At 45.3% G+C, this 72,089-nt stretch overlaps 1 protein-coding gene across 1 annotated transcript; it reads right to left on the bottom strand.

The window, feature by feature from the left end:
• Positions 1 to 35,807: 35,807 nt before the first annotated feature.
• On the bottom strand, positions 35,808 to 56,755 carry HMGB1 (high mobility group box 1). The gene is made up of 5 exons (XM_069759013.1): positions 56,649 to 56,755; positions 42,542 to 42,704; positions 39,039 to 39,184; positions 37,826 to 38,000; positions 35,808 to 36,498 (listed from the first exon to the last, which is right to left on the bottom strand). The coding sequence occupies exons 2-5, from the start codon at positions 42,689 to 42,691 to the stop codon at positions 36,334 to 36,336; spliced, it is 636 nt and encodes a 211-aa protein (XP_069615114.1). The 5' UTR covers positions 42,692 to 42,704; positions 56,649 to 56,755; the 3' UTR covers positions 35,808 to 36,333.
• Positions 56,756 to 72,089: the final 15,334 nt, after the last annotated feature.

Below are 72,089 nucleotides of genomic sequence, written 5' to 3'. Positions count from 1 at the left end.
TTCCACCATATTATGCAAATAAAATGTTAAAAAAACAGACAATGTGATTTTCTGGATTTTTTTTTCTCAGTTTGTCTCCCATAGTTGAGGTCTACCTATGATGTAAATTACAGACGCCTCTCATCTTTTTAAGTGGTGGAACTTGCACTATTGCTGACTGACTAAATACTTTTTTTCCCCACCGTATATGACCTTTTGTAATGCTTCATGACTGTCAGAGAGGATCCAAGAAGAAGGACAGATATTCTGGATTTCTGGAAGTGTTGTCAACTCTCCTGGTAGCCTTTTGAGGCTGTCCAAAACATCCAGAAAAGCCGTGAATCTGAAAAAGGCATTCCCATACATGGGGCCTGAAATAGCTGTGAAAAGGGCATAGAAAGTTATAATGTGGTCTAGAGGGGCATGGAAGACTTGTGCAAGGGCACCCTCTAAGTATGGCTTATCTACCAAGTCCACATCCGACCAGCCAAAGGCCTCAGAATCTGAAAGGGGAAAATGGCAATTGGGTCAGAAGGAGGGCTACCCAGCTAAGCCACGTGTGATGACACTTATCTTGGAAGAAACAATGGGATAAAAAAATATGTATTCAACAAGGTGAGGGAAGCAGGGCATGTGCAATTGAAGACATCAATAAATACTCTGCCCTGGCCACATTGAGGAAGCATACTGAATTTTTCCCCTGAATGAAGAAAATCCTAGCTATCTGATGTATATGTTTGATTAGCTGTAGAACTTGAGAGAGAATTGATCAGCCCTAATTATCTCAATTATCTATAAATTGGCAAATATCTAATGTCTATTGACATATTTACTCCATGGAAAGGAATTTACTTTTACTGCAACAGTAGAACTACTAAGCAATATGAGTATGTTGTATATGTCGATGGAAATGATGGCCTAAATGGAAGCCATAGTCTAACCAAGCAAAAGCCTGAGACTAGATTTTCATGCAATTGACCAAATATGCAAATAATGTTATCACTACATTTGAAATTTAACCAAAACCAATAACGGTGTAACATCTGTGCCCACTTGTTTCTACAATGTTTTTGCTTTGGCTGCTGGGCAGAGGTGCTCCTTTTTTTGCTGGTGATGAATGACAGCAACAGCCCTGTTTTTGTCTGAGACTTTTGGTGCTGCTTAATCTGTGAGCCAAGGACTTAATTTTGGTCTAGTTTTGATCACTCATTCCTGAGAGCCCTGGGCGGGGCTGTCTGCTATTTAATCTTCTGAACCTCTACTGTCCACTGCTAGTCAATAGTTCTGCTTACCTGGTTTATAGATCTGTTCTGTGATCCTGTTGTATTGTCCTGATTTTGTCTATGTATATTTATCTAGCAGATGTACATGTATCACTATAAAGGTTATCCTCTTTAAAGGTACCTTCACACATAACGATATCGTTAACGATATTGTTGCAACGTCACGCTTTTTGTGACGTAGCAACGATCCCGCTAACGATCTCGTTATGTGTGACAGCGACCAACGATCAGGCCCCTGCTGGGAGATCGTTGGTCGTTGGGGAATGATCAGGACATTTTTTTGGTCGCTGATCACCCGCTGTCATCGCTGGATTGGCGTGTGTGACGCCGATCCACCGATGTGTTCACTTGTAACCAGGGTAAATATCGGGTTACTAAGTGCAGGGCCGCGCTTAGTAAGCCGATATTTACCCTGGCTACCATTGTAAAAGTAAAAAAAAAAACCACTACATACTTACATTCCAGTGTCTGTCACGTCCCCCGCCGTCAGCTTCCCTGCACTGACTGTGTCAGCGCCAGCCGTAAAGCAGAGCACAGCGGTGACGTCACCGCTGTTACTGCCAGCGCTGACACAGAAAGTGCAGGGAAGCTGACGGCGGGGGACGTGACAGACATCGGAATGTGAGTATGTAGTGTTTTTTTTTTTTTTACTTTTACAATGGAAACCAGGGTAAATATCGGTTTACTAAGCGCGGCCCTGCACTTAGTAACCCGATGTTAACCCTGGTTACCCGGGTGCTGCAGGGGGACTTCAGCATCGTTGAAGACAGTATCAACGATGCCGAAGTCGTTCCCCGGATCGTTGGTCACTGGAGAGAGCTGTCTGTGTGACAGCTCCCCAGCGACCACACAACGACTTACCAACGATCACAGCCGGGTCGTATCGCTGGTCGTGATCGTTGGTAAGTCGCTTAGTGTAACGGTACCTTAAGTATTATTTACACAAGATTACATGTACAGTACCTGCTTATTCTTTGCAATCTTTGTTTAAATTAAACTGAAGCGGCATGGCACCATTGAGCTGAACTATCTGGTTTAGATTAACGGCCTTTGATGACCTCATAATAAGAAACTGCCAAAGAACAGGAGATTACACTCCATGGAGAAAGGAAGTCTTGTGATTTAGTTCACAAACATGACAGTAGGACATAATTTGAGGCAGAATGGGAGGATCAAACAGAACAATCATATTACATGTCACGTTCTACATGAGCACTCGACAACATGAAATGAGCATAATGCACAGCGATGTGAAAATGACATTGCTGTGCACATGTTCCATCTTATGTTGTCTTACAACTCTAACATTCTATGATTTTTTGTCCCTTCTTTGAAATGCAAAAATAACAGCAAAACCGCTGCTGAAGCCGTTTCAGGAAGACGAATGCCAACATTTTTCTGAAATGTCTTTGACTGGAAAAAACCCAGCCGTGGCTGCGGTGGCATCTAACCGATGCTGTGTGCTCATAGCAGAATAGGGATTTCCTGATAAGACTTTAAAAACTTGTTACTCTGCTTTGTCATCACAATCATATAAGTGGGTGTCATTGGTGCTAGGTCTCCAGCTATCAATGGGACTGGTGGAAACCTTGCAGTCCATGTCAATGCATCTCAATGAAGAAGTGGTATTGTGTATGGCCATCTCTCTGCACGGTGCAGGGACCATCCCCTGCTGGATCTTGCCGACTCTGGATTTATTTTATGTCTCCCTATTGAGTTTGTCTTATCTTATTTCCTTCTACTGATAAAACACATGACCATAATAATAGCCTCACCAAGTGCAACAATTAAAGCAAAGTATTGTGAGGCAAAATGACAAGTTAATGAGCTCTCTGAGACATCAGCGCCGGCTGGAGAGACCGAAACGAGAGATAATTTACTGTTACTGTGGCATCGAATACAGCCATAAAAATAAGGCAGAGCATCTGCACTAATAATATACAGCTGCAGATTTCATTAACTGCAGATATATAATAATGGGATCATCTACAAGAACTTTCTGATATTATGAAGAGATTTGTCAGACGTTTTTCTGGTACAGTAAAGAGCAAAAGTTTAGGGCAGGGATGACACGACTTTCTTGCAGCACTTTTGCCTTTCTACTTTTCGTGTTTTTTATCCAATGACCGTTATAGACACAAAACGTGGACAGCAGACTCATTGTAAGGCTGAACTCAGATGTTCTTATATCATGGTCCAAGTACAGACAGCGACTTCAGGGCTGATGATCTCCTGACCCAAATTCAACAGTTTCATAAATATAGGAATATGAGTTTCTTCAGCTTGGATCAGGAGACACCCGGTCAGTGAGGAAATCATGGTCCGTACTCTTATTGCCTGCACCGAGAGCCCTGCTGCCTGGAGGAAATTACCTTTATTCCTCCCAGCAGCCTCTGGCTTTCAGTCATAGAGTTGTGGGTGGCACAACTTTAGTTTCTGCTCAGTGCACAGTGAGAGGCAGCTGTACCTGCGCCCCAGGAACTCACTGACAACCTTGTTAGTCTGGTTGGTGTATTATGGTACTCTACAACTCCTCTCTTCCCTGGGTGGCGAAAGGGTACAGATTGAGGGCGGATTCAGCATCTAAAGCAAGGTATGTGGCCATGGCATCTTCACCATCAGAAGTAATTCTGGGAACAGGGCGAGCTAGGGTGCCCCTAGCAGTAGGGACAGGGAAGGAGCCCCTGGTCCGGGGACACCCGACATTCATAATTCTATTAACCTGCAGATTAACCCCATATCTGCAAGAGAATGTCAAGAGTGTGCAAAGCAGTCATCAAAGCAACCTTTGAAGAACCTAGAATATAAGACATATTTTCAGTTGTTTCACACTTTTTTGTTAAGTATATAATTCCACGTGTGTTAATGCATAGTTTTGATGCCTTCAGTGTGAATGTACAATTTTCATATAAATGACAGAAAAACGTCTGGCACATCCAAACTAGTGTGAATAGGTGTATATACCAGGAGCAGCTACCTCTATATACAATATGCAAAAAAAGGTTGCACTCTATTGTGCCAAAGCATGTCTAATATGAAATACATGAAATATGAATAGCAAAATGGCTTTTGAACATTAGGAAAATGTCAGGGACCCATCAGATTAATGAGACCACCTTGACGATGGTTGATGGGCTCACACTATTTGGCCAAATTCTGTGCAAAGCGTCTCTCAAATATTTTTCCTAATGTTCAAAAGCCATTTTGCTATTCATATTTCATGTATTTCATATTAGACATGCTTTGGCACGATAGAGTGCAACCTTTTTTTGTATATTGTACAATTTTCATAGTTATGAAAATACAAAAAAATCTTTAAATGAGAAGGTGAGTCCAAACTTTTGGTCTGTACTGTATATATATTTAAAAAAGGTCTGTTTTTCATCCAAAAAAACCAAGCTCAAATTAATGTAAATTTGGATGTCGTCTATATGCAATACGTTTGGCATCTGTTTTTCTAAATCAGCAGTTGTTAAAATTTGCAAGAACAAATACAGTGCCCTATATTAAAGAATTGCAATGTGCCTGTAAAAATCAAATGCTCTACGGTTGATCTGTATAGGATTCAATTTTTTTTGGGGGGGGCACCCATAGATGTCAAAAGGCAAATCTCATCCAGCGCACAGAAGACAATGGTGAATGCTGTGATTGTATTTTTTTATGGACAGATTCAATCTGTGAAATAAACCCACTGATCTGAACAGCACAACTGAATAACATGGGTCCATTGCTGTCAGATTTTTCACGGACAGCACTCAAACCGAAAATATGGTCGTGTGACCCTAGCCTAACATTGAGCTTTTTGAAATAATGTTTTTTTCATAAAACAATAATTATTAAGAAAACATGCTAAACTTGTATACAGTAACAGCTGGTGTGATTTCTCGAACACCGTGGCGCAGTGGTCAGCACTGGTGCTTTGAAATCCAAATATATACTGATATTTAGATTGTGAGCCCCTTTTGAGGACATCAGTGTGGAATATGATGGTGCCCTATACAGTAGTGTTCAAAATAATAGTGTGTTCAAAAACATGAGTTAATCACAAAATCTTTTCACTAGTTTTTATTTCCAGCATTGGGAACATTGCACACTGTTTCCTAATTCAAAACAGTAAGAGAAATGTATCTAATTTGTAACTTCTTTACAGAAAATAACAAAAAATGAACGTTGGGCTGTTCTGAAAAATAGTATCTGCATTTGTCTTTACAAACTCACAATATGTTGTTTTTTGTGCATTTATCATTCCTGAGTCATAGTTGTAACCCACAGTTTTTTTTAGAACTGATTCACATCTATGTTCCAAGAGGCAACTAACTTCTGGCCCCGGTCACCTGTTATTCCAGCCCAGGATGCTTGGACTACATCCCACAATTTTTGGGCATTTGTTGGCTTTGCCTCAGAAATGGCATTTTTAATGTCACCCCACAAGTGTCCTATCGGATTAAGGTCCAGGGATTGGGCTGGCCTCTCCATAACCTCAATTTTGTTGGACTGAACTAAGATTTTGCTCATTTACTGGTGTGTTTAGGGTCGTGGTCTAGTTGAAACCCCCATTTCACGAGCATATCCTCTTCAGCGTAAGGCAACATGACCTCTACAAGTATTTTAGAATATTCAAACTGGTCCAAGATCCCTGGTGTTCGGAAAATAGGTTGGGCACCATAGCAAGAGAAACATGCCCACATCCTGGTGCTTGCACCACCATGCGTCACGGTCTTCAGAGTGCATTGTGGCTTGCAGAGTTTGGGGGTCGTCTGACGAACTGGACCCAAAAAGAACGATTTTACTTTCATCAGTCCACAAAATATTTCTCCATTCCTCTTTAGGCCAGTTGGATATTAAAAAGAAAGAAAAAATCGAAACATGATAATAGAGATCAAAACTCTGGACAGAGATTCATCTTTAGTTTCAAACAGAGCCCTGTGGACAATGCAATTCACACAGCGATTCGCAAAAATTGGCATATATTACAGTCAGATAGGGATCTAGGCAAAATAAGTTCTAATGCCCCACAGTTTGCTTATAAAAAAACACAAAATTTGACAGACGTACTAATTCATAACCGATTACTAGCTAAAGAGAACAATTGATTACAAAAGAATCTTCCACAAGGGAATTACAAATGTGGCAATTGCAACTTTTGTCGTCTGCGTATTGTCAAAAATCCTTTGCAGAACGGTTCAATCCAACACAAAGTTTGGGATTTTATTTAATGTAGGAATAAATTTGTGGTGTACGTTTTATACTGCCCTTGTTTATTCTTCTACATTGGAAAAACCTTTACACCTATGGTCACTAGATTTCGAGAGCACTATAATTCTATAACTTCAGGCAAAGGGTGTCTAAGATTAATTCAACATACGAAAGAGAAACACAATTCTAATCCTGATTTATTGCGTTTTGCTGGTTTAGAAATAGTTAAATACCCTCCATAGGGAGGTAATCACAATAAAATATTAATGAAGCATGACGCCAGATGGATTATAAAAGCAAATGCCCAGTTGGTCCGATAGGATTAAATGATAGGTTAGATTTATCAGTATTTTTGTAAATATATATTTGTCTGCAATAAGTAATGTGATTATATGTTTTTCATTTAAATATCTGCACATTTTTAATGCATTTTTTTCACACATGCCAAAAACCTTGAAAAAGGAAATGACATGTGGTAATCACACACCTGCACCCATTGAAGCGCACACGGCGCGAAACGGCGATTGTCCGTCTCTCCTTCCCCGTATCTCTCTACACACCTGTCGCTTCCATGGACTCTGTTTTTATCCTTGTAATGATATAATAAAGACATCGTTCTTACTGCATATGGGTGAGTGCCGCATCTCTTCATATTTTCATACATTTGGTTACTATATCACATCCTTCAGGCTGGCCCCCCATAGCCGAGCCTGGTCACCACCATGAGATTCCACATATCCTTTATTAGATCAGATTAGTTCACCATAACTTGCCTGCGTCTTCCACCTGACTCCTAAACCACCACCAAGAGGACATTGGACGCCTTAAATTCACTCGACCACCACCATCCTGCAATAGGAAATGCTGAAATTCTCTATATTAAAAAGGTAAACACCAGAGATACCTGTGTGGCACCCCAGGAGTTTGGGTACCACAGTGGTACTGCCTTCCTCTCGGGGAGGGTGATGCCATGCTTGGAAACGAGGAGGATCCCTTTGACAGGTAACCTGTACATGCAACATGTTCTGACTCCAGGCCAGAAGGGGGAGCTCTAGATATATATATATTCTGGCTTGGAGGAGGAGTTGGTTAGTTCAGTCTGGAGATTGTGTGAGACAGTGGAGGAGGAAGGAGCACAGGAGAACTGCGACTGGGCTCCCTCCACGCTGAAGCGCAGAGACCGGACACCGTGAGTCCAAGGCTGTGTGGGACTGTATGCCCCACAGGAGACACTGGAGGGCAGGAGATTGAAAGTTACTTGCCCACATCCACACCCTGAGGTACAGCAACATACAGAGACCGGAGTCACCGTGAATAGAGACCCCTACAAAACGGCTCGCGTTGCCTACCATGCAGCTACTGTCTCAGGACAGGGAGTGAGAGAGTACCTTGAAAGAAGCCATAGGCAGCAAGGGACTATCATACAGCGCGTAGAGGAAGGCTCCCGACCTGGCAAAGGAAATTCAACTTGTTTCCAGGCTGCCTGGACTCCACCGTCACCTGTTGCTGGTATCCTGGACTGTGGCCATAAACCACTACTAAACCAGGCAAAGAGATTACAACCTTGTGTCCTCTGATTATTTCTGGTACCACACTATCTTTGCCGAATACACCAGGCGCCCTGAGGACCCCAGCTTCCCCTGTGGGAAACCGTACCATCTTTACTGCAGAGCAATCACTCCCCAGAGGACCCCTTTAAGCAGCGTTGGTCACCCCATACAGAATACCACAGGTGGCGTCACAAACATACTTATTTCTAATAACTGGTGATGAGTGAGTGTACTCGTTGCTCGGGTTTTCCCAAGCACGCTCGGGTGGTCTCCGAGTATTTGTTAGTGTTCGCAGATTTAGTTTTCATCGCCTCAGCTGAATGATTTACAGCTACTAGCCAGGATGATTACATGTGGGGGTTGCCTGGTTGCTAGGGAATCCCCACATGTATTCAAGTAAATCATTCAGTTGCGACTATGAAAACTAAATCTTCGAACACTAAGAAATACTCGGAGATCACCCGAGCGTACTTGGGAAAACCTGAGCAACGAGTATACTCGCTCATCACTGCTAATAACCCCTTTAAAGACCTTCCCTTTAATTTGGACTCCCAGGGCCATGGACTGGGTCGCTGCCACCCTGACTACCCCTTTAATGATGACTGGACCCGGTACCGAGTACCCCTAGGACCTGGCGGGTGCTCCACCTACAGTGGGGCAAAAAAGTATTTAGTCAGTCAGCAATAGTGCAAGTTCCACCACTTAAAAAGATGAGAGGTGTCTGTAATTTACATCATAGGTAGACCTCAACTATGGGAGACAAACTGAGAAAAAAAAATCCAGAAAATCACATTGTCTGTTTTTTTAACAATTTATTTGCATATTATCGTGGAAAATAAGTATTTGGTCAGAAACAAAATTTCATCTCAATACTTTGTAATATATCCTTTGTTGGCAATGACAGAGGTCAAACGTTTTTTGTAAGTCTTCACAAGGTTGCCACACACTGTTGTTGGTATGTTGGCCCATTCCTCCATGCAGATCTCCTCTAGAGCAGTGATGTTTTTGGCTTTTCGTTTGGCAACACGGACTTTCAACTCCCTCCAAAGGTTTTCTATAGGGTTGAGATCTGGAGACTGGCTAGGCCACTCCAGGACCTTGAAATGCTTCTTACGAAGCCACTCCTTCGTTGCCCTGGCGGTGTGCTTTGGATCATTGTCATGTTGAAAGACCCAGCCACGTTTCATCTTCAATGCCCTTGCTGATGGAAGGAGGTTTGCACTCAAAATCTCATGATACATGGCCCCATTCATTCTTTCATGTACCCGGATCAGTCGTCCTGGCCCCTTTGCAGAGAAACAGCCCCAAAGCATGATGTTTCCACCACCATGCTTTACAGTAGGTATGGTGTTTGATGGATGCAACTCAGTATTCTTTTTCCTCCAAACACGACAAGTTGTGTTTCTACCAAACAGTTCCAGTTTGGTTTCATCAGACCATAGGACATTCTCCCAAAACTCCTCTGGATCATCCAAATGCTCTCTAGCAAACTTCAGACGGGCCCGGACATGTACTGGCTTATGCAGTGGGACACGTCTGGCACTGCAGGATCTGAGTCCATGGTGGCGTAGTGTGTTACTTATGGTAGGCCTTGTTACATTGGTCCCAGCTCTCTGCAGTTCATTCACTAGGTCCCCCCACGTGGTTCTGGGATTTTTGCGCACCGTTCTTGTGATCATTCTGACCCCACGGGGTGGGAATTTGCGTGGAGCCCCAGATCGAGGGAGATTATCAGTGGTCTTGTATGTCTTCCATTTTCTAATTATTGCTCCCACTGTTGATTTCTTCACTCCAAGCTGGTTGGCTATTGCAGATTCAGTCTTCCCAGCCTGGTGCAGGGCTACAATTTTGTTTCTGGTGTCCTTTGACAGCTCTTTGGTCTTCACCATAGTGGAGTTTGGAGTCAGACTGTTTGAGGGTGTGCACAGGTGTCTTTTTATACTGATAACAAGTTTAAACAGGTGCCATTACTACAGGTAATGAGTGGAGGAAAGAGGAGACTCTTAAATAAGAAGTTACAGGTCTGTGAGAGCCAGAAATCTTGATTGTTTGTTTCTGACCAAATACTTATTTTCCACCATAATATGCAAATAAATTGTTAAAAAAACAGACAATGTGATTTTCTGGATTTTTTTTTCTCAGTTTGTCTCCCATAGTTGAGGTCTACCTATGATGTAAATTACAGACGCCTCTCATCTTTTTAAGTGGTGGAACTTGCACTATTGCTGACTGACTAAATACTTTTTTGCCCCACTGTATATTGGAGATACACCATAATAAAGAGACGACCCCAGAGATACCTGTATGGGAGACACACCATAATAAAGGGGCGACCCCAGAGATACCTGTATGGGAGATACACCATAATAAAGGGGCGACCCCAGAGATACCTGTATGGGAAATATACCAGAATAAAGGGGCGACCCCAGAGATACCTGTATGGGAAATATACCATAATAAAGGGGCGACCCCAGAGATACCTGTATGGGAGATACACCATAATAAAGGGGCGACCCCAGAGATACCTGTATGGGAAATATACCATAATAAAGGGGCGACCCCAGAGACACCTGTATGGGAGATACACCATAATAAAGGGGCGACTCCAGAGATACCTGTATGGGAAATGCACCATAATAAAGGGGAGACCCCAGAGACACCTGTATGGGCAATACACCATAATAAAGGGGAGACCCCAGAGATACCTGTATAGGAAATGCACCATAATAAAGTGGCGACCCCAAAGATACCCGTACGGGAAATACACCATAATAAAGGGGCGACCCCAGAGATACCTGTATGGGAAATGCACCATAATAAAGGGGCGACCCCAGAGATACCTGTATGGGAAATGCACCATAATAAATGGGCGACCCCAGAGATACCTGTATGGGAAATGCACCATAATAAAGGGGCGACCCCAGAGATACCTGTATGGGAAATACACCATAATAAAGGGACGACCCCAGAGATACCTGTATGGGAAATATACCAGAATAAAGGGGCGACCCCAGAGATACCTGTATGGGAAATATACCAGAATAAAGGGGCGACCCCAGAGATACCTGTATGGGAGTTACACCATAATAAAGGGGCGACCCCAGAGACACCTGTATGGGAAATGCACCATAATAAAGGGGCGACCCCAGAGACACCTGTATGGGCAATACACCATAATAAAGGGGTGACCCCAGAGATACCCGTATGGGAAATGCACCATAATAAAGGGGCGACCCCAGAGATACCTGTATGGGAAATACACCATAATAAAGGGACGATCCCAGAGATACCTGTATGGGAAATGCACCATAATAAAGGGGCGACCCCAGAGATACCTGTATGGGAGATACATCATAATAAAGGGGCGACCCCAGAGATACCTGTATGGGAGATACACCATAATAAAGGGGCGACCCCAGAGATACCTGTATGGGAAATGCACCATAATAAAGGGGCGACCCCAGAGACACCTGTATGGGCAATACACCATAATAAAGGGGCGACCCCAGAGATACCTGTATAGGAAATGCACCATAATAAAGTGGCGACCCCAGAGATACCTGTATGGGAAATGCACCATAATAAAGGTGCGACCCCAGAGATACCTGTATGGGAAATACACCATAATAAAGGGGCGACCCCAGAGATACCTGTATGGGAAATACACCATAATAAAGGGGCGACCCCAGAGATACCTGTATGGGAAATACACCATAATAAAGGGGCGACCCCAGAGATACCTGTGTGGGAAATGCACCATAATAAAGGGGCGACCCCAGAGATACCTGTGTGGGAAATGCACCATAATAAAGGGGCGACCCCAGAGATACCTGCATGGGAAATACACCATAATAAAGGGGCGAACCCAGAGATACCTGTATGGGAGATACACCATATTAAAGGGGCGACTCCAGAGATACCTGTATGGGAAATATACCAGAATAAAGGGGCGACCCCAGAGATACCTGTATGGGAGTTACACCATAATAAAGGGGCGATCCCAGAGACACCTGTATGGGAAATGCACCATAATAAAGGGGCGACCCCAGAGATACCCGTATGGAAAATGCACCATAATAAAGGGGCGACCCCAGAGATACCTGTATGGGAAATATACCAGAATAAAGGGACGACCCCAGAGATACCTGTATGGGAAATATACCAGAATAAAGGGGCGACCCCAGAGATACCTGTATGGGCAATACACCATAATAAAGGGACGACCCCAGAGATACCTGTATGGGAAATATACCAGAATAAAGGGACGACCCCAGAGATACCTGTATGGGAAATATACCAGAATAAAGGGACGACCCCAGAGATACCTGTATGGGAAATATACCAGAATAAAGGGGCGACCCCAGAGATACCTGTATGGGAGTTACACCATAATAAAGGGGCGACCCCAGAGATACCTGTATGGGAGATACACCATAATAAAGGGGCGACTCCAGAGATACCTGTATGGGAAATATACCAGAATAAAGGGGCGACCCCAGAGATACCTGTATGGGAGTTACACCATAATAAAGGGGCGACCCCAGAGACACCTGTATGGGAAATGCACCATAATAAAGGGGCGACCCCAGTAATACCTGCATGGGAAATGCACCATAATAAAGGGGCGACCCCAGAGATACCTGTATGGGAAATGCACCATAATAAAGGGGCGACCCCAGAGATACCTGTATGGGAAATATACCATAATAAAGGGGCGACCCCAGAGATACCTGCATGGGAAATGCACCATAATAAAGGGGCGACCCCAGAGATACCTGTATGGGAAATGCACCATAATAAAGGGGCGACCCCAGAGATACCAGTATGGGAAATGCACCATAATAAAGGGGCGACCCCAGAGATACCCGTATGGAAAATGCACCATAATAAAAGGGCGACCCCAGAGACACCTGTATGGGCAATACACCATAATAAACGGGCGACCCCAGAGATACCTGTATAGGAAATGCACCATAATAAAGTGGCGACCCCAGAGATACCTGTATGGAAAATGCACCATAATAAAGGGGCGACCCCAGAGATACCCGTATGGAAAATGCACCATAATAAAGGGGCGACCCCAGAGATACCTGTATGGGAAATGCACCATAATAAAGAGGCGACCCCAGAGATACCTGTATGGGAAATACACCATAATAAAGGGGCGACCCCAGAGATACCTGTATGGGAAATGCACCATAATAAAGGGGCGACCCCAGAGATACCTTTGTGGGAAATGCACCATAAAAAAGGGGCGACCCCAGAGATACCTGCATGGGAAATACACCATAATAAAGGGGCGAACCCAGAGATACCTGTATGGGAGATACACCATAATAAAGGGGCGACTCCAGAGATACCTGTATGGGAAATATACCAGAATAAAGGGGCGACCCCAGAGATACCTGTATGGGAAATATACCAGAATAAAGGGGCGACTTCAGAGATACCTGTATGGGAAATATACCAGAATAAAGGGGCGACCCCAGAGATACCTGTATGGGAGTTACACCATAATAAAGGGGCGACCCCAGAGACACCTGTATGGGAAATGCACCATAATAAAGGGGCGACCCCAGAGACACCTGTATGGGCAATACACCATAATAAAGTGGCGACCCCAGAGATACCCGTATGGAAAATGCACCATAATAAAGGGGCGACCCCAGAGATACCTGTATGGGAAATACACCATAATAAAGGGGCGACCCCAGAGATACCTGTATGGGAAATATACCAGAATAAAGGGACGACCCCAGAGATACCTGTATGGGAAATATACCAGAATAAAGGGGCGACCCCAGAGATACCTGTATGGGAGTTACACCATAATAAAGGGGCGACTCCAGAGATACCTGTATGGGAAATATACCAGAATAAAGGGGCGACCCCAGAGATACCTGTATGGGAGATACACCATAATAAAGGGGCGACTCCAGAGATACCTGTATGGGAAATATACCAGAATAAAGGGGCGACCCCAGAGATACCTGTATGGGAGTTACACCATAATAAAGGGGCGACCCCAGAGACACCTGTATGGGAAATGCACCATAATAAAGGGGCGACCCCAGAGATACCTGTATGGGAAATATACCATAATAAAGGGGCGACCCCAGAGATACCTGCATGGGAAATGCACCATAATAAAGGGGCGACCCCAGAGATACCTGTATGGGAAATGCACCATAATAAAGGGGCGACCCCAGAGATACCTGCATGGGAAATGCACCATAATAAAGGGGCGACCCCAGAGATACCTGTATGGGAAATGCACCATAATAAAGGGGCGACCCCAGAGATACCTGTATGGGAAATATACCATAATAAAGGGGCGACCCTAGAGATACCTGTATGGGAAATGCACCATAATAAAGGGGCGACCCCAGAGATACCAGTATGGGAAATGCACCATAATAAAGGGACGACCCCAGAGAAACCTGTATGGGAGATACACCATAATAAATGGGCGAATCCAGAGATACCTGTATGGGAAATGCACCATAATAAAGGGGCAACCCCAGAGATACCAGTATGGGAAATACACCATAATAAAGGGGCGACCCCAGAGATACCCGTATGGAAAATGCACCATAATAAAGGGGCGACCCCAGAGATACCCGTATGGGAAAAACACCATAATAAAGTGGCGACCCCAGAGATACCTGCATGGGAAATGCACCATAATAAAGGGGCGACCCCAGAGACACCTGTATGGGAGATACACCATAATAAAGGGGCGACCCCAGAGATACCTGTATGGGAAATGCACCATAATAAAGGGGCGACCCCAGAGATACCTGCATGGGAAATGCACCATAATAAAGGGGCGACCCCAGAGATACCTGCATGGGAAATGCACCATAATAAAGGGGCGACCCCAGAGATACCTGTATGGGAAATGCACCATAATAAAGGGACGACCCCAGAGATACCTGTATGGGAAATATACCATAATAAAGGGGCGACCCCAGAGATACCTGCATGGGAAACGCACCATAATAAAGGGGCGACCCCAGAGATACCTGTATGGGAAATGCACCATAATAAGGGGGCGACCCCAGAGATACCAGTATGGGAAATACACCATAATAAAGGGGCGACCCCAGAGATACCCGTATGGAAAATGCACCATAATAAAGGGGCGACCCCAGAGATACCTGTATGGGAAATACACCATAATAAAGTGGCGACCCCAGAGATACCCGTATGGAAAATGCACCATAATAAAGGGGCGACCCCAGAGATACCTGTATGGGAAATACACCATAATAAAGGGGCGACCCCAGAGACACCTGTATGGGCAATACACCATAATAAAGTGGCGACCCCAGAGATACCCGTATGGAAAATGCACCATAATAAAGGGGCGACCCCAGAGATACCTGTATGGGAAATACACCATAATAAAGGGACGACCCCAGAGATACCTGTATGGGAAATATACCAGAATAAAGGGACGACCCCAGAGATACCTGTAAGGGAAATATACCAGAATAAAGGGACGACCCCAGAGATACCTGTATGGGAAATATACCAGAATAAAGGGGCGACCCCAGAGATACCTGTATGGGAGATACACCATAATAAAGGGGCGACTCCAGAGATACCTGTATGGGAAATATACCAGAATAAAGGGGCGACCCCAGAGATACCTGTATGGGAGTTACACCATAATAAAGGGGCGACCCCAGAGACACCTGTATGGGAAATGCACCATAATAAAGGGGCGACCCCAGAGACACCTGTATGGGCAATACACCATAATAAAGTGGCGACCCCAGAGATACCCGTATGGAAAATGCACCATAATAAAGGGGCGACCCCAGAGATACCTGTATGGGCAATACACCATAATAAAGGGGCGACCCCAGAGATACCTGTATGGGCAATACACCATAATAAAGGGGCGACCCCAGAGATACCTGTATGGGAAATATACCAGAATAAAGGGACGACCCCAGAGATACCTGTATGGGAAATATACCAGAATAAAGGGGCGACCCCAGAGATACCTGTATGGGAAACATACCATAATAAAGGGGCGACCCCAGAGATACCTATATGGGAGATACATCATAATAAAGGGGCGACCCCAGAGATACCTGTATGGGAGATACACCATAATAAAAGGGCGACCCCAGAGATACCTGTATGGGAAATGCACCATAATAAAGGGGCGACCCCAGAGACACCTGTATGGGCAATACACCATAATAAAGGGGCGACCCCAGAGATACCTGTATGGGAAATGCACCATAATAAAGGGGCGACCCCAGAGATACCTGTATGGGAAATGCACCATAATAAAGGGGCGACCCCAGAGATACCTGTATGGGAAATGCACCATAATAAAGGGGCGACCCCAGAGATACCTGTATGGGAAATACACCATAATAAAGGGGCGACCCCAGAGACACCTGTATGTGAAATATACCATGATAAAGGGGCGACCCCAGAGATACCCGTATGGGAAATACACCATAATAAAGGGGCGACCCCAGAGATACCTGTATGGGAAATGCACCATAATAAAGGGGCGACCCCAGAGATACCTGTATGGGAAATACACCATAATAAAGGGGCGACCCCAGAGACACCTGTATGGGAAATATACCATAATAAAGGGGCGACCCAAGAGACACCTGTATGGGAAATGCACCATAATAAAGGGGCGACCCCAGAGACACCTGTATGGGAAATATACCATAATAAAGGGGCGACCCCAGAGATACCTGTATGGGAGATACACCATAATAAAGGGGCGACTCCAGAGACACCTGTATGGGAAATGCACCATAATAAAGGGGTGACCCCAGAGACACCTGTATGGGCAATACACCATAATAAAGTGGCGACCCCAGAGATACCCGTATGGAAAATGCACCATAATAAAGGGGCAACCCCAGAGATACCTGTATGGGAAATATACCAGAATAAAGGGGCGACCCCAGAGATACCTGTATGGGAGTTACACCATAATAAAAGGGCGACCCCAGAGATACCTGTATGGGAGATACACCATAATAAAGGGGCGACTCCAGAGATACCTGTATGGGAAATATACCAGAATAAAGGGGCGACCCCAGAGATACCTGTATGGGAGTTACACCATAATAAAGGGGCGACCCCAGAGACACCTGTATGGGAAATGCACCATAATAAAGGGGCGACCCCAGTAATACCTGCATGGGAAATGCACCATAATAAAGGGGCGACCCCAGAGATACCTGTATGGGAAATGCACCATAATAAAGGGGCGACCCCAGAGATACCTGTATGGGAAATATACCATAATAAAGGGGCGACCCCAGAGATACCTGCATGGGAAATGCACCATAATAAAGGGGCGACCCCAGAGATACCTGTATGGGAAATGCACCATAATAAAGGGGCGACTCCAGAGATACCAGTATGGGAAATGCACCATAATAAAGGGGCGACCCCAGAGATACCCGTATGGAAAATGCACCATAATAAAAGGGCGACCCCAGAGACACCTGTATGGGCAATACACCATAATAAAGGGGCGACCCCAGAGATACCTGTATAGGAAATGCACCATAATAAAGTGGCGACCCCAGAGATACCTGTATGGAAAATGCACCATAATAAAGGGGCGACCCCAGAGATACCCGTATGGAAAATGCACCATAATAAAGGGGCGACCCCAGAGATACCTGTATGGGAAATGCACCATAATAAAGAGGCGACCCCAGAGATACCTGTATGGGAAATACACCATAATAAAGGGGCGACCCCAGAGATACCTGTATGGGAAATGCACCATAATAAAGGGGCGACCCCAGAGATACCTTTGTGGGAAATGCACCATAATAAAGGGGCGACCCCAGAGATACCTGCATGGGAAATACACCATAATAAAGGGGCGAACCCAGAGATACCTGTATGGAAGATACACCATAATAAAGGGGCGACTCCAGAGATACCTGTATGGGAAATATAACAGAATAAAGGGGCGACCCCAGAGATACCTGTATGGGAAATATACCAGAATAAAGGGGCGACCCCAGAGACACCTGTATGGGAAATGCACCATAATAAAGGGGCGACCCCAGAGACACCTGTATGGGCAATACACCATAATAAAGTGGCGACCCCAGAGATACCCGTATGGAAAATGCACCATAATAAAGGGGCGACCCCAGAGATACCTGTATGGGAAATACACCATAATAAAGGGGCGACCCCAGAGATACCTGTATGGGAAATATACCAGAATAAAGGGACGACCCCAGAGATACCTGTATGGGAAATATACCAGAATAAAGGGACGACCCCAGAGATACCTGTATGGGAGATACACCATAATAAAGGGGCGACTCCAGAGATACCTGTATGGTAAATATACCAGAATAAAGGGGCGACCCCAGAGATACCTGTATGGGAGATACACCATAATAAAGGGGCGACTCCAGAGATACCTGTATGGGAAATATACCAGAATAAAGGGGCGACCCCAGAGATACCTGTATGGGAGTTACACCATAATAAAGGGGCGACTCCAGAGATACCTGTATGGTAAATATACCAGAATAAAGGGGCGACCCCAGAGATACCTGTATGGGAGTTACACCATAATAAAGGGGCGACCCCAGAGACACCTGTATGGGAAATGCACCATAATAAAGGGGCGACCCCAGAGATACCTGTATGGGAAATGCACCATAATAAAGGGGCGACCCCAGAGATACCTGCATGGGAAATGCACCATAATAAAGGGGCGACCCCAGAGATACCTGTATGGGAAATGCACCATAATAAAGGGGCGACCCCAGAGATACCTGTATGGGAAATATACCATAATAAAGGGGCGACCCCAGAGATACCTGCATGGGAAATGCACCATAATAAAGGGGCGACCCCAGAGATACCTGTATGGGAAATGCACCATAATAAAGGGGCGACCCCAGAGATACCTGTATGGGAAATGCACCATAATAAAGGGGCGACCCCAGAGATACCTGTATGGGAAATGCACCATAATAAAGGGGCGACCCCAGAGATACCTGTATGGGAAATATACCATAATAAAGGGGCGACCCCAGAGATACCTGTATGGGAAATGCACCATAATAAAGGGGCGACCCCAGAGATACCAGTATGGGAAATGCACCATAATAAAGGGGTGACCCCAGAGATACCTGTATGGGAGATACACCATAATAAATGGGCGACCCCAGAGATACCTGTATGGGAAATGCACCATAATAAAGGGGCGACCCCAGAGATACCAGTATGGGAAATACACCATAATAAAGGGGCGACCCCAGAGATACCCGTATGGAAAATGCACCATAATAAAGGGGCGACCCCAGAGATACCCGTATGGGAAATACACCATAATAAAGTGGCGACCCCAGAGATACCTGCATGGGAAATGCACCATAATAAAGGGGCGACCCCAGAGATACCTGTATGGGAAATGCACCATAATAAAGGGGCGACCCCAGAGATACCTGCATGGGAAATGCACCATAATAAAGGGGCGACCCCAGAGATACCTGCATGGGAAATGCACCATAATAAAGGGGCGACCCCAGAGATACCTGTATGGGAAATGCACCATAATAAAGGGGCGACCCCAGAGATACCAGTATGGGAAATACACCATAATAAAGGGGCGACCCCAGAGATACCCGTATGGAAAATGCACCATAATAAAGGGGCGACCCCAGAGATACCCGTATGGGAAATACACCATAATAAAGGGGCGACCCCAGAGACACCTGTATGGGCAATACACCATAATAAAGTGGCGACCCCAGAGATACCCGTATGGAAAATGCACCATAATAAAGGGGCGACCCCAGAGATACCTGTATGGGAAATACACCATAATAAAGGGACGACCCCAGAGATACCTGTATGGGAAATATACCAGAATAAAGGGACGACCCCAGAGATACCTGTATGGGAAATATACCAGAATAAAGGGGCGACCCCAGAGATACCTGTATGGGAAATATACCAGAATAAAGGGACGACCCCAGAGATACCTGTATGGGAAATATACCAGAATAAAGGGGCGACCCCAGAGATACCTGTATGGGAGATACACCATAATAAAGGGGCGACTCCAGAGATACCTGTATGGGAAATATACCAGAATAAAGGGGCGACCCCAGAGATACCTGTATGGGAGTTACACCATAATAAAGGGGCGACCCCAGAGATACCTGCATGGGAAATGCACCATAATAAAGGGGCGACCCCAGAGACACCTGTATGGGCAATACACCATAATAAAGTGGCGACCCCAGAGATACCTGTATGGAAAATGCACCATAATAAAGTGGCGACCCCAGAGATACCCGTATGGAAAATGCACCATAATAAAGGGGCGACCCCAGAGATACCTGTATGGGCAATACACCATAATAAAGGGGCGACCCCAGAGATACCTGTATGGGCAATACACCATAATAAAGGGGCGACCCCAGAGATACCTGTATGGGAAATATACCAGAATAAAGGGACGACCCCAGAGATACCTGTATGGGAAATGCACCATAATAAAGGGGCGACCCCAGAGATACCTGTATGGGAAATATACCATAATAAAGGGGCGACCCCAGAGATACCTATATGGGAGATACATCATAATAAAGGGGCGACCCCAGAGATACCTGTATGGGAGATACACCATAATAAAAGGGCGACCCCAGAGATACCTGTATGGGAAATACACCATAATAAAGGGGCGACCCCAGAGACACCTGTATGGGCAATACACCATAATAAAGGGGCGACTCCAGAGACACCTGTATGGGAAATGCACCATAATAAAGGGGCGACCCCAGAGACACCTGTATGGGAAATATACCATAATAAAGGGGCGACCCCAGAGACACCTGTATGGGAAATGCACCATAATAAAGGGGCGACCCCAGAGACACCTGTATGGGCAATACACCATAATAAAGTGGCGACCCCAGAGATACCCGTATGGAAAATGCACCATAATAAAGGGGAGACCCCAGAGATACCTGTATGGGAAATGCACCATAATAAAGGGGCGACCCCAGAGATACCTGTATGGGAAATATACCAGAATAAAAGGGCGACCCCAGAGATACCTGTATGGGAGTTACACCATAATAAAGGGGCGACCCCAGAGATACCTGTATGGGAGATACACCATAATAAAGGGGCGACTCCAGAGATACCTGTATGGGAGATACACCATAATAAAGGGGCGACCCCAGAGACACCTGTATGGGAAATATACCAGAATAAAGGGGCGACCCCAGAGATACCTGTATGGGAGTTACACCATAATAAAGGGGCGACCCCAGAGACACCTGTATGGGAAATGCACCATAATAAAGGGGCGACCCCAGAGATACCTGTATGGGAAATGCACCATAATAAAGGGGCGACCCCAGAGATACCTGTATGGGAAATACACCATAATAAAGGGGCGACCCCAGGGATACCTGTATGGGAAATATACCAGAATAAAGGGGCGACCCCAGAGATACCTGTATGGGAGTTACACCATAATAAAGGGGCGACCCCAGAGACACCTGTATGGGAAATGCACCATAATAAAGGGGCGACCCCAGAGATACCTGTATGGGAAATGCACCATAATAAAGGGGCGACCCTAGAGATACCTGCATGGGAAATACACCATAATAAAGGGGCGACCCCAGGGATACCTGTATGGGAAATATACCAGAATAAAGGGGCGACCCCAGAGATACCTGTATGGGAGTTACACCATAATAAAGGGGCGACCCCAGAGACACCTGTATGGGAAATGCACCATAATAAAGGGGCGACCCCAGAGATACCTGTATGGGAAATGCACCATAATAAAGGGGCGACCCCAGAGATACCTGCATGGGAAATGCACCATAATAAAGGGGCGACCCCAGAGATACCTGCATGGGAAATGCACCATAATAAAGGGGCGACCCCAGAGATACCTGTATGGGAAATGCACCATAATAAAGGGGCGACCCCAGAGATACCTGCATGGGAGATACACCATAATAAAGGGGCGACCCCAGAGATACCTGTATGGGAAATGCACCATAATAAAGGGGCGACCCCAGAGATACCTGTATGGGAAATATACCATAATAAAGGGGCGACCCCAGAGATACCTGCATGTGAAATGCACCATAATAAAGGGGCGACCCCAGAGATACCTGTATGGGAAATGCACCATAATAAAGGGGCGACCCCAGAGATACCAGTATGGGAAATACACCATAATAAAGGGGCGACCCCAGAGATACCCGTATGGAAAATGCACCATAATAAAGGGGCGACCCCAGAGATACCTGTATGGGAAATACACCATAATAAAGGGACGACCCCAGAGATACCTGTATGGGAAATATACCAGAATAAAGGGATGACTCCAGAGATACCTGTATGGGAAATATACCAGAATAAAGGGGCGACCCCAGAGATACCTGTATGGGAAATGCACCATAATAAAGGGGCGACCCCAGAGATACCTGTATGGGAAATATACCAGAATAAAGGGGCGACCCCAGAGATACCTGTATGGGAGTTACACCATAATAAAGGGGCGACTCCAGAGATACCTATATGGGAAATGCACCATAATAAAGGGGCGACCCCAGAGATACCTGTATGGGAAAAGCACCATAATAAAGGGGCGACCCCAGAGATACCTGTATGGGAAATATACCATAATAAAGGGACGACCCCAGAGATACCTGTATGGGAAATGCACCATAATAAAGGGGCGACCCCAGAGATACCTGTATGGGAAATGCACCATAATAAAGGGGCGACCCCAGAGATACCTGTATGGGAGATACACCATAATAAAGGGGCGACTCCAGAGATACCTGTATGGGAGATACACCATAATAAAGGGGCGAACCCAGAGATACCTGTATGGGAGATACACCATAATAAAGGGGTGACCCCAGAGATACCTGTATGGGAAATGCACCATAATAAAGGGGCGACCCCAGAGATACCTGTATGGGAGATACACCATAATAAAGGGGCGACTCCAGAGATACCTGTATGGGAGATACACCATAATAAAGGGGCGAACCCAGAGATACCTGTATGGGAGATACACCATAATAAAGGGGTGACCCCAGAGATACCTGTATGGGAAATACACCATAATAAAGGGGTGACCCCAGAGATACCAGTATGGGAAATGCACCATAATAAAGGGGCGACCCCAGAGATACCAGTATGGGAAATACACCATAATAAAGGGGCGACCCCAGAGATACCTGTATGGGAAATATACCAGAATAAAGGGGCGACCCCAGAGATACCTGTATGGGAAATATACCAGAATAAAGGGGTGACCCCAGAGATGCCAGTATGGGAAATGCACCATAATAAAGGGGCGACCCCAGAGACACCTGTATGGGAAATGCACCATAATAAAGGGGCGACCCCAGAGATACCAGTATGGGAAATGCACTATAATAAAGGGGCGACCCCAGAGACACCTGTATGGGAAATGCACCATAATAAAGGGGCGACCCCAGAGATACCAGTATGGGAAATGCACCATAATAAAGGGGCGACCCCAGAGATACCAGTATGGGAAATGCACCATAATAAAGGGGCGACCCCAGAGATACCAGTATGGGAAATGCACTATAATAAAGGGGCGACCCCAGAGACACCTGTATGGGAAATGCACCATAATAAAGGGACGACCCCAGAGATACCTGTATGGGAAATGCACCATAATAAAGGGGTGACCCCAGAGATACCAGTATGGGAAATACACCATAATAAAGGGGCGACCCCAGAGATACCTGTATGGGAAATACACCATAATAAAGGGGCGAACCCAGAGATACCTGTATGGGAAATACACCATAATAAAGGGGCGACCCCAGAGATACCTGTATGGGCAATACACCATAATAAAGGGGCGACCCCAGAGATACCTGTATGGGAAATATACCAGAATAAAGGGGCGACCCCAGAGATACCTGTATGGGAAATATACCAGAATAAAGGGGCGACCCCAGAGATACCAGTATGGGAAATACACCATAATAAAGGGGCGACCCCAGAGATACCTGTATGGGAAATACACCATAATAAAGGGGCGACCCCAGAGACACCTGTATGGGAAATGCAACATAATAAAGGGGCGACCCCAGAGACACCTGTATGGGCAATACACCATAATAAAGGGACGACCCCAGAGATACCTGTATGGGAGTTACACCATAATAAAGGGGCGACCCCAGAGACACCTGTATGGGAAATGCAACATAATAAAGGGGCGACCCCAGAGACACCTGTATGGGAAATGCACCATAATAAAGGGGCGACCCCAGAGATACCTGTATGGGAGATACACCATAATAAAGGGGCGACCCCAGAGATACCTGTATGGGAAATGCACCATAATAAAGGGGTGACCCCAGAGATACCAGTATGGGAAATGCACCATAATAAAGGGGCGACCCCAGAGATACCTGTATGGGAAATGCACCATAATAAAAGGGCGACCCCAGAGATACCTGTATGGGAAATATACCAGAATAAAGGGGCGACCCCAAAGATACCTGTATGGGAAATATACCAGAATAAAGGGGCGACCCCAGAGATACCTGTATGGGAAATGCACCATAATAAAGGGGTGACCCCAGAGACACCTGTATGGGAAATGCACCATAATAAAGGGGCGACCCCAGAGATACCTGTATGGGAAATATACCAGAATAAAGGGGCGACCCCAGAGATACCTGTATGGGAAATGCACCATAATAAAGGGGTGACACACTTGTAGCCAGTTGACATGGATTAAAGTTGACTCAACCTCTGTCCTGTGTCCTTGTGTGTACCACATTGAGCATGGAGAAAAGAAAGAAGACCAAAGAACTGTCTGAGGACTTGAGAAACCAAATTGTGAGGAAGCATAAGCAATCTCAAGGCTACAAGTCCATCTCCAAAGAACTGAATGTTCCTGTGTCTACCGTGCGCAGTGTCATCAAGAAGTTTAAAGCCCATGGCACTGTGGCTAACCTCCTTAGATGTGGACGAAAAAGAAAAATTGACAAGAGATTTCAATGCAAGATTGTGCGGATGTTGGATACAGAACCTCGACTAACATCCAAACAAGTTCAAGCTGCCCTGCAGTCCGAGGGTACAACAGTGTCAACCCGTACTATCCGTCGGCGTCTGAATGAAAAGGGACTGTATGGTAGGAGACCCAGGAAGACCCCACTTCTTACCCCGAGACATAAAAAAAGCCAGGCTGGAGTTTGCCAAAACTTACCTGACAAAGCCTAAAACGTTTTGGAAGAATGTTCTCTGGTCAGATGAGACAAAAGTAGAACTTTTTGGGCAAAGGCATCAAGATAGAGTTTACAGGAGGAAAAAAGAGGCATTCAAAGAAAAGAACACGGTCCCTACATGGCCGAGGTTCCCTGATGTTTTGGGGTTGCTTTGCTGCCTTTGGCACTGGACTGCTTGACCGTGTGCATGGCATATGAAGTCTGAAGACTACCAACAAATTTTGCAGCATAATGTAGGGCCCAGTGTGAGAAAGCTGGGTCTCCCTCAGAGGTCATGGGTCTTCCAGCAGGACAATGACTCAAAACACACTTCAAAAAGCACTAGAAAATGGTTTGAGAGAAAGCACTGGAGACTTCTAAGGTGGCCAGCAATGAGTCCAGACCTGAATCCCATAGAACACCTGTGGAGAGATCTAAAAATGGCAGTTTGGAGAAGGCGCCCTTCAAATATCAGGGACCTGGAGCAGTTTGCCAAAGAAGAATGGTCTAAAATTCCAGCAGAGCATTGAAGAAACTCATTGATGGTTACAGGAAGCAGTTGGTCGCAGTTATTTTGGCTAAAGGTTGTGCAACCAAGTATTAGTCTGAGGGTGCCAATACTTTTGTCTGGCCCATTTTTGGAGTTTTGTGTGAAATGATCAATGTTTTGCTTTTTGCTTCATTTTCTTTTGTGTTTTTTCATTTAAGACAAATTAAATGAAGATAATAATACCAAAGAATTTGTGTTTGCAATCATTTTCAGGAAGAAAATGAGTATTATCTGACAGAATTGCAGGGGTGTCAATACTTTTGGCCATGACTGTAGTATATTGCCCAGCCACGCAGTATATTGCCCAGCGACATAGTATATTGCCCAGCCACATAGTATATTGCCCAGCCACATAGTATATTGCCAGCCACGTATGTCACAGGTTAAAAAATAAACATATACTCACCTTCCGATCCGAGGGCCCCATGTAGTTCTGTCGCCTGTGCGCGGTGCACGCGGCAGCTTCCGGTCCCAGGGTGTGATGACGTCGCGGTCACATGACCGTGACGTCATGGCAGGTCCTTGTCGCATACCATCCTTAGCAGCGAAACCTGCCGCTTGCATGGAGCGGTCACCGGAGCGTCGCGAAAGGTGAGCATATAATGATTTTTTATTTTTTTTAATTATTTTTAACGAGATCTTTTTACTATTGACGCTGTATAGGCAGCATCAATAGTAACACTGGGTTAATAGCGGCGGTAACGGAGTGAGTTACCCGCGGCATAACGCGGTCCGTTACCGCTGGCATTAACCCTGTGTGAGCGGTGACTGCGGGGAGTATGGAGCGGGCGCTGACTGCAGGGGAGTAGGAAGGGACTAATCGGATTGTGGCCGTCGCTGATTGGTCGCGGCAGCCATGACAGGCAGCTGGCGAGACCAATCAGCGACTTGGATTCCATGACAGACCGAGGCTGTGACCAATGAATATCCGTGACAGACAGAAGGACAGAAAGACGGAAGTGACCCTTAGACAATTATATATATACAGTATATATATATACTGTATATATAATTGTCTAAGACAGAATCTACTATAATTAATTGTCTAAGACATATCTACTATATAATTGTCTAAGGGTCACTTCCGTCTGTCTGTCCTTCTGTCACGGTTATTCATTCGCTGATTGGTCTCAGCAGCTGCCTGTCATAGCTGCCGCGACCAATCAGCGACGGCCACAATCCGGAAAAAAATGGCCGCTCCTTCCTCCCCGCAGTCAATGCCCGGTATCCGCATACTCCCCTCTGGTCAGCGCTCACACAGGGTTAATGGCAGGGTTGACCGCGGTGTAACGCACTCGGTTAACGGTGCTATTAACCCTGTGTGACCACCTGTTTACTATTCATGCTGCCTATGCAGCATGAATAGTAAAAATATCTGTTAAAAATAATAAAAAAAATAAAAAATAGTTACATACTCACCTTCCGCGCATCAAGCATCGGGAACCGGCCGCTTCGATCCAGAGGCTCCATGAGGTGTGTAACTATTTTTTATTTTAATTCTTTTTTTTAACAGAGATATGGTGCATACTATGTGACTGTGCTGTATACTATGTGGCTGGGCAATATACTACGTGGCTGGGCAATATACTACGTGGCTGGGCAATATACTACGTGACTAGGCAGTATACTACGTGGCTGGGTAATATACTACGTGACTGGGCAATATACTACGTGGCTGGGCATTATATTACGTAGCATATTGCCCAGTCACGTAGTATATTGCCCAGCCACGTAGTATATTGCCCAGTCACGTAGTATATTGCCCAGCCACGTAGTATATTGCCCAGTCACGTAGTATATTGCCCAGCCACGTAGTATATTGCCCAGTCACGTAGTATATTGCCCAGTCACGTAGTATATTGCCCAGTCACATAGTATATTGCCCAGTCACGTAGTATATTGCCCAGCCACGTAGTATATTGCCCAGCCACGTAGTATATTGCCCAGTCACGTAGTATATTGCCCAGCCACGTAGTATATTGCCCAGTCACGTAGTATATTGCCCAGTCACGTAGTATATTGCCCAGTCACATAGTATATTGCCCAGTCACGTAGTATATTGCCCAGTCACGTAGTATACAGCACAGTCACGTAGTATGCACCATATCCCTGTTAAAAAAATAATTAAAATAAAAATAGTTACATACTCACCTCCTGGAGCCTCTGGATCAAAGCGCCGGGTCCCGATGCTTGGCGCGCAGTCCGGTCCCAAGAGTGCATTGCGGTCACGCGCGATGATGACGTAGCGGTCTCGCAAGACCGTACGTCGTCATCTCGCGAGACCGCAATGCATGCAGCGGTCACCGGGACGTCACGCGGAGCGGAAAAGGCCGGTTCCTGATCCGGGGGGGCCACCGGAGGGTGAGTATGTAACTATTTTTTATTTTATTATTTTTAACATTAGATATTTTTACTATTCATGCTGCATAGGCTGCATGAATAGTAAAAAGGTGGTCACACAGGGTTAATAGCGGCGGTAACCTAGTGCGTTACACCGCGGTCAACCCTGCCATTAACCCTGTGTGAGCGCTGACTGGAGGGGAGTATGCAGACGCCGGGCACTGACTGCGGGGAGGAAGGAGCGGTCATTTTTTTCCGGACTGTGGCCGTCACTGATTGGTCGCGGCAGCCATGACAGGCAGCTGCCGAGACCAATCAGCGAATGAATAACCGTGACAGAAGGACAGACAGACGGAAGTGACCCTTAGACAATATATATATATCTATATATAGATATATATATATATCTCATGCGCAAAATACGCTGCCACACCCTGCCTACGGATGACATACTGATCACTGTTTTGGGAACATTTCTGTGTATTACGCATGTAAAATACGGACAGTATTTCCCTACGCAGAGTGTGACCCCGGCCTAAATGTCTGTTCTGTCCTGATCTAAGGATCTCGGCTGTTAGTGGAGATGAATCTGTGCTGCACTTTATGTTCATGCTCAGTAGTGACCCGTGCTGGGGAGTTGGGGAAACTGAGGAGTCCAAGTCAGAGTCGGTGGTTTGGCTGACAACAGCCTGCCTTGCAAGTGCGGCTCAAAAGCTGGATGGATCCGTGGATCTGACCAGGCCCTGTGCTCCTCTGATGTTGCCAGCACAGGCAGCTTAATTTCTGCAGCATTGGAGGGCACACAGATAACACCAGCAATGTGGTCTGACCTGTACTGGTCTTCTGAATACAGAAGATTAGAATGATCCCAATTCCAAAATTTGGAAAACGCCATTTTCCGAGACGTGTAGTGTCTCCATTTTTCGGGATCTGGGGTCTGAGCGAAAGCTTATTATTTGCTCGCCGAGCTGACATTTTTAATTGATACAATTTTGATGTAGCAACAATGTTTTGATTGCCCATTGTCACATTTTATTGCAATGTAGCAGAAACCAAACAAAGTAATTCTAGAGTATTGAATTTTTTCTCTCGTTACGCCGTTTAGCGATCGTTTTTTTTTTTTTTTAATATGGATCGGGCAATTCTTTACACGGAGATATCAAATGTGTGTATATTTGACTATTTTAATTGCTTTATTTTTAATGGGGCAAAAGGGGGGTGATTTGAACTTTTCATATTTTTTTTAAAACATTTTTTTTTACTTTTTGCATGCTTCAATCTTCTCCATGGGAGACTAGAAGCTGCAGTTGTTCTGATCATTGCCTGTATGTAGCAGAGCCGATCGATCGCCTGTGTGTAGCATAAATGCCCACTTGCTAGGAGCGCCGACCGAGGGGCTGCACTCATAACAGTGACAACCACAGAGGTCTGCTGCAGATCTCTGCTTGACATGCCGACCCATTGGTTACGAGAATATGTGACGAGATCACCGATGGGCGCAATTAGTGACGTGCTTCCTGTAAGGCCTCTTTCACACGTCCAGATAATTCCGGTACCGGAGAAATCGGTACCGGAATTATCCGTGTCTGTGTGCTCACGTAGCACATCAGTGTGGCACACATGCAGCAGCCGTGTGCCGACTGAGGACCACACGGACCGTGCAGGAGACAGCGCTACAGTTAAGCACTGTCCACTGCTTTGGGTGCTGAAGCTGGAATTCATTCCTTCTTCCCAGCAGCGTTCGCTGGAGAGAAGGAATGAAATTTTTTTTTTTCTTTTCCCTTAACCCCTTTCTGCCAATTGACGTACTATTCCGTCCATGTGGGGTGGGCCCTACTTCCCAAGGTCGGAATAGTACGTCCAGCACGATCGGCCGCACTCACGGGGGGAGCGTGGCCGATCGCGGCCGGGTGTCAGCTGCCTATCGCAGCTGACATCCGGCACTATGTGCCAGGAGCGGTCACGGACCGCCCCCGGCACATTAACCCCCGGCACACCGCGATCAAACATGATCGCGATGTGCCGGCGGTACAGGGAAGCATCGCGCTGGGAGGGGGCTCCCTGCGTGCTTCCCTGAGACCCCCGCAGCAACACGATGTGATCGCGTTGCTGCGAGGGTCTCCTCACCTCCCTCCCTGCTCCAGGCCCGGATCCAAGATGGCCACGGCATCCGGGTCCTGCAGGGAGGGAGGTGGCTTCACAGAGCCTGCTCAGAGCAGGTACTGTGAAGCCTGCAGCGCTGCATGTCAGATCAGTGATCTGACAGAGTGCTGTGCAAACTGTCAGATCACTGATCTGTGATGTCCCCACCTAGGACAAAGTTAAAAAAAAATTAAAAAAATTTCCACACGTGTAAAAAAAATTTTTTAAAAATCCTAAATTATGAAAAAAAAATATTATCCCAAAAAATTAATTTCTTTATCTAAATTAAAAAAAACAAAAAAAACAATAAAAGTACACATATTTAGTATCGACGCGTCCGTAACGACCCCACCTATGAAACTATATCACTAGTTAACCCCTTCAGTAAAGTAAACACCGTAAGAAAAAAAAAAGGCAAAAAACAACGCTTTATTATCATACCGCCGAACAAAAAGTGGAATAACACGCGATCAAAAAGACAGATATAAATAACCATGGTACCGCTGAAAACGACATCTTGTCCCGCAAAAAACGAGCCACCATACAGCATCATCAGCAAAAACAAAAAAGTTATAGTCCTCAGAATAAAGCGATGCAAAAATAATTATTTTTTTCTATAAAATTTTTGTCGTATAAAAGCGCCAAAACATAAAACAATGATATCAATGAGGTATCGCTGTAATCGTACTGACCCGAAGAATAAAACTGCTTTATCCATTTTACCAAACGCGGAACGGTATAAACGCCCCCCCAAAAGAAATTCATGAATAGCTGGTTTTTGGTCATTCTGCCTCACAAAAATCGGAATAAAAAGCGATCAAAAAATGTCACGTGCCCGAAAATATTACCAATAAAAACGTCAACTCGTCCCGCAAAAAACAAGACCTAACATGACTCTGTGGACCAAAATATGGAAAAATTATAGCTCTCAAAATGTGGTAACGCAAAAAATATTTTTTGCAATAAAAAGCGTCTATTAGTGTGTGACGGCTGCCAATCATAAAAATCCGCTACGTAACCCGCTATAAAAGTAAATCAACCCCCCCTTCATCACCCCCTTAGTTAGGGGAAAATTAAAAAATTTAAAAAAATGTATTTATTTCCATTCTCCCATTAGGGTTAGGGCTAGGGTTGGGGCTAGGGTTAAGGCTACAGTTAGGGTTGGGGCTAGGGTTAAGGCTACAGTTAGGGTTGGGGCTAACGTTAGGGTTTGGATTACATTTACGGTTGGGAATAGGGTTGGGATTAGGGTTAGGGGTGTGTCGGATAGAGGTGTGGTTAGGGTTACCGTTGGGATTAGGGTTTCAGTTATAATTGGGGGGTTTCCACTGTTTAGGCACATCAGGGGCTCTCCAAACACGACATGGCGTCCGATCTCAATTCCAGCCAATTCTGCGTTGAAAAAGTAAAACAGTGCTCCTTCCGAGCTCTCCCATGTGCCCAAACAGGGGTTTACCCCAACATATGGGGTATCAGCGTACTCAGGACAAATTGGACAACAACTTTTGGGGCCCAATTTCTCCTGCTACCCTTGGGAAAATACAAAACTGGGGGTTAAAAAATAATTTTTGTGGGGAAAAAAAGGATTTTTTATTTTCACGGCTCTGCGATATAAACTGTAGTGAAACACTTGGGGGTTCAAAGTTCTCACAACACATCTAGATAAGTTCCTTTGGGGGTCTAGTTTCCAATATGGGGTCACTTGTGGGGGGTTTCTACTGCTTAGGTACATTAGGGGCTCTGCAAACGCAATGTGACGCCTGCAGACCATTCCATCTAAGTCTGCATTCCAAATGGCGCTCCTTCCCTTCCGAGCCCTCCCATGTGCCCAAACGGTGGTTCCCCCCCACATATGGGGTATCAGCGCACTCAGGACAAATTGGACAACAACTTCTGGGGTCCAATTTCTCCTGTTACCCTCGGGAAAATACAAAACTGGGGGCTAAAAAATAATTTTTGTGGGAAAAAAATTTGTTTTATTTTTACGGTTCTGCATTATAAACTTCTGTGAAGCCCTTAGTGAGTCAAAGTGCTCACTACACCTCTAGATAAGTTCCTTAGGGGGTCTACTTTCCAAAATGGTGTCACTTGTGGGGGGTTTCAATGTTTAGGCACATCAGTGGCTCTCCAAACGCAACATGGCGTCCCATCTCAATTCCAGTCAATTTTGCATTGAAAAGTCAAATGGCGCTCCTTCGCTTACAAGCTCTGTCATGCGCCCAAACAGTGGTTTACCCCCACATGTCGGGTATCGGCGTACGCAGGACAAATTGTACAACAACGTTTGGGGTCCATTTTCTCCTGTTACCCTTGGTAAAATAAAACAAATTGGAGCCGAAGTAAATTTTTTGTGAAAAAAAGTTAAATGTTCATTTTTATTTAAACATTCCAAAAATTCCTGTGAAACACCTGAAGAGTTAATAAACTTCTTGAATGTGGTTTTGAGCACCTTGAGGGGTGCAGTTTTTAGAATGGTGGTTAGAGTGGTTATTTTCTATCATATAGACCCCTCAAAATGACTTCAAATGAGATGTGGTCCCTAAAAAAAAAACGGTGTTGTAAAAATGAGAAATTGCTGGTCAACTTTTAACCCTTATAACTCCCTAACAAAAAAAATGTTTGGTTCCAAAATTGTGCTGATGTAAAGTAAACATGTGGGAAATGTTACTTATTAAGTATTTTGTGTGACATACAGTTAGGTCCATATATATTTGGACAGAGACAACATTTTTCTAATTTTGGTTATAGACATTGCCACAATGAATTTTAAACAAAACAATTCAGATGCAGTTGAAGTTCAGACTTTCAGCTTTCATTTGAGGGTATCCACATTAAAATTGGATGAAGGGTTTAGAAGTTTCAGCTCCTTAGCATGTGCCACTCTGTTTTTAAAGGGACCAAAAGTAATTGGACAATTGACTCCAAGGCTATTTCATGGACAGGTGTGGGCAATCCCTTCGTTATGTTATTCTCAATTAAGCAGATAAAAGGCCTGGAGTTGATTTGAGGTGTGGTGCTTGCATTTGGAAGGTTTTGCTGTGAAGTAAACATGAGGTCAAAGGAGCTCTCCATGCAGGTGAAACAAGCCATCCTTAAGCTGCGAAAACAGAAAAAACCCATCCGAGAAATTGCTTCAATATTAGGAGTGGCAAAATCTACAGTTTGGTACATCCTGATAAAGAAAGAAAGCACTGGTGAGCTCATCAATGCAAAAAGACCTGGGTGCCCACGGAAGACAACAGTGGTGGATGATCGCAGAATAATCTCCATGGTGAAGAGAAACCCCTTCACAACAGCCAACCAAGTGACCAACACTCTCCAGGAGGTCGGCGTATCAATATCCAAATCTACCATAAAGAGAAGACTGCATGAAAGTAAATACAGAGGGTTCACTGCACGGTGCAGCCACTCATAAGCATCAAGAATAAAAAGGCTAGACTGGACTTTGCTAAAAAACATCTAAAAAAAAGCCAGCACAGTTCTGGAAGAACATTCTTTGGATAGATGAAACCAAGATCAACCTCTACCAGAATGATAGAAAGAGAAAAGTATGGTGAATGCGTGGTACAGCTCATGATCCAAAGCATACCACATCATCTGTAAAACATGGCGGAGGCAGTGTGATGGCTTGGGCATGCTTGGCTGCCAGTGGCACTGGGTCACTAGTGTTTATTGATGATGTGACACAGGACAGAAGCAGCCGAATGAATTCTGAGGTATTCAGAGCCATACTGTGTGCTCAGATCCAGCCAAATGCAGCCAAACTGATTGGTTGTCATTTCATACTACAGATGGACAATGACCCAAAACATAAAGCCAAAGCAACCCAGGAGTTTATTAAAGCAAAGATGTGGAATATTCTTGAATGGCCAAGTCAGTCACCTGATCTCAACCCAATTGAGCAGCATTTCACTTGTTAAAGACTAAACTTCAGACAGAAAGGCCCACAAACAAACAGCAACTGAAAACCACCGCAGTGAAGGCGTGGCAGAGCATCAAAAAGGAGGAAACACAGCGTCTGGTGATGTCCATGAGTTCAAGACGTCAGGCAGTCATTGCCAACAAAGGGTTTTCAACCAAGTACTAAAAATGAGCATTTTATTTAAAATTATTGAATCTGTCCAATTACTTTTGGTCCCTTTAAAAACAGGGTGGCACATGTTAAGGAGCTGATACTCCAAAACCCTTCATCCAATTTTAATGTGGATACCCTCAAATGAAAGCTGAAAGTCTGAACTTCAACGGCATCTGAAATGTTTTGTTTAAAATTCATTGTGGTAATGTCTATAACCGAAATTAGAAAAATGTTGTTTGTCCAAATATATATGGACCTCACTGTATCTCTGTGATTTAAATTGCATAAAAATTCAAAGTTGAAAAATTGCGAAATTTTCAAAATTTTCTCCAAATTTCCGTTTTTTTTCACAAATAAACGCAGGTAATATCAAAGAAATTTTACCACTATCATGAAGTACAATATGTCTCGAGAAAACAATGTCAGAATCACCGGGATCCGTTGAAACGTTCCAGAGTTATAACCTCATAAAGGGACAGTGGTCAGAATTGTAAAAATTGGCCCGGTCCATAACGTGCAAACCACCCTTGGGGGTAAAGGGGTTAAAAATAAAGTTTGTGCGTCCCCTCCCGCCTCCCATCCCCTGTGCCCCCTATCCCCCCCACTTGCCTGCCGGGAAATTCTCACCCAGCTCCAGCAACGTCTCCTCTCAGCGCCGGCAGCAGGCCCTGTGCGAGCGGTCACGTGGTACCGCTCATTACAGTGAGGAATATGCGCATATTCCTCACTGTAATGAGCGGTACCACGTGACCGCTCACACAGGGCCTGCTGCCGGCGAACACTGCTGGGAAGAAGGAATGAACTTCGGCTTCAGCACCACACGCAGGGGGGACAGCGCTTACTGTAGCGCTGTCTCTCCTGCGGGCGGTATGTGCACACGGAGGAGAGTGCACTGTTCTCCGTGTGCACGTGTGCGGGGCAGGACGCTTTTCGGACCGTGTTGCCAGAGGAAAACAGACATGTCTCCATGTTTTTAACACGGACACACGGTCCGTGAAAACACGGAGACGTGCATAGACCTATACATTTGAATGTGTTTACAAGTGTCAGTGTCTCCGGTACGTGAGAAAACTGTCAGTACACGTACCGGAGACACTGACATGTGAAAGAGGCCTAAGCGCGAGTTAAATGCCACTGTCAGATTGACAGTGGAATTTAACTAGTTAACAGTCGCGGGTGGATCGCAATTCCACCCATGGCTGTTGCAGGCACATGTCAGCTGTATAAGTCAGTTGTCATGTGCCCAGAAAGAAGTGGGATCAGCGCTGGAGCCCACACCAAACAGGGAGAATCCGACATATGCATACTATTATGGCACATGTCGAAAAGAGGTTAAACAATCATCCTGGTTTTCAGTAACAATTCAAATATAAAATGCTGAAAGTAAATAAAATTGAAAGAAAACGCCAGCGGTAATAAAAAAAAAAATTTGTTTTTAATTAGAAGCAATCAGAATGTCAACAAAACATTTGCAACTTTTTTTTTTTTCGCAATTACAGAGTGGTATTCAGTTAAACAGAACAACAATTATGATGCTAAGACAACTGAAAATGAAATGTTCTACATCCCCATATAACTAGTCTGTGCTGTGCACAACATGAACCTGCTTAAATTTCCATGCCAATTTACAACCCCCATCCTGTACCAGGCAAGGTCAAGTGGCCATTGAAAACCACAAGAGGGATAATAAAAATAATTAAAAAAAAAAAAAAAAAAAAGAAAAACCAGAAAGGGAGTCTAAAGACACAGCTGGTAGTGTGCTACCTATACAAGAAAAATAATAAAAAGGAAATAAAGACACTGTACAGGTTTAAAAACAAATCGTACACATTCATATATTTGATTTGTTTTCGTCTTTAAAAATGAGTGAGCTGTGTACAGGGGGTTAAATGCTATATAGACAAAAAAAAAAATAGGGGGAAAAAAAGGCTCATGGAGATGCTCATTCATCATCATCTTCCTCCTCCTCCTCTTCTTCATCTTCCTCCTCCTCTTCTTCGTCTTCATCGTCATCATCCTCATCCTCAGCTCTCTTGCTCTTTTCGGGCTTAGCAGGGGCCTTTTTTCCTGTATCTAGTTTACCTTTGGAGCGATATTGTGCCATATCCTGCAAAGGAAAAAAGTAAAATTTGACATCTCAATTACCCAAAATGCAAGTGTAAATGCCATTATATTTAAACAAGAAAAAGTAAAGAAACCAACAACTTTAGGCCTCAGACGTGCTTTTTTACAGATAGAACACGTACACATTATAATCTACAGCTGACGTGTTTTTTTTTTTTTTTTTGTGTGGATGTGTGTCCATGCATGTTTATTTCTTACTAGCATCGCGGATGAAAAGAGCCCCCAAACTCTACGGGTCCACATCAGTGTGCAGTCTATAAAGATAGAAGTTTTATGATTTATTTATCTATACATGAAAATCGCTGATGGTGAAACCTGACGCACGAACCAAGCGCTGATGGGAATAAACACATTCGCCTAAATAAAAACCGGTAAGGTAACTTTACAGAAAACTTTCCTTCCCTCCTATAATGTTGAGTCTCTGCAGAATACACATCTCTAGACTCACCGGTGTGATAACAATTCACACGCAAGAAAATTGTGATCAGTCTTTTGGGAAAAGATGAATGTAAGCCGTTTATAAAAAGGGGCATCACAAACAGGTTCGTATAGGCCGGCACACAAGTGGAGACGCCTGCTTAACACACAAGCTTCAAAAATTAAAATGTTTCAATGAAGAAGTTACAGAATCGGGTAATAGGCGTCTCCCTCTTCTGGTACGTATATACATGGGTATAATACTACTGGAAGCTCTTGGTTTCTTGGTTACACACTGCCACCTTCTGCATGAAGCCATGGCGAGCAATGCTATACAAGCTGCTGTGAAGTATATAGCATAGATCCATACAACAATTCCGTATACAACCATCGTACACCAGGTGTAGAGGGTCAGCTTTAGTCACACGTTTGTCCTTTTCCTCTGATACAAGGCGGCACGTGGAGGCAGGAGACGAGACCTGCCGATTTATAGCACCACAGACAATTGCATATTCTTCGGCTTTTTTTCCTGAACTTAGTCGTGACATCGTAACAAATTTTGACAGGCCCCCATTAACTTAAATTAGGTTACACCTGATTCCGCAGTTCTGATGGTGACCAGTACCCCACCACAGACTACAGTATTTCAGCTGTGATCACAGGCTAAACTCTTACTTAGAAACCTCTGTTAAGACAAATAAGCAATGATCACGAGACAGTCAGAAAATGAAAAAAAGTGCAACTGTTGCAAAGCATCTTGATATTTTCCACCAAGGAGTTAACGGTGGTGTCCTAAGTACCATGCTCCCCCCCACGCTTAAATGTTAAAGTTTGGGGGGGATCAATACAAGCAATGAAGTCATATGACATCTACTTAAATTGCAGAACATTACCTTCTTATACTTCTCCTTCAGTTTGGATGCTTTCTTCTCGTAAGGCACCTTGTCCTCTGATGCAGTGTTATTCCACATCTCTCCGAGCTTCTTTGCAACGTCTCCAATGGTCAGACCTGGCTGCTCGCCTTTGATTTTAGGACGGAAGTCAGAGCAGAACAAGAAGAAAGCAGAGCTGTGCGGAATAAAATAAAATATAAGAAACAACCATAATAATGCATTCACTATGGGGGATGTTTTAACCCTAAAACCATTAACTCCTTAATGCTCCATGACTATTACACCATGGAGATTGTTAGGGTGTTTGGTGCAGTCTCAGAAGTTGGCCCTGCTCAGCACAGGGCAGATGATGGCTACATTACATAGCTGTTTTTTGTGTTGGCCGAGCAGTTTCTAGCTGTTAAATGTAGCTGGCATTCACAAATTGTGGCATTTAGGTGCGGAGATCCAGCCATAGCGTGTCCTCAAGCATCCACGCAACTCCTCTCCTTTACCCCCGTAATAGCGGGGACGCAGAGCTGATGGGTGGCTATGGCAGCCAGGAGTTGGCTGGGGGCTTGCCAGGTCTGTCATGTTATTTCCCCTGTGATGGCATTACAGAAGACTGGGATTTTTAGTGTACACAATAGTACTACCGCTATATAGTGCAAGCGTTTAAGCAAAGCAGTCGCAGGTTTGAGTCACCTCTGGGGACTGAAAAAGTGAAAAGTTAAAAAAAAGTTTTTAAAAATAAACAGTTGAATCATTCATTTTTTCCCTAGTTAAAATTAAAAATGTAAAAAAAAATAAAATAAAATTATTGCAGCTGCCATAGAAGTCAGATTTATCAAAATATAATAAGGTTTAATCTGTACATTAAATAAAAAATAAATAAATCCTGTTTTTTGTTTATTTGGGGGTGACGGTGGGATACTCCTGGAATTGTATTGACCTGGAGAGTCATGTGGGCATATCATTTTTTACTGCATAATTAATGCCATAAAAACAAACCCTCAAAAACAGTAATTGGAACTTGATTTTTTTTTTTTCTTCTTTCTTTCACCACACTTTTTTTCTTTTTTGCCATTTCCACTTACTCTGTATGGCAAAATGAATGAGGTCATTAAAAACTACAAAAAAAAAAAAAACCCTAAAAACCCTCATGTCTATGTTGATGGTAAAATAAAATTATGGTTATTTGAAACATTGGCTGTGTCATAAGGGGTTAACTCACGGTGGTCTCTTTGGTGCATTTGGGTCCTTAAACTTCTTTTTTGATTCTCCTTTGGGTGGCATGTAAGATTTCATTTCACTTTCATAACGAACCTTGTCTGCTTTCGCCATGTCTTCAAACTTTCCCTTCTCTTTAGCAGACATAGTCTAGGGGAAAGAAAATTCAATGTACAAAGAGCGACAATTTTCTGCCATGTTCACACAGGACACGTCGCAGCGCGGGCGGTGTACTCGCTCTATGCATTAGGCGTCGCGGGCGGTGTACTCGCTCTATGTATTATGTACAGCAGGCGGTGTACTCGCTCTATGTATTAGGCATCGCGGGCGGTGTACTCGCTCTATGTATTAGGCGTCGCGGGCGGTGTACTCGCTCTATGTATTAGGCGTCGCGGGGGGTGTACTCGCTCTATGTATTAGGTGTCGCGGGCGGTGTACTCGCTCTATGTATTAGGTGTCGCGGGCGGTGTACTCGCTCTATGTATTAGGTGTCGCGGGCGGTGTACTCGCTCTATGTATTAGGTGTCGCGGGCGGTGTACTCGCTCTATGTATTAGGTGTCGCGGGCGGTGTACTCGCTCTATGTATTAGGTGTCGCGGGCGGTGTACTCGCTTTATGTATTAGGTGTCGCGGGCGGTGTACTCGCTCTATGTATTAGGTGTCGCGGGCGGTGTACTCGCTCTATGTATTAGGTGTCGCGGGCGGTGTACTCGCTCTATGTATTAGGTGTCGCGGGCGGTGTACTCGCTCTATGTATTAGGTGTCGCGGGCGGTGTACTCGCTCTATGTATTATGTACAGCAGGCGGTGTACTCGCTCTATGTATTAGGCATCGCGGGCGGTGTACTCGCTCTATGTATTAGGCGTCGCGGGCGGTGTACTCGCTCTATGTATTAGGCGTCGCGGGCGGTGTACTCGCTCTATGTATTAGGCGTCGCGGGCGGTGTACTCGCTCTATGTATTAGGCGTCGCGGGCGGTGTACTCGCTCTATGTATTATGTACAGCAGGCGGTGTACTCGCTCTATGTATTAGGTGTTGCGGTCGGTGTACTCGCTCTATGTATTAGGCGTCGCGGGTGGTGTACTCGCTCTATGCATTAGGTATAGCAGGCGGTGTATTCGCTCTATGTATTAGGTATAGCAGGCGGTGTACTCGCTCTATGTATTATGTACAGCATGCGGTGTACTCGCTCTATGTATTAGGCGTCACGGGTGGTGTACTCGCTCTATGTATTAGGTATAGCAGGCGGTGTAATCGCTCTATGTATTAGGCGTCGCGGGCGGTGTACTCGCTCTATGTATTAGGGTACTTTCACACTAGCGTTTTTTTTAAATCCGTCACAATGCGTTGTTTTGCAGAAAAAACGCATCCTGCAAAAGTGCTTGCAGGATGCGTTTTTTCCCCATAGACTTCTATTGACGACGCATTTGCGACGGATTGCCACACGGATGCGTCGTGCTTTGGCGGACCGTCGGGAGAAAAAAACGCTACATGTAACGTTTTTTTCTCCTGACGGACCGCTTTTTCCGACCGCGCATGCGCGGACGGAACTCCACCCCCACCTCCCCGCACCTTACAATGGGGCAGCGGATGCGCCGGAAAAATGCATCCGCTGCACCCATTGTGCAATGCAGCAAACGCTAGCGTCGGAATCTCTCCCCGACGCATTGCGATGGGGAGATTCCAACGCTAGTGTGAAAGAAGCCTTTGGCGTCGTGGACAGTGTACTCGCTCTATGTATTAGGCCTCACGGGCGGTGTACTCGCTCTATGTATTAGGCGTCGCGGGCGGTGTACTTGCTCTATGTATTACGTATTGCAGGCGGTGTACTCGCTCTATGTATTAGGCATCGCGGGCGGTGTACTCGCTCTATGTATTAGGCATCGCGGGCGGTGTACTCGCTCTATGTATTACGTATTGCAGGCGGTGTACTCGCTCTATGTATTACGTATTGCGGGCGGTGTACTCGCTCTATGTATTAGGCGTCACGGGCGGTGTACTTGCTCTATGTATTACGTATTGCAGGCGGTGTACTCGCTCTATGTATTAGGCATCGCGGGCGGTGTACTCGCTCTATGTATTAGGCATCGCGGGCGGTGTACTCGCTCTATGTATTAGGCATCGCGGGCGGTGTACTCGCTCTATGTATTGCGGGCGGTGTACTCGCTCTATGTATTAGGCATCGCGGGCGGTGTACTCGCTCTATGTATTAGGCATCGCAGGCGGTGTACTCGCTCTATGTATTAGGCATCGCAGGTGGTGTACTCGCTCTATGTATTACGTATTGCGGGCGGTGTACTCGCTCTATGTATTAGGCGTCACGGGCGGTGTACTTGCTGTATGTATTACGTATTGCAGGCGGTGTACTCGCTCTATGTATTAGGCATCGCGGGCTGTGTACTCGCTCTATGTATTAGGCATCGCAGGCGGTGTACTCGCTCTATGTATTAGGCATCGCGGGCTGTGTACTCGCTCTATGTATTAGGCATCGCAGGCGGTGTACTCGCTCTATGTATTAGGCATCGCGGGCGGTGTACTCGCTCTATGTATTACGTATTGCGGGCGGTGTACTCGCTCTATGTATTAGGCATCGCGGGCGGTGTACTCGCTCTATGTATTAGGCATCGCAGGCGGTGTACTCGCTCTATGTATTAGGCATCGCAGGTGGTGTAATCGCTCTATGTATTACGTATTGCGGGCGGTGTACTCGCTCTATGTATTACGTATTGCGGGCGGTGTACTCGCTCTATGTATTAGGCATCGCGGGCGGTGTACTCGCTCTATGTATTAGGCATCGCAGGCGGTGTACTCGCTCTATGTATTAGGCATCGCAGGTGGTGTAATCGCTCTATGCATTACGTATTGCGGGCGGTGTACTCGCTCTATGTATTAGGCGTCGCGGGCGGTGTACTCGCTCTATGTATTACGTATTGCAGGCGGTGTACTCGCTCTATGTATTAGGCATCGCGGGCGGTGTACTCGCTCTATGTATTAGGCATCGCGGGCGGTGTACTCGCTCTATGTATTACGTATTGCAGGCGGTGTACTCGCTCTATGTATTAGGCGTCGCGGGCGGTGTACTTGCTCTATGTATTACGTATTGCAGGCGGTGTACTCGCTCTATGTATTAGGCATCGCGGGCGGTGTACTCGCTCTATGTATTACGTATTGCGGGCGGTGTACTCGCTCTATGTATTAGGCATCGCGGGCGGTGTACTCGCTCTATGTATTAGGCATCGCAGGCGGTGTACTCGCTCTATGTATTAGGCATCGCAGGTGGTGTAATCGCTCTATGCATTAGGCATCGCGGGCGGTCTACTCGCTCTATGTATTACGTATTGCAGGCAGTGTACTCGCTCTATTAGGCGTCGCGGGCGGTGTACTCGCTCTATGTATTAGGATGCAGACCTCACATTTATTTTCGTTCCCAGAGCATACATTTGTGCTTACAGTGGAGCTTGAGGATAAATGTTAGCCAGATTCCCAACATCACCATGAATATTTTACCTTCCACCGTTCGGAGCACTTCTTGGAGAATTCTGCAAAGTTCACAGATGCATCAGGATGCTTTTTCTTGTGCTCTTCTCTGCACGTCTGCACAAAGTAAGCATAGGAGGACATTTTGCCTCTGGGCTTCTTGGGATCACCTTTCCCCATTTTTAATAAAATTCTGTAAGAAATGAAATGTTGAGACTTTTATAAGCCACCATTCACGCCCCGTCAGATTAGTTCTGCTATATAAGAATTTATGCACACGGTGACTACGGTCTTTTATTTTGTGTTCGACCCCAACAAAAAAAAGAGTCAGGTTTTTGGGAGGTTTTCTCTTTGCCCTCAGTCACAGATGTGATATAGGACGGAGCCTATAAAGCCGAGCACAGGGCTCCTCATCTTTACATGGACATCGAGGCGTTGTAATATGAAGATTCTCCCGCAGTATACCTAGGTACATACAGAGGCAGAGGGAACATTTTTCTGTTCCAATTTCTTCCTGGGAATCTCCAGGTGAGATTGGTGAACATAGGGAGGAACAGCACGTACTTCTATGGAAGGCATATACATACATACATACATGCTCCATACAAAACCGGTCTCATGTTCCCGGCTAGCTGAGGCCTTGCTATTGATGACCTCTCCCTAATATAGCTCCATCACTTTGTGTCCTTAATTCACGAGGCAATGTTTGTTTCCACCCCAGTTGGGATCTAGAATTAAAAAAAAAGGCAGTGGCCTTCTGAACCTTCTCTGCATATCCGCTCGCTGCAAGACCAAGCTCTCTTTTGGTTGCTGATTATATTGATACAATGGTTTGCTTATGACAGGCCATCAGGGATCCTACGCCTGTCCACAACACCCCCATCAGTTGATTGACATCCATAGTCCTTACATACAAGCCGTTTCAGGCTTTGTGCAAGCTACAGATCTAGCAGGCGTCATTGTGACCTGTGGGCTCACTATGGCTTTGCCCCAGCATGCCAATAATGCAGCTCGGTGGGTCATTAACTTTTTATTGGAGCGGCCGCATTTTGCAAACTGGGTTAGAATATTTGTTGTGCCGATCTAAAATGGCTGGCTACTGGATGTATGTGCCAAGGTCCGGACTAACTCCTGACCCGTGAGCACACCTACATATCCTGATCTCAACCTTGGCTTCGAACATGACGTGTGCGGAGTCCTCAATACGGAGCTCTTCTAGTAATAGTGAATGGACACGTGTCACACTGCTGCAATCAGTACAGTAACACTCCAGATTATTACACCGGTGCTGCCGTCCCTCCATTCTCAGCACTGGTGGCAGTCAAGGAGGTCAGATATCTAATGAGGGGCCACCACGTTGTGAGAAGCCAATACCCGTCTAAGGTTAAAACGAGATGTGTGCTGAATGGGAATGAGCAGTCAGAAAACACCACATTATTTCAATTATGTTTTTATGGTAAAGGGAGCGTGACATCAGACTCTACGAGACTCGGCAGCATGAATTAAGAGGGAGCCGACATCGGACTCTACGAGACTCGGCAGCGTGAATTAAGAAGGAGCGGACATCAGACTCTACGAGACTTGGCAGCGTGAATTAAGAGGGAGCCGACATCGGACTCTACGAGACTCGGCAGCGTGAATTAAGATAAGAGGGAGCTGACATCGGACTCTACGAGACTCGGCAGCATGAATTAAGAAGGAGCGGACATCAGACTCTACGAGACTCAGAAGCGTGAATTAAGAGGGAGCTGACATCGGACTCTACGAGACTCAGCAGCATGAATTAAGAGGGAGCGGACATCGGACTCTACGAGACTCAGCAGCGTGAATTAAGAGGGAGCTCACATCGGACTCTACGAGACTCGGCGTGAATTAAGAAGGAGCGGACATCAGACTCTACGAGACTCGGCAGCGTGAATTAAGATAAGAGGGAGCCGACATCGGACTCTACGAGACTCAGCAGCATGAATTAAGAGGGAGCTCACATCGGACTCTACGAGACTCGGCAGCGTGAATTAAGAAGGAGCGGACATCAGACTCTACGAGACTTGGCAGCGTGAATTAAGAGGGAGCTGACATCGGACTCTACGAGACTCAGCAGCATGAATTAAGAAGGAGCGGACATCAGACTCTACGAGACTCGGCAGCGTGAATTAAGACACAAGAGGTGACAGTTATTTACTCCCAAGACAGTATTTCAGAGTACTCGTGTTTTAAAAAGCTGTCACCTCAGTCAGATCAATCAGTCCCCTGGATGGCTTCATATTTTACAAATGTGACTTTAAAAAAAAAAAAAAAAAAAGTTTTTACATCCCCATAAAAATGGAGCACAGAGATTGTCTGCAGTGGTCTGCCTACAGCTTGTTCACAGAAACCAGGTAGTAGTATAGTGGAAGCACTGGACCTGGGGAGGCTGGGATTACCAGCTTTTGTTCATATGTCTGCAAGCCTATAAGAAAATAACTATTTTCAGAAAACCACTTTAAACGTGCGATTGGTGAACTGCCCGCTATTTCTCATTTCTAGCTTCTACTACAGGGGGTGATACAGTGCTGATTTAGCAAGTTTTCCCACCTACAAAGAATAGAGAGGTCTGTCATTTTTATCGTAAGTACACTTCACCTGTGAGAAAGAATCTAAAAATAAAATCCAGTAAATCACATTGTAGGATTTTTACATCATTAATTTGCATTTTATTGCATGAAATAAGTATTTGATACAATAGAAAAACAGAACTTAATATTTGGTACAGAAACCTTTGTTTCCAATTACAGAGGTCAGACGTTTCCTGTAGTTCTTGACCAAGTTTGCACACACTGCAGCAGGGATTTTTGCCCACTCCTCCATACAGATCTTCTAGGTTTCAGTGCTGTCGCTGGGCAACATTGGATTTCAGCTCCCTCCAAAGATTTTCTATTGGGTTCAGGTCTGGAGACTGGCTAGGCCACTCCAGGACCTTGAAATGCACTTACAGAGCCACTCTTTAGTTTCCCTGGCTGTGTGTTTCGAGTCGTTGTCATGCTGGAAGACACAGCAAAGACCCATCTTCAATGCGCTTACTGAGGGAAGGAGGTTGGGGCCAAAATCTTGCGATGCATGACACCATCCATCCTCCCTTAAATACAGTGCAGTCATGTTCCCTTTGTAGAAAAAACACCCCCCAAAAGTAGGTTTTCCCCACCATGCTTCATGTTTGGCATGGTATTCTTGGAGTTGTATTGATCCTTCTTCCTTCAAACACAGCGAGTGGAGTGGATACCAAAAGGTTCTTAGTCTCACTTGACTACATGACCTTCTCCAATGCATATACATATTAGTCCTCAATAATGACCTATATCGCAAAAGGTCACACTCCGTACATAACGTTTATCACACAGATCCAATCAAGGAACAAGGAGCGTAAATATAAAATCATCCAATTTTATTTCAAAATATAAAACATAAAAAAGATATAAACATACAAATAAGTGTATATAGGATGCCTCAAGTCTAGTTTGACTTGAGGCATCCTATATACACTTATTTGTATGTTTATATCTTTTTTATGTTTTATATTTTGAAATAAAATTGGATGATTTTATATTTACGCTCCTTGTTCCTTGATTGGATCTGTGTGATAAATGACCTTCTCCAATGCCTACTCTGGATCATCCAGGTCATTGGTGACTTCACACAGGCCTGGACATGTACTGGTGTGAGCAAGGGGACCTTGCGTGCACTACAGGATTTTATTCCATGATGGCATAGTATGTTACTAACGATGTTTGAAACTGCGGTCCCAACTCTCTTTAGGTCATGGACCAGTTCCTCCCGTGTAGTTCTGGGCTGATGACTGACCTTTCTCTGAATCACCCTTACCCCAGGAAGAGATATCTTGCCTGGAGCCCCAAATCAAGGAAGATTGACAGTCATCTTGTGTTTCCTCCATTATCTAATAATTGCCCCAACAGTTGTTGCCTTCTCACCAAGCTGCTTGCCTATTGTACTGTAGCCCATCCCAGACTTGTGCCGGTCTGCAATTTTGTCCCTGATGTCCTTAGACAGCTCTTTGGTCTTGGCCATAGTGGAGAGGTTGGAGTATGAATGATTGTTTGGACACTTCTTTGATACAGAAAATTGCAACAATTTGAGTTCATTAATACAATGTGATTTTCTGTTTTTTATTTTTGGATTCTGTCTCTCACAGTTGAAGTGTAACTATGCTAAGAAGTAAATGACCTCTCCATTCTTTGCAGTTGGGAAAACTTGCAAAATCAGCAGTGTATCAAATACTTATTTTCCCCACTGTACGTGTTATACTTCATGGTTGATGCAGTGCAAGTAAAGGTTATGGAGGCATTTTATTTTCAATGTACACCTAAGACCCAATGGGAACTGAGTGTATACTGTGAATGGAAGCCATACGCAAGTGCATGTCCCACTGATAATACCAATATTTCTGGATTTAAACCATCTGTACAATTTATACATATAAATGAAATATACAAATGTATCTTAATACAACAGCACTAGTGATGAGCGACTGTGCTCTCACGTGTTGCTCGGCTGTTATCAGTCTATCTTTGGCCTGCTCAGATATTATGTTCTAGTCCTCGCAGATACATGTCTCGCGGCCGTTAGCTGAAACACATGCAAGTTGGCCTGATTGTTAGGCAATCCGTGCATGTTTTGTGGCATTAGAACATATTATCCGAGCACGCCGAAGACAGGCGGATAACACGTTATCCGAGCACGTTCTCATCACTAATCAGCACCTACACATAACAAGAACATCTATGGAAAAATCTGTTTCTCCGTTGCGTACTAGCTTTTAGTTACACATCTGTGCCATGGCTGTGTGAATAATGCTGGATAGGATCAGGGTAGAAACCAGATTGTTCCCACTCAATGACTGCAAACAGAGATCTTAAAGTGAGGAATAGAAACGTGACCTTGAGAAGGGCCTCTGCTGCAAGAGCGGCGAACTAGAGCAAATCAGGAGTCAGTTTTACAAGACAACGGATGGAATAAATGAGGCGTTCCTTCAAGTAAAACAACAAAAGTATGGTTGGGGAACTTTACCCATTGCCTTATGCTGGGTTTTTCTACACCATCTACTCCCTTATTTTATGGGCATGTGTTTCTACACACTATGTTAGTTTAAATTAAAAAGACATCGATATACAATAAAAGCCTCAAATGTGTCGCTACAACCAGTGATGGACCGCATCGTAAAAGCAGCCAACACAAAGGCGACAGACAAATAAACAAGATGAAGGTAAGGGGTCTTCTCGTGGTGCACTGCCAACAATCAATGCCTATCTGCCAGGCCATGCGAACCTCACACTGACGTGGCACAGCAATAAGGGTATGTGCACACGGTGCGGATTTGATGCTGCGGATTCACAGCAGTTTTCTATCCGGTTTACAGTACCATGTAAACCTATGGAAAACAAAATCCGCTGTGCCCATGGTGCGGAATATACCGCGCAGAAACGCTGCAATGTATTTTCTGCAGCATGTCAATTCTTTGTGCGGATTCCACAGCGTTTTAGACCTGTTCCTTTATAGGAATGCGCAGGTGTTAAAACGAAGGTGAAATCCGCACAAAAAACGCTGGAAATCAGTGGGTAATCAGCAGGTAAGACAGTGGAAAAATCCGCGCACGAATCTGCAACGTGTGCACATAGCTTAAGAGTGGCCATAGGGAGTCCCTGTGCCACCATATGGTAGCTCTGTGGAAGTCTACTATCCTAGAGGAGCTCAGGAAGAGCAGCAAAAAATGCAACCCATTATGTGCCCGAGAATAGTAAGGCCAGATTCATAACACGTTGGTGCAGTCCGTTCAACGTGTGCGTTAAACGGACTGTTCCAACGCTAGTGCCTTTTCCAAGATCGCGTTAAGCGATTGCGCAGATGCTCCATCTGCGCAATCGGTGACGGACCCCGAAACGCTGCAGACCGCGTCGAGGGTCTGTCACAGAATGACAGCACATCACTAATGCATGCCGATTATGACATGCGTTAGCGATGCGCTACATAATGGCAGTCAATGGGTACGCTGACACATCCGTTACATTGCGTTAGTGCCTCTGTGTAACACATGCCAGTAACGCAATATGATCCTGGCCTTAGAGGTACAAAGACCAGTTATGGCGTCTGCTCTACAGGTCTATCAACCACACAGCCACATTACATGCACGAGCACATAGGGCAGGTTCATTATTGCATTTCAACTATTTGTTTCTAGTTTTCGGTGCCTGTATTTTATGTTTGAGGTTTTGTTTTGTTAATGTTTGTCATTTTCGGCTGATTCATCAATTGTGGTATTAAAAAAATCACTCAATTTTGGTGCAAATATTTGTCAGTCTCTGCCTATAGTGATTTTATGAACATCTCAATTTTCTGCATGATTTGAGTGGAACGTGCGACTAAAGTTACGTTTTCACCTTTTTTTTTTTTCTTAATACAAAATTCAAGAATCATGCAAATTTGGGGCAAAAAAAAAAAAAACCTGTCATGGAACACCACAATATAGAAAAACACAACCATAAATGCTGAATATTTCACAAGTTTCTTTTTTCCACTGTACTGAAGCTGAAACCGTACTAATTACCAATTTTCACGGACTCATAATAGGGGAGTTTTGCGGAACCACAATATTGATGGCCAATCCTGACAATATAAGATCAGAGGGGGTCTTACTCTCCGCACCGCCATGGATCAGCTGTCTGATGGCGCCACCGTGCTCAGAAAAGCGTTGTGGCCTCTTTGATTTCCATACTTGAAGAATACCTTTGTATTTTCTGACATGAATGATACAGACACAGATTTTTCTGGCTTAGGCTACTTTCACACTAGCGTCGTTTGGCCTCTGTCGCAATGCGTCGTTTTGGAGAAAAAACGCATCCTGCAAAGTTGCCTGCAGGATGCGTTTTTTCTCCATAGACTTTCATTAGCGACGCATTGTTTTTTTGTCCGTCGGGACAAAAAAAGTTGCATGCAACTTTTTTTGTCCGTCGGTTCCGCTTTTTCCGACCGCGCATGCACGGCCAGAACTCCGCCCCCTCCTCCTTGGACCTTACAATGGGGCATCGGATGCGTTGTAAAACTGCATCCGCTGCCCCCGTTGTTCATTTTCTTCACAGTTTGCGTCGGTACGTCGGGCCAACGCTAGTGTGAAAGTAGCCTTACACTGTGCCACAAGATATTTTATACATCGCATTAAGATTTTTTTTTTTTTTTTTTTTAAATATCCTGGAACATTAAAAAAGTAAATATGCTCAAAGGGAGTTTGTCCCCCCAAAAATGCATGTTAAATGAGAAGACATGAAGGACAATCACCAGAAAAAACCCAATCATTCTAGTATGTGAGTGTCACATTACCTGAGAAAATAACTTAATTTGGATGCAAATAAGGTGGCATAGGTGCATAATCACACCCCCTTAATTTGCACGTTAGCCAGAGTGTATACACATGCACACTGACACAGCCTGACCCATGCTACGCATAGTGTTTTTCCAATGTCTATGTGTGCGACCATCAATGGCGGGGAGAGTTTCCCTTCCTGTTGACGCCACCCTATGGCCAAGATCACACGACCATATTATCCATATTCAAGATAATAGGTCCAAATATCCTAATCACACTCTGACCAGTGTGGCACTGGAATGGGATCTGTTTTTCTCAGATGTGGAGAATAATAAAAAAAATATATAAAAAAAACAATTCTCCATCTTCTCAGTCCGATTTTATTTTTTCCAGACTTGGATGCGGGGCTGTGGAGTCGGAGACCATTTTGGTGGAGTCGGTGTTATGGAAATTGGGGAGTCGGAGGTTTGGCTTACCGACTCCACAGCCCTGCTTGGATGTGCGCCTATGATCAGATTTTTGGAGGCAGATGGTGCATGATGTGATGATTTTCACACACAAATTTGGTCAGATAAAAAAAAAAAAAAAAAAAAAAAATTGTTCATCTGCACTTCCCACATTGAATAACATTGGTCCGAGTGCTGTTTGATTTAATGGACAGCACTCTCCCGGAAATAAGGTCGTATGCACGAACCCCCTGAATAATTACTATTTATCCCTAAACATATAACCATTTTGCTCTATTGATTTGGAGGACATCTGATTATTGGACACCATGATGACTTTTTTATTGAGCCCATTATTGGCTCAATAATGACTTTTATCACCATTATTTAGGGTGGCAAAGGGACCGAAGAAATAAAATTCTGGCGTTCAGATTGCAGTTTTCCTTTGTTACATGGGTTACTTATACTTTTAAAAAGACCAGTTGTCCTGAAGGTAAATATGCTTTTTTTTTTTAACTTTCAGATTGGGAGAAGGGTAGTGGTGGGATGTTTTACTAATTCTTCGCACTGTTGGTAGCCCACCTATGGAACTTGTGCAGCTCAAACTATTTTGACATACCAAAATACCTTAGGTGCACCTGCTTATCTACTGTATTTATTTTTTAAATATAGAGTAGTATTAAAAAAAAAAATTTGCTTATGAATTTAGCATTCTGGTATATGACAAATTACTATCCTTCGATGCCCATCCTGAAAGTCATCGAAAGGTAATGGTGGCATTCAGAAGACCCCCAGCTGCTATGGTAACCCGTCGGCACCCTACGATCACGAAGCGGCTGAAGGTTGAGTATATCCCTCCTCACATACCAATAAGAACCTTAAAATCCAGCTGTCATCAGTTAACTATAGGATTTAAGTGAAAAACCAGTAGACATCGGAGCCATCAGTGTTGTGATTAGAAACAGGTGCCAGCTGTATTTCACAGCCAGGACCCAATATGGATGCAGCAGGCTCAGCTGCAGATCCCGCTTTTTTTTCTATGGGCACCAATCTAATGTATATGCAAATCAGATGTTGGGCACGAGTCAGAGTGCACTTTTGTTTTGACGGTTCTCGTGCTTGTCTGGAGAAAAAAAAAAAAACGATCCCTGCTAAGGAGCGCAAACAGTCTATTCAGCTCATGGCAGCGAATGGCTACGTCATGGCCACGTCTGACTCTCACCTACCCCAAATGGAACGCAGCGTGAACCTAGCCTAAGAAGACGCTTCCAAAATCACATGACCCACTGATCCAATAAAATATACTATAATAATCACATGACCCACTGATCCAATAAAATATACTATAATATATATATATATATATATATATATATATATATATATATATATATATATATATATATATATATATAGTGTGTATTAAAAATCATATAGGTTACTGGTACTATTCATTTAAATATATTCTACTTTTGTATCAGATAAGTGGGGTCCTGACACAAATGTTTCATGTTCTGGAGGACTAGGTGCTTTACCCAATTGGCAATTTATAGTATTTTTGAAGGCTTAAGAAAAAATAAAATTGGAATTTTTTCAAATAAGTGATTTTTTTTTTTTATCAAGAATTTTTAAGTGTGAAGAGTAATATGTTAAATATGGTTATAATTCTCCCTCTGATCACTCGCTTTGGAAACAAACCTGGTCAGACAAGAATTGTAACTTTTTTTTTTTCTTTTTAATGGTCTTAGTTGGGAAACTTTTAATGGTATCTTGATATTTTGGCAAGTTATCATCCAGCAGCTTGTAGATCACCATGATGACATTACATTATGGCCAGCGGTACATGGTGACGGTAGTCGTGTCACAACAAAAAAAAAAAAAAAAGAGCACAATGTCCTCAGCCTGCTGTGCATTTTATGGTGCGATTTGGATTTTAAGTGCATGAATGTGAGTATCTGGTGGCTCAGTGGTTAGCAGCACTGCCGCCTTTCAGTGCTGGGATCCTGGGTATAAATCCCACCAAGGACAACATCTACAAGGAGTTTGTATGTTCTCCCCGTGTTTGCGTGGGTTTCCTCTAGGTTCTTCAGTTTCCTCCCGCACTACAGACATCCATCCTGATAGGGAATCTAGATTGTGAGCCCCAATGGGGACAGTGATGATGTTTGTAGAGCGCTGCGGAATATGATAGTTGTATATAAGAAAAGCAGCATCCATTAGACTGTAAAACCCATGGCAGACATTTAGCAGGCGAGTCACAGTTGTATGTGACTGACCTTGTTCCATGACCAGATTGATTATTGTATTCTTGTAATGTGATCTCAACGTTGCATGTGACAAATCACTTTGTAGCCCACCCTATATATCAGGGGTCCCCAACCTGTAGCTCGGGAGCAGGAATTGTGGCTCGTGACTGTCTGCCGGCTTGGTGCATTAGCTCCAGGTCTAGCAAACAGGTATGAAGAGAACATCTCAAAATTGTGAATTTTTGAGTAGCCCAGCACAGAAGATCAGATCTGGATGCACATATACTGGTCTTAGGGGTTTAGAGTATGGTACGTTGGAGGATGATACTACCTATTAGAGGAGGTTCTTGAAGCTGGATGCAACAGTGTGCTGGGAGTCCTTGATGGGATAATACTGAATTGGGGCATTGTGGGAACCTCTGGATCTCAGTGTACTGCTTTGGAGTGATTTCTGTGGAAAAGCTTCAGTTATCATTATACCCGTAATGGTGGATTTGGTTGACACAACTTTGAGGGGGACAGACGCAGAATGTTGCTCGTGACCCCCTCTCAGAGCTGAATGTGGCTCACGACCCTCTCTCAGTGCTGAATGTGGCTCTCAAGGTCAGAAAGGTTGGGGACCGCTGCTATATATGATCAATGGGATGGCTTTGCAGTAAGCGGCCATCGCTAAAAATCCAAAACCTAGTGTTTTTGGTTGCAGATCCACACGACTGTCAGTGTCACATCGTTTTGTGATTCTTATTGTACAGTGAAATTGCAGCACACCATCACCTTCATCGTTGGACGCACCATTGCCATAAGGATGGAGATAGTGTGACTTTGGACTCACAAAATATATATCTACAGTATGTATCTACTATAATGAAAGTCAATGTGTTCGTGTCACAAACAAAGGCATAATGATCGCAATAGTTTAAGGGGTATTCCGGCTCCACTCCCTTCGGCATCGGATTTATCATCACGTCTGGCTCAGGAGACAGGTATAGATGGCCACAGCATTTACAGTCAGGGCTGTGGAGTCGGCGTAGAATGGACCGAGACCGAAAAAATATAGTAAATTAAGTGCAGTAGTACAAGGCAGGATGTGCTGGAAATGTTTAATAAGAATTTGGGAAAGTTCTGAAATGTTCTATAAATGTCGGTTCTGTTCCTGATCTAAGGATCTCGGCTGTTAGTGGAGATGAATGTGCTGCACTTTATGCACATGCTCAGTAGGGACCAGTGCTGGGGACTCGGGGAAATTGAGGAGACGGAGATTTGGCTTACCGACCCCACAGCCCAGGCTACGGTACGTGGATAGGTCTTTTTTAAGAGCGATCCACGCCGTTAGGCCAGGAATTCATGCAGAAAATTCCTGTGGAAATCCGGACATTTCTGCCAGATTTCCGCATGAAATCCGCATGCGTTTTTTTTCGCGTTTTTTCCCGGACATTTCCCAATGCATTAGACAGTGGGAAATCCGCAAAAAAAACCCGCAAAATTAATGAACAGGTTCATTATTTTTCCGCAATGCATTTTTCATGCGGAAAAACGCACATCATGTGCACAGAAATTGCGGATTCCATTATAAATGATGGGATGCTTAATGTATGCAGATTATTTGCGGTTTTATAGCGTTTTAATAACGCAAAAGCGCTAAAAAAACGCAAATAATCTGCAACGTGTGCACATAGCCTAAGAGTTTGTCTGGATCCAAGGTGTTGTGTACCTGTCCTATTGATTAGAATGGACGGATGCGCAGTACTCGCTGCTGGCACTCATGAGCCGGCAGATCTCTACAGACAGTAATCTGCATCCACGGAACAGAAGCCCTGAAAGCCGCCTCCTAGCCGACGGCATCTGCAGCTCTCTGTTGATTAGCCGGCGTTGTGTGATGTTATGTACACCAGGCCGGCTGGTCACAAGAGGGCCACCATCAGGTAGGAGGCGGCTCCCGACCCACTCGGCTACCGCTCCCGGCCCATGGGGCTAATCGCTCGTGGGGCTCCCGGTCCATGCGGCTACCGCTCTTGGCCCGTGGGACTAAACGCTCATCAGGCTCCCCGGTCCATGCAGCTATCGTTCTCTGGACTCCTGGCCCGTGGGGCTCCCTGTCGGCGCGGCTACCGCTCTCGGGGCTCCTGGTCCATGCGCCAATCGCTCTCGGGGCTCCCGGTTCTTGCGGCCATCGCTCTCGGTCCTTGCGGCTATCGCTCTCGAGGCCCCCGGTCCGTGCGGCTATGGCTCTCGGAGCTCCCGGTCATTGCGGCTATGGCTCTTGGGGCTCCCGGTCCGTGCGGCTATCGCTCTCGGGGCTCCCGGTCTGTGCGGCTATCGCTCTTGGGGCTCCTGGCCTGTGTGGCTATCGCTCTCTGGGCTCCCGGTCATTGCGGCTATGGCTCTCGGGGCTCCCGGTCCGTGCGGCTATCGCTCTCGGGGCTCCCGGTCTGTGCGGCTATCGCTCTCGGGGCTCCTGGCCTGTGTGGCTATCGCTCTCTGGGCTCCCGGTCATTGCGGCTATGGCTCTCGGGGCTCCCGGTCCGTGCGGCTACCGCTCTCGGGGCTCCTGGTCCTTGCGGCTATGGCTCTCGGGGCTCCCGGTCCGTGCGGCTATCGCTCTCGGGGCTCCCGGTCTGTGCGGCTATCGCTCTTGGGGCTCCTGGCCTGTGTGGCTATCGCTCTCGGGGCTCCCGGTCCGTGCGGCTATCGCTCTTGGGGCTCCTGGCCTGTGTGGCTATCGCTCTTGGGGCTCCCGGTCTGTGCGGCTATCGCTCTCGGGGCTCCCGGTCCGTGCGGCTATCGCTCTCGGGGCTCCCGGTCTGTGCGGCTATCGCTCTCTGGGCTCCTGGCCTGTGTGGCTATCGCTCTCGGCCCGTGCAGCTCATGGACTGGATCCTGTGATTATATCTTTGCCACCTCCACTACTGAGCCTTGCTCTCAGCGTGCTGTGCAGCAATGTACCCCAATCCTAGAGATCTCTTACTATTGGGGTATCACCAGACCAGGGACATTTTTTTTTGCTCATTTGTTACTGTGATGAACTGTGACCCTGCAATGTTCATGTTGCAGCACCCTCTAGTAACTATTTTCACTCTTCTCACATAGTGCAGTCGTGGATTTACCACTAAAGCGGAGTACGCCGGTCCACCAGGACATGTATTTATTTTTTTCCTTCCAATCTCTTGCCCATGAAAGAAAGTCCCCTTGAAATGTGTCCATCCGCGTGTTTCAGGGTGACAGGGGCCCGGCCGGCGGCTCTTCTCCCGGCCGGTGTCACTCCGCGGCGGCTCCGTTGCGGTGTCTCGGCGCTGACATTATGCGGGGCTCTGTGTGTGTGTGAGAGATAAAGAGCTGGGAGGCGGCGGGGCCGCGCACACGCTCCCGCCAGCAGAATGACGCCGCGGTCGGGGCCGCGCTCGCCCTTTCTCCCTATTGTTGCCGTGCACGCGCCCCCTCACGCTCTTAGAACCACCATGTTAGAGACTGAGTGCAGCTCGCAACCGCCATCTCATAGAGAGAAGCGGCGGAGGGGGGCACCTGCCCGGGGCGGACAGGGGCGACTGCGACCCCCTCAGCCCGGCTGCCCATGGGTGACAGCCGCCACCCGCCCCGCACCCCGTCCTCTTGTTTTCCCCATAGGCAGCCATGTTATGGCACATCCTGAGGTAATTTCGGCATCCTCTGCCAATACGCCCTACATATGCCCCGGCTGTGGTAACGGCCGGCGATGCCCGGGCTTGCTTTATCAGCCCCGTCCTCGGGGGGCGGCAGTGCCCGGAGCGTCGCCCTCCCGTTACTAGCAGCGGATTTACCCGCCGGGCGTTATTAAAAGTTCACCTCACACCTCCAGCACTAAATAATGACATTACCCCTCGGTTCCCCGCTCCTCCGCTCACCCTATATAAGGAGGATTCTCTCCCCCCGATTTCACCGATTTTTCCCCCCTCCCCGATGTTTATAACGTTAATCCCGGGCCGGGATTATTTGTCGTCTTTAGGCGGATTAATATGGGCCACGGGTGGAGGTGCTTTGACATCCGTTCTCGCGCACCATACTTACCTTCCATAGACATTGCCAGTGACTGTGTCAGGCTGAGAGCCGCGTATACTCACCCAATGCTGTGTCTATGGAGCTCAATGTACTGCAATGGCTGTGAGAGAAAGCGGGATCGATACGCAGCCTCTTCACACTCTTCCCAATCTGTAACATTACTCTCTGCTTAGGGAGACGCTGATTGGCCGCCGCCAACTCGTCCCTCCATCTCATTGGTCGGCTCGCCTCCATTGTCCTGACCAGCGGCCGACGGTGATTGGACAGAATTTAGGCGACGTCACCCCAGAGCAAAACAGCGCGCAAATACGAAATGTCACCAGTGTGTGAGACGCTGGAGCGGGATGCGGCTGTAAGGCTGAGTTATAGTGTTTGCAATGCAAGCCCATAGAACCCAATGTAGCCAGCGACGGCGCGGGGGCTGCTCTACGCTCCGGGGCTATGACGTGTTACCGGGCGGACTGCTGCCAGCACCGCAGCCCCGGCGGACACCCTCACCCCCCTCTACACCCTACAGCCATCCACAGCCAAAACATTGCACTCCATTGTCCCTGCTGTATACACGGCTGTCGTGAACGCGCACAATGATAGGACTAGGCTGGCGAGCCCTCAACTCGGGGTTCTGGCTCATTACTACGGGCAGCATGCGAAAGCTCCGGTATTCTACAGCTCCAGCACGGCGATTACAGCCAGTCCGCCCTACACCGGGGAACGGCGGGTCCCTGCCTGCTCACTGCTGGGGAACTACAAGTCCAGCAACACCCTGCTAGCCGGAGCGTGCACGGACGTGCTGGGACTTGTGGTTCCACATCTAGGATCATACTGGGGTAAAGCTGCTACATGACATGTCACATTATACTGCATGGAGTATACTATATCCCCTGTACACTGCACCCAGCACTATATACCCTGCATTATATAACAGTATATACTATATCCCCTGTACACTGCACCCAGCACTATATACCCTGCATTATATAACAGTATATACTATATCCCCTGTACACTGCACCCAGCAATATATCCTGCATTATATAACAGTATATACTATATCCCCTGTACACTGCACCCAGCACTATATACCCTGCATTATATAACAGTATATACTATATCCCCTGTACACTGCACCCAGCAATATATCCTGCATTATATAACAGTATATACTATATCCCCTGTACACTGCACCCAGCACTATATACCCTGCATTATATAACAGTATATACTATATCCCCTGTACACTGCACCCAGCAATATATCCTGCATTATATAACAGTATATACTATATCCCCTGTACACTGCACCCAGCAATATATCCTGCATTATATAACAGTATATACTATATCCCCTGTACACTGCACCCAGCACTATATACCCTGCATTATATAACAGTATATACTATATCCCCTGTACACTGCACCCAGCAATATATCCTGCATTATATAACAGTATATACTATATCCCCTGTACACTGCACCCAGCAATATATCCTGCATTATATAACAGTATATACTATATCCCCTGTACACTGCACCCAGCACTATATACCCTGCATTATATAACCGTATATATTATATCCCCTGTACACTGCACCCAGCACTATATACCCTGCATTATATAACAGTATATACTATATCCCCTGTACACTGCACCCAGCACTATATACCCTGCATTATATAACAGTATATACTATATCCCCTGTACACTGCACCCAGCAATATATCCTGCATTATATAACAGTATATACTATATCCCCTGTACACTGCACCCAGCACTATATACCCTGCATTATATAACCGTATATATTATATCCCCTGTACACTGCACCCAGCACTATATACCCTGCATTATATAACAGTATATACTATATCCCCTGTACACTGCACCCAGCACTATATACCCTGCATTATATAACAGTATATACTATATCCCCTGTACACTGCACCCAGCACTATATACCCTGCATTATATAACAGTATATACTATATCCCCTGTACACTGCACCCAGCAATATATCCTGCATTATATAACAGTATATACTATATCCCCTGTACACTGCACCCAGCACTATATACCCTGCATTATATAACAGTATATACTATATCCCCTGTACACTGCACCCAGCACTATATACCCTGCATTATATAACAGTATATACTATATCCCCTGTACACTGCACCCAGCACTATATACCCTGCATTATATAACAGTATATACTATATCCCCTGTACACTGCACCCAGCAATATATCCTGCATTATATAACAGTATATACTATATCCCATGTACACTGCACCCAGCACTATATACCCTGCATTATATAACAGTATATACTATATCCCCTGTACACTGCACCCAGCAATATATCCTGCATTATAAAACAGTATATATTATATACCGCTATACACTGCACCCAGCAATATATATATCCTGCATTATAAAACAGTATATTCTACACTGTGTGCAGAATTATTAGGCAAGTTGTATTTTAGAGGATGATTTTTATTATTGATCAACAACTATGTTCTCAATCAACCCAAAAGACTCATAAATATCAAAGCTTAATATTTTTGGAAGTTGGAGTGTTTTTATTTTTAGATTTGGCTATCTTAGGAGGATATCTGTTTGTGCAGGTAACTATTACTGTGCAGAATTATTAGGCAACTTAATAAAAACCAAATATATTCCCATCTCACTTGTTTATTTTCACCAGGCAAACCAATATAACTGCACAAAATTTAGAAATAAACATTTCTGACATGCAAAAAGAAACCCCCCCCCCCAAATTAGTCACCAATATAGCCACCTTTCTTTATGATGACACTCAGCAGCCTCCATCCATAGATTCTGTCAGTTGCTTGATCTGTTTACGATCAACATTGCGTGCAGCAGCCACCACAGCCTTCCAGACACTGTTCCGAGAGGTGGACTGTTGTCCCTCCCTGTAGATCTCACATTTTATGACGCACCACAGGTTCTCTATAGGGTTCAGATCAGGTGATCAAGGGGGCCATGTCATTATTTTTTCTTCTTTGAGACCTTTACTGGCCAGCCACGCTGTGGAGTAGTTGGAGGAATGTGATGGAGCATTGTCCTGCATGAAAATCATATTTTTATTGAACGATACCGACTTCTTCTCTACAGCGACCTAAACAGCGACGCTGCAGCGATCGGCTCGTCTATATCGCTGCAGCGTCGCTGAGTGTGACGGTACCTTTAAGATATTTCTTGACCCAGTCTTGACGTTCTATCTTATGTTTCTTGTTCAAAGGTGGTCGTTTTTCAGCCTTCCTACCTTGGCCATGTCCCTGAGTATTGCACACCTTGTGCTTTTTGTTACTCCAGTAACGTTGCAGCTCTGAAATATGGCAAAATTGGTGGCAAATGGCATCTTGGCAGCTTCATGCTTGATTTTCCTCAATTCATGGGCAGTTATTTTGTGCCTTTTTTGCCCAACATGCTTTTTCGACCCTGTTGGCTATTTGCCATGAAACGCTTGATTGTCCGGTGATCACGCTTCAAAGGTTTGGCAATTTCAAGACTGCTGCATCCCTCTGCAAGACATCTCACAATTTTGGACTTTTCAGAGCCCATCAAATCTCTCTTCTGACCCATTTTGCCAAAGGAAATGAAGTTGCCTATTAATTAAGCACACCTTGTATAGAGTTTTGATGTCATTAGACAACACCCCTCCTCATTACAGAGATGCACATCACCTGATTTACTTAATTGGTAGTTGGCTCTCAAGCCTGAACAGCTTGGAGTAGGACAACAAGTATAAAAAGTATCATGTGATCAAAATACAACTTGCCTAATAATTCTGAATGCAGTGTATATCCCCTGTACACTGCACCCAACGACATATATCCTGCATTATATAACAGTATATACCACTGTACACTGCACTCAGCAATATATATCCTGCGTTATAAAACAGTATATACTATATACCGCTATACACTGCACCCAGCAATATATATCCTGCATTATTAAGCAGCATGTACTATATACCACTGTACACTGCTCCCAGCAATTTATTTATTTATTTAATCGTATAAACATATATTTTAACATATAAGAATGAATAACAAATAATAAAAAGTGATTGAAAGGGGACAAAGGAACAGAAATCAGAGTCGAAATTATGTAAAATACATTGACCAAGAGATCTAGATGTAATTTGATTGTTTGGTCGTCTAGATATTATTATCATTATTTATTATTATAGCGCCATTTATTCCATGGCGCTTTACATGTGAGGAAGGGTATACATAATAAAAAGTACAATAATCTTAGACAATACAAATCACAACTGGTACAAGAGGAAAGAGGACCCTGCCCGCGAAGGCTCACAATCTACAAGGGATGGGTGAGGATACAGTAGGTGAGGGCAGAGCTGGTCATGCAGCGGTTTGGTCGATCGGTGGTTACTGCAGGTTGTAGGCTTGTCGGAAGAGGTGGGTCTTCAGGTTCTTTTTGAAGGTTTCGATGGTAGGTGAGAGTCTGATATGTTGGGGTAGAGGGTTCCAGAGTAGGGGTGATACGCGAGAGAAATCTTGCATATACTTGTATTCTTGTATATACTATATACCGCTATATACTGCACCCAGCAATATATATCCTGCATTATTAAACAGTATATACTATATACCACTGTACACTGCACCCAGCAATATATATCCTGCATTATATAACAGTATATACTATATACCACTGTACACTGCACCCAGCAATATATATCCTGCATTATATAACAGTATATACTATATACCGCTATACACTGCACCCAGCAATATATATCCTGCATTATGAATCAGTATATACTATATACCACTGTACACTTCACCCAGCTATATATATCTTGCATGATATAACAGTGTATACTATATAACGCTATACACTGCACCCAGCAATATATTCTGCATTAGAACAGTATATACTATATACCACTATACACTGCACCCAGCAATATATCCTGCATTAGAACAGTATATACTACGTATATACCGCTATACACTGCACCCAGCAATATATATCCTGCATTATAAAACAGTATATACTATATACCACTGTACACTGCACCCAAAGACATGTATAATGCAAAATAACAGTATATATTATATCCCCTGTACACTGGACCCAGCAATATGTATCCTGCATTATATAACGGAATATACTATATACCGCTGTACACTGCACCCAGCAATATACAGTACAGACCAAAAGTTTGGACACACCTTCTCATTTAAAGATTTTTCTTTATTTTCATGACTATAAAAATTGTAAATTCACACTGAAGGCATCACAACTATGAATTAACACATGTGGAATTATATACTTACCAAAAAATTGTGAAACAACTGAAATTATGTGTTATATCCTAGGTTCTTCAAAGTAGCCACCTTTTGCTTTGATGACTGCTTTGCACACTCTTGGCATTCTCTTGATGAGCTTCAAGAGGTAGTCACCGGAAATGGTTTTCTAGCAATCTTGAAGGAGTTCCCAGAGATGCTTAGCACTTGTTGGCCCTTTTGCCTTCACTCTACGGTCCAGCTCACCACAAACCATCTTGATTGGGTTCAGGTCTGGTGACTGTGGAGGCCAGGTCATCTGGCATAGCACCCCATCACTCTCCTTCTTGGTCAAAGAGCCCTTACACCGCCTCGAGGTGTGTTTGGGGTCATTGTCCTGTTATAAATAAATGATGGTCCAACTAAACGCAAACCGGATGGAATAGCATGCCGCTGCAAGATGCTGTGGTAGCCATGCTTGTTCAGTATGCCTTTAATTTTGAATAAATCCCCATCAGTGTCACCAGCAAAGGACCCTCACACCATCACACCTCCTCCTCCATGCTTCACAGTGGGAACCAGGCATGTAGAGTTCATTCGTTCACCTTTTCTGCGTCGCACAAAGACACGGTGGTTGGAACCAAAGATCTCAAATTTGGACTCATCAGACCAAAGCACAGATTTCCACTGGTCTAATCTTCATTCCTTGTGTTCTTTAGCCCAAACAAGTCTCTTCTGCTTGTTGCCTGTCCTTAGCAGTGGTTTCCTAGCAGCTATTTTACCATGAAGGCCTACTGCACAAAGTCTCCTCTTAACAGTTGTTGTACAGATGTGTCTGCTGCTAGAACTCTGTGGCATTTACCTGGTCTCTAATCTGAGCTGCTGTTAACCTGCGATTTCTGAGGCTGGTGACTTGGATAAACTTATCCTCAGAAGCAGAGGTGACTCTTGGTCTTCCTTTCCTGGGGCGGTCCTCATGTGAGCCAGTTTCTTTGTAGCGCTTGATGATTTTTGCCACTGCACTTGGGGATACTTTCAAAGTTTGCCCAATGTTTCGGACTGACTGACCTTCATTTCTTAAAGTAATGATGGCCACTCATTTTTCTTTATTTAGCTGCTTTTTTCTTGCCATGAGGGGTGGATTAAGGGTAGCCAGGGCCCCGGGCTGTTCAGACACTGTGGGCCCCTCCGCTCATGTGACGGGGGTCATGTGACGGGGTCATGATATACCCGAACCAGATTATTCCAGGAAAATGGCCGGGCCCTACTCTACTGTAACCTATTAAATATTTGTTAAAATCTGCAATACAATTTAGGTATAATTTGACCAATAATAACACATACAAGGAACAAATACCACCGCACCATGTCAAGACCACATATTACCACCACTTGGTGACCAAATAGCACATACAAGGGACAAATACCACAACACCATTTCCAGATCACATATTACCACCACATAGTGACTGAATACTACAATACTGATCAGTAATAAAAAAAAATAATAAAAAAACACAATACTATCACCATAAGTGCCAGTATTCACAGGAGATCTGTACTTGGTATGCAGTGTCTGTGTAGAGGTAATACAGAGATCACTGGTGGTATTATACACAGGAGCTCTGTATATAATGTATAGGTAATACAGTGATCACTGGTGACATTATACACAGGACCGCTGTATATAGTATACAGTGTATAGTGTCAGTGTATAGGCAACACTTGACTCACCAGTGACGTCTCTAGGTGAAGTCCTTCATCTTTCATCCAGCACAGACCACCATCATTTCTTCCAGCCAGGACTCGTTTCTGCAGGAAATAACACAGTTATCTCGAGCTCCGCTTGCAGAACACATTACTTAATTTTTCACAACTTCTACATTACACCACATGAAGAAAAAAAGGCGACATAGTGTCACTCTGCACAGTAACAGGACCGCCCCCCATTTAAAACAGTATACTCAAAAAATAAAATAAATACATCACTGCAGTAATAATATCCCTTAATTAACCCCTATGGTAATAATATTCCCCATCCTGGCCCCGTGTGTCTCATTCCTGGCTCCAGCCATATGTTCTCGCATCCTGCCCTCATGAGTATCCATTCTACCCCATATGATCTCCACATCCTGCCCCATGTCTCCATCGTATCCATCCTGCCCCATAGGGTTGAGCGAAACGGGTCGAACATTTTCAAAAGTCGCCGACTTTTGGCGAAGTCGAGTTTCATGAAACCCGATCCGACCCCTGTGCGTGGTCGGCCATGCGGTACGCGACTTTCGCGCCAAAGTCGCGTTTCAATGACGCGAAAAGCGCCATTTCTCAGCCAATGAAGGTAAACGCAGAGTGTGGGCAGCGTGATGACATAGGTCCTGGTCCCCACCATCTTAGAGAAGGGCATTGCAGTGATTGGCTTGCTGTCTGCGGCGTCACAGGGGCTATAAAGGGGAGTTCCCGCCGACCGCCATGTTACTGCTGCTGATCTGAGCTTAGGGAGAGGTTGCTGCCGCTTCGTCAGAAGCAGGGATAGCGTTAGGCAGGGTCCATTAACCACAAAACCGCTTGTGCTGTAGCGATTTCCACTGCCCAACACCACCTTCGGTGTGCAGGGACAGTGGAAGCTCCTTTTTTTTTTTTTTTCCTCAGCGCTGTAGCTCATTGGGCTGCCCTAGAAGGCTCCCTGATAGCTGCATTGCTGTGTGTACGCCGCTGTGCAAACCAACTGCTTTTTTCAAAGCACAAATCCTCTTGTTCCTTCCTTTCTGCACAGCTATCTTGTTTGTTTGTCCACACTTTTTATTTAATTTGTGCATCAGTCCACTCCTTATTGCTGCCTGCCATACCTGGCTGAGATTACTGCAGGGAGATAGTAATTGAAGGACAGTTCCTTTTTTTTTTTTTTGTGGGAGATTAAGATTGACATTTCTGCTAGAGTGCCATCTCTGTCTGTGTCATCTCTCACTCAGTGGGCCATAGAAAGCCTATTTATTTTTTTGCTTGATTTGGGTTCCAAAATCTACCAGAAAAAAATCACAACATCAATCAGTGGGAGAAAAATATTGGCCTCAGGGCTTGTGTGCCACTCCTTACTCCTGTGTGTGCCATCTCTCACTCAGTGGGCCATAGAAAGCCTATTAATTTTTTTGCTTGATTTGGGTTCTAAATTCTACCTGAAAAAATCAATAAATCAATCAGTGGGAGATTAATATTGGCCTTTGGGCTTGTGTGCCAGTCCTAAGCGTGCCATCTCTCTCTCTCTCAGATAGTGGGCCATAGAAAGCCTATTTATTATTATTTTTTTTATTGGGTTTATAAATTTTCCCTGGAAAAAAAAAAAAATGGGAGATTAATATTGGCCTCTGGGCTTGTGTGCCAGTCCTGAGCGTGTCATCTCTCTCACAAATAGTGGGCCATAGAAAGCCTATTTATTTTTTTGGTTGATTTGGGTTCATAATTCTACCTGAAAAAATCAATCAATCAATCAGTGGGAGATTAATATTGGCCTTTGGGCTTGTGTGCCAGTCCTAAGCGTGCCATCTCTCTCTCTCAGATAGTGGGCCATAGAAAGCCTATTTATTATTATTTTTTTTATTGGGTTTATAAATTTTCCCTGGAAAAAAAAAAAAATGGGAGATTAATATTGGCCTCTGGGCTTGTGTGCCAGTCCTGAGCGTGTCATCTCTCTCACAAATAGTGGGCCATAGAAAGCCTATTAATTTTTTTGCTTGATTTGGGTTCCAAAATCTACCAAAAAAAATCACTAAATCAATCAGTGGGAGATTAATATTGGCCTCTGGGCTTGTGTGCCACTCCTGACTCCTGTGAGCGTCATCTGTCACTCAGTGGGCCCTAGAAAGCCTATTTTTTGTTTTATTTGTTTTCTAAATTCTCCCTGAAAAAATCATTTTATTTTCTTTGGTTTCTAAATTATTCCTGAAAAAAATCATTTTTTTTGTATTTTTTTTTCTCTAAAGTCTCCCTGAAAAAAAAAAAAAAAAATCTGTGGGAGATTCATATTGCCCCTTCTGCTTGTGTGCCAGTCTTGACTCCTGGGTGTGCCATCTCTCTCTCTCTCTCCCCAATTGTGGGCCATAGAAAGCCTATTAATTTTTTTGCTTGATTTGGGTTCCAAAATCTACCAAAAATAATCACTAAATCAATCAGTGGGAGATTAATATTGGCCTCTGGGCTTGTGTGCCACTCCTGACTCCTGTGTGCGTCATCTGTCACTCAGTGGGCCCTAGAAAGCCTATTTTTTGTTTTATTTGTTTTCTAAATTCTCCCTGAAACAATCATTTTATTTTCTTTGGTTTCTAAATTATTCCTGAAAAAAATCATTTTTTTTGTATTTTTTTTTCTCTCAAGTCTCCCTGAAAAAAAAAAAAAAAAAGAAATCTGTGGGAGCTTCATATTGCCCCTTCTGCTTGTGTGCCAGTCTTGACTCCTGGGTGTGCCATCTCTCTCTCTCTCCCCAATTGTGGGCCATAGAAAGCCTATTAATTTTTTTGCTTGATTTGGGTTCCAAAATCTACCAAAAAAAATAACTAAATCAATCGGTGGGAGATTAATATTGGCCTCTGGGCTTGTGTGCCACTCCTGACTCCTGTGTGCGTCCTCTCTCACTCAGTGGGCCCTACAAAGCCTTTTTTTTTTTTTTTTTTCCTAAATTCTCCCTGAAACAATCATTTCATTTTATTTGTTTTATAAATTCTTCTGTAAAAAATAATTTTTTTTTAATTTTTTTTTTTTCTGAAGTCTCCCTTTTAAAAAAAACAAACACAAATCAGTGGGAGATAAATATTTACATTTGCGCTTCAGTGACAGTCCTGCGTGTGTGCCATCTCATTTGTTGCCAACAACAACAGAGTGTGTAACATTGTGGCTGATTTTCGTTGTGGTCTCACCCACCTGTAAAGGGGTAGCTAAATCATACTGAAGTTATAGCTCACCGTGTAAGTTGTGTGACAGCAACAAATACCGTTCGTTTGGTAACGTTTTTAAAACAATGAGGAAGTCTGGTGGAAGAGGTCGTGGCCGGGGGCGTTCATTGTCAGCTGGTAATGAGGGTAGTGGTAGTGTTGGAGCATCAGGTGGTCGTGGGAAAAAAAATATTGCACCTAAGTCTGGAGCTGTGGAGCCAGGTTCGTCGTCTGGCTACACAAGGCCTCGAACCCTCCCTTTTCTGGGAGTAGGAAAACCGCTTTTAAAGCCGGAGCATCAAGAGCAAGTTTTGGCTTATCTTGCTGACTCAGCCTCTAGCTCTTTTGCCTCCTCTCGTGAAACTGGTAAAAGTAAAAGCAGCGAGTCGTTAGTGGATGTTCACGGTCAGGGACAAGTCGCTTCCTTGTCCTCTTCAGCAAAAACAACAACAGAGAGGAATGCAGCAGGCGACACAACGGGTTACTCCATGGAGCTCTTTACACATACCGTCCCTGGCTTAGAAAGTGAAGCAGTTAACAGTCCATGCCCATTACAAGTTGAATCTGACATGGAGTGCACTGATGCACAGCCACAGCCAGACTACTATGCTGGTCCTTTGACTCAGACCACAACATTGCCCTCGCAGGGTGCTGATCAAGAATCAGACCCTGATGAGACTATGTTGCCCCATCACGAACGCTATACCACCGACCGACACGGTGACACAGACGAAGTTGCACACGAGCTACAAGAAGAGGTAATAGATGACCCAGTTCTTGACCCCGATTGGCAGCCATTGGGGGAACAGGGTGCAGGCGGCAGCAGTTCTGAAGCGGAGGAGGAGGGGCCGCAGCAGGCATCAACATCGCAACAGGTTCCATCTGCCGGGCCCGTATCTTGGCCAAAACGCGTGGCAAAGTCAAAACCTGTTGGAGGACAGCGTGGCCATCCGGTTAAAGCTCAGTCTGCAATGCCTGAAAAGGTATCCGATGCTAGAAAGAGTGCAGTCTGGCATTTTTTTAAACAACATCCAATTGATCAGCACAAAGTAATCTGTCAAAAATGTTCAACTACCTTAAGCAGAGGGCAGAATCTGAAAAGTCTCAATACAAGTTGCATGCATAGACATTTAACCACCATGCATTTGCAAGCTTGGACTAACTACCAAACGTCCCTTAAGGTTGTAGCACCCTCGGCCAATGAAGCTACTCATCAACGCAACATCCCTTCCGGCAGTGTAGGGCCACCATTTTCTGCACCACCTGCAGTATCTGTGCAGGTTTCTTTGCCAGGCCAAAGCAGTCAGGGTCAGGGAATCTCCAGTTTCGTAGTAGGAAACACTGCATCTAGGGCACCGGCGGCAACAATACCATCTCCCACCGTCTCTCAGTCTGCCATGTCTACCGGCACCCCCGCTAGTTCCACGATCTCCAGCTCTCCAGTCCAGCTCACCCTACATGAGACTATGGTTAGAAAAAGGAAGTATTTAGCCTCGCATCCGCGTACACAGGGTTTGAACGCCCACATAGCTAGACTAATCTCGTTAGAGATGATGCCCTACCGGTTAGTTGAAAGCGAAGCTTTCAAAGCCCTGATGGACTACGCTGTACCACGCTACGAGCTACCCAGTCGACACTTTTTTTCCAGAAAAGCCATCCCAGCCCTCCACCAGCATGTTAAAGAGCGCATCGTCCATGCACTCAGGCAATCTGTGAGCACAAAGGTGCACCTGACAACAGATGCATGGACCAGTAGGCATGGCCAGGGACGTTACGTGTCCATCACGGCACACTGGGTAAATGTGGTGGATTCAGGGTCCACAGGGGACAGCAAGTTTGGGACAGTTCTGCCTAGCCCACGGTCTAGGAAACAGTTGGCTGTAGCCGTTCGCACCCCCTCCTCCTCCTCCTCGTCCTCCTGCAGAAGCGAGAGCTCGTCCACAGACCGCAGTCGCACAACCACTCCATCCGCAGCTGCCACTGTTGCACACCAGGTCTCCCATTATGGGGCAGCTACTGGCAAACGTCAGCAGGCTGTATTGGCTATGAAGTGTTTGGGCGACAACAGACACACCGCGGAAGTTCTGTCCGAGTTCTTGCAGCAAGAAACGCAGTCGTGGCTGGGCACTGTAGATCTTGAGGCAGGCAAGGTAGTGAGTGATAACGGAAGGAATTTCAGGGCTGCCATCTCCCTTTCCCAACTGAAACACATTCCTTGCCTGGCTCACACCTTAAACCTGGTGGTGCAGTGCTTCCTGAAAAGTTATCCGGGGTTATCCGACCTGCTCCTCAAAGTGCGTGGACTTTGCGCACATATCCACCGTTCGCCTGTACACTCCAGCCGTATGCAGACCTATCAGCGTTCTTTGAACCTTCCCCAGCATCGCCTAATCATAGACGTTGTTACAAGGTGGAACTCAACACTGCACATGCTTCAGAGACTGTGCGAACAGAGGCGGGCTGTTATGTTTTTGTGGGAGGATACACATACACGGGCAGGCAGTAGGATGGCAGACATGGAGTTGTCAGGTGTGCAGTGGTCGAAGATTCAAGACATGTGTCAAGTCCTTCAGTGTTTTGAGGAATGCACACGGCTGGTTAGTGCAGACAACGCCATAATAAGCATGAGCATCCCCCTAATGTGTCTGCTGATGCAAAGTTTGACGCACATAAAGGATCAGGCGTCTGCACCAGAGGAAGAGGAAAGCCTTGATGACAGTCAGCCATTGTCTGGTCAGGGCAGTGTACAGGACGAGGTAGCGGGCGAAGAGGAGGTGGAGGATGAGGAGGATGATGGGGATGAGTATATTTTTAATGAGGAAGCTTTCCCGGGGTCATTGGAAATTGGTGGCGTGGCAAGGGCGGGTTCTGGTTTTTTGAGGGACACAAGTGACGTAGATTTGCCTGCAACTGCTCCTCAACCAAGCACAACCGCAGATTTGACAACTGGAACTTTGGCCCACATGGCGGATTATGCCTTGCGTGTCCTCAAAAGGGACACACGCATTACAAAAATGATGAACGATGACGATTACTGGTTGGCCTGCCTCCTTGATCCTCGCTATAAAGGCAAATTGCAAAATATTATGCCACATGAGAACTTGGAACTAATATTAGCAACAAAACAATCAACTCTTGTTGACCGTTTGCTTCTGGCATTCCCTGCACACAGCGCCCGTGATCGTTCTCACACGAGCTCCAGGGACCAGCAGACCAGAGGTGTTAGAGGGGCAGAAATCAGAAGTGGCGTTGGCCAGAGGGGTTTTCTGACCAGGTTGTGGAGTGATTTTGCTATGACCGCAGACAGGACAGGTACTGCAGCATCAATTCAAAGTGACAGGAGACAACATTTGTCCAGTATGGTTACAAACTATTTTTCATCCCTTATCGACGTTCTCCCTCAACCGTCATTCCCATTTGATTACTGGGCATCCAAATTAGACACCTGGCCAGAATTGGCAGAATATGCATTGCAGGAGCTTGCTTGCCCGGCAGCTAGTGTCCTATCAGAAAGAGTATTCAGTGCTGCAGGTTCAATACTAACTGAAAAAAGGACTCGTCTGGCTACCCAAAATGTAGATGATCTAACCTTCATTAAAATGAACCACAACTGGATTTCGAAATCTTTTGCCCCACCTTGCCCGGCTGACACCTAACTTTCCTATGAAAAGGTCTTGCCTGTGGACTCTTCTGAATGACTTTTCCAATCTCGTAATTTTCTGCACCTGATTGTCCAGCATACGACATGTTTACTCCTAACAAAATGGCCAAACTCCCCACACGGGGCCGTGGTATCGCCACTTTGCGCCAGCACCCGTGAGAGTGCTGTTTGTCTGAAGAGGTGGGTGTGCCCGCTTTTGGTCGACGGCACTGCCACTGGGTCCCTCATAGTACAATAAAGTGTCTCTGGCGGTGGTGGTGCGCACCCAACGTCAGACACACCATTGTAATATGAGGGGCCCTGGGCCTGTACCGCCGGCCACAAGACAGTTCCCCCCCCCAGCTCAAACAGTGCTCTACCACTAGCAAAATTATCTCTCACAGCTTCACCAATGTTTAGTCTATGCGCTGACATCCTTCAATGCCTGGCACTGACAATACCATTGTTTTGACATTTTTGTTATGTTAGGCCTTCGAAGCCTGTCTGCGGTCCGTTCTTTCTACAACTACTACACTGACCAGGCCACTGCTGGCCGTGTTCCCCTGGAACCAATTTAAACTTGCCTACAGCCAGCCCAATTTTGTTATGTTAGGCCTTCTTAGCCTGTCTGCCGTCACTCCTTCCACTAGACTTCCACTGACCAGACCACTGTTGCCCGTGTACCCCTGGAACCAATTTTAAATTGCCAACAGCCAAATGTTATTATGTTAGGCCTTTGATGCCTGTCTGCCGTCACTCCTTCCACTAGACTTCCACTGACCAGACCACTGTTGCCCGTGTACCCCTGGAACCAATTTTAAATTGCCAACAGCCCAATGTTATGATGTTAGGCCTTTGATGCCTGTCTGCCGTCACTCCTTCCACTAGGCCTCCACTGACCTGTCTACTGCTGCCCGTGTTCCCATGGAACCAATTGTAAATTGCCTACAGCCAGCCCATTTTATTACGTTAGGCCTTCGAAGCCTGTCTGCGGTCCCTCCTTCCACTAGGCCTCCACTTACCTGTCTACTGCTGCCCGTGTTCCCCTGGAACCAATTTTAAATTGCCTACAGGCAGCCCAATTTATTATGTTAGGCCTTCGAAGCCTGTCTGCGGTCCCTCCTTCCACTAGGCCTCCACTTACCTGTCTACTGCTGCCCGTGTTCCCCTGGAACCAATTTTAAATTGCCTACAGCCAGCCCATTTTATTATGTTAGGCCTTCGAAGCCTGTCTGCGGTCCCTCCTTCCACTAGGCCTCCACTGACCTGTCTACTGATGCCCGTGTTCCCCTGGAACCAATTTTAAATTGCCTACAGCCAGCCCATTTTTTAAAATGTTAGGCCTTCGAAGCCTGTCTGCGGTTCCTCCTTCCACTAGGCCTCCACTTACCTGTCTACTGCTGCCCGTGTTCCCCTGGAACCAATTTTAAATTGCCTACAGGCAGCCCAATTTATTATGTTAGGCCTTCGAAGCCTGTCTGCGGTCCCTCCTTCCACTAGGCCTCCACTTACCTGTCTACTGCTGCCCGTGTTCCCCTGGAACCAATTTTAAATTGCCTACAGCCAGCCCATTTTATTATGTTAGGCCTTCGAAGCCTGTCTGCGGTCCCTCCTTCCACTAGGCCTCCACTTACCTGTCTACTGCTGCCCGTGT

Source organism: Ranitomeya imitator, chromosome 3, assembly GCF_032444005.1.
Source record: "Ranitomeya imitator isolate aRanImi1 chromosome 3, aRanImi1.pri, whole genome shotgun sequence".
Taxonomy (NCBI): Eukaryota; Metazoa; Chordata; class Amphibia; order Anura; family Dendrobatidae; genus Ranitomeya; species Ranitomeya imitator.
This window is presented reverse-complemented; position numbering and strand designations above follow the sequence as displayed.

Bases quoted from the DNA above. Each gene is read 5' to 3' on its own strand.
- HMGB1 (XM_069759013.1), bottom strand. From the start codon at position 42,691: ATGGGGAAAGGTGATCCCAAGAAGCCCAGAGGCAAAATGTCCTCCTAT. The intron at 39,185-42,541 runs GTAAAATATTCA...TCTTTCCCCTAG, and splicing joins AGTGCTCCGAACGGTGGAAG to ACTATGTCTGCTAAAGAGAA. The intron at 36,499-37,825 runs GTAATGTTCTGC...TTTCCTTTGCAG, and splicing joins TGAAGGAGAAGTATAAGAAG to GATATGGCACAATATCGCTC.